The 72,089-nt window shown below is 40.8% G+C and overlaps 1 long non-coding RNA gene across 2 annotated transcripts; it reads left to right on the forward strand.

Annotated features, from left to right (window-relative positions):
* The first annotated feature begins 19,458 nt into the window (after positions 1-19,458).
* LOC128835667 (uncharacterized) lies at positions 19,459-33,446 on the forward strand. 2 transcript variants are annotated; one of them, XR_008444685.1, is made up of 3 exons: positions 19,459-22,378; positions 25,812-25,932; positions 30,646-33,446. It is a non-coding gene; the product is annotated as an uncharacterized LOC128835667 (long non-coding RNA). The 2 variants fall into 2 exon arrangements; XR_008444686.1 differs by having other exon boundaries at positions 19,459-22,369.
* The last annotated feature ends 38,643 nt before the right edge of the window (positions 33,447-72,089 follow it).

Raw genomic sequence — 72,089 nt, forward strand, 5'->3', positions numbered from 1 at the left:
CTGAGGCACAAAGAGACTAAATGCTCTGTTTCAAGATAACTTAGGAAGTTTATGACAGAGAAAGAAAAAGACTTAGGTCAAGGTTTTCAAAACCGACTAATGATTTGGGCTGCCTTGGTTTTTGAATGCCTGGCATGAGACACCTTTAAAAGAGCCCAGTTTTCAGAAAATAATGAACACCTGCCATCTGAAAATCAGGTCCCTTTAAGATGTTCCAAACTGGGCATCCAAAAACCATGTTTGAAAAACATAGCCCCATATCTCCCGTGTCCCAATCCAGACTCTTCCAACAGCGCATTCTTCGTCTTCCAGCAGACTCTGCCTCATTTAGTAAAAACACTATGAACCTTCTGTAGAGTCTGTTAAAGTGTGCTAAGGACGTCTTACATTATCTGTCGGTCTCAGATGGGAAACCAGTAGACTTATTGTATCTTTAAATGGTAATGTTCCATTTTCCCTCATTATTACTCAGTGGGATCGGTAGCTTTAAGTATGTTTCTGCACTTGCAATCAAGGTCAAGTATGTTCTTTCTGAAATAAGACATTTAAACTAGTGTAAATGGTTGAATCTCTGTAACTTGACATCTTTAACCATAATTTGAGGGCTTCAGTAACTCAGCCTGAGATTATGAGTCTATTACAGGAATTGGTTGGTGAGGTTCTGTGGCCTGAGATGTGCAGGAGGTCAGACTAGATCACGATGGTCCTTTCTGGCCTTAAAGTCTATGAGTCTATTTAACCTGTATTTCATTTCAGACTGCCATCATGTATCTTCACAAAGGATTTGATCCTGCACCATGAAATATATGGGAGAGTTGCCATTGAAATGTTTGGAAGCATGATCAACACCAAAGAAAGTAATGATATCTACTTATAATAACTAATTTTTCATGTTGTGGTATTTTTGTGAAGGACAGATTATTGTGGTTAGGATTAAAGTAACAGGAAAGTGAGACTACTGAAAGGAACAGACAGGATGAGAAAGGTACAGCTTTATTTGCCAACACAGTTACCACTAACCTGCCCCTCCTCCAAAAACACAACCCATTGAAGTATTTTTAATTAAACTTAATAAAGCTCTTTGTATGGATTTGCTCCCCCCATCTACATTGCACAAGAAAGATGACGATCAATTCCTTTTGTTCTTTCCAGAAATATGCTAGTTGAAAAACAGTATCATTTTCACAATGTAAAGTATACTAACCAGTGTTCTATCAGAAGAGATTACACATCTTATTATCCTTCATGGTTCAAAGGACTAAATTGTCTATATTGATAGATAAGAAATATGGGAAGAATATTCCTCAGTAAGACCCTGATCCAGCAAAATCAGAAAACTTAAATTATCAGTTTAAAGTCACACAGATAATTTTCTTAGATCAAAGTTTATCAGCCAAATCTTAGTCCAACAGACATTTGCCACAGGGTTTTGCTATACAGTCCAGATCCTACACATGAGTAAGACTTGTAGGATCAAATACTTTTCAGTTTATTTTGATGCAGTAGAAAAACTTAAGTCAGTCAGTAGTAAGCAAGTTTTCTTCCATTGTCACAAATGCCTCACAAACAGCTTACAAACTCTCTGAATATGAATTCAATTTTAAATTTACAGTGGCTTACAGAAGTGGGTGGAGGTTACTTTCAACTGTTTCAATCATCACCTTTATAAACATTTCATTTTTATTTTCCTAGAAGAAGCAGAAAATGAAAAGAGCAAAGATTTATGTCATTGAATGTCATAGCTGATTACCTCCAGAAATGAAAAGAATGCAATTTTTATGACTTTATTTAAAAGTCAGCTATTTTTCATAGGGAAACATAGTCTGGTTAGACAGTTTTAATTTTTAAGAATGCCTGGTACACTGCGGTATGAATTTCTAAATTAAGTTGTATCTTTGCAATGATTATTTTCCTAAATAATACATCAACAGTGTTCTAGTTATGTATGATATTTCCATTCTAATTTTCAACCACATTAGAATAATAATTTTCCCTTGTAATATACAGAACATCCAAAAAATTTGAAGGACCTGTTCACTAATAATTCACTTCCAGTGATGACCCACAACCAGCCTGTGAAGTCTCATAAAATTTATTGTGAAATTTAATGAAAGCATCATATTATTCTATTCGGTAACATGGAGTTAGCATTAGGTATATGAAGATTTTGTAACAAAGCTATTGAGATCAAGGGATCACACTTGTGATAAATGTATAATGATTCGGTGTCACCATTATTTATTTATGGATCTTTATTTCGACAGAATACTTAGGTGTGCTATCTGCATGAGACTCAGCATCATTGCCTCCCCAAAACAGTGGCTGCTAGTGTTCTTTGAAAATGTGGGGGTTAATTTAATAAAAAATAACATTGTTGAAATTGTCTCTCACACTTTTCCCCATTTTGAGGAGGTCAAAAATTCAATGAAAATGTTTGTCAATTTCAAATTTTTTGGGAAAAAAATCGACTAACTCTAGTATCTACATATTCTTGTGCTGCAAAAATCAGGTGCAGAGATACTGTGGTCCAATGACTAGGGTTCAGAATTCAGAGTGTTCTGCGTTCTTGCAACTTGTGCAAGTCACTGAACCACACTGTGCATCTGTAAAATGAGGATATTTGTACTTCCCCTCCTTTAAATAGATCCATAATTATTATTTTTCCTCAAGTACCAGTATTGTGATTACTAAAAACTCTTTCCCCATAGGTTGTTTGATACAGAAAAGGCTAGCAACAGACAATATAGAAAGGAGAAAAAACTTAAAGTGCTCATTCTGAGGCTGTGACATCATCTTTAGCTGCTTATAACTTTCTTAGTATTTACCCTTCAAAATGAAACTTAGCCCAGGAGTGAATAGTTATTAGAAAGTTTGAGGAAAAAACTGTTCAACTATCTTTGAGAGAGATGAGAGTAGGGGAAAAAAAGTCTGCTGCAAAATTCTTACCAAAAGCCAAACAGATGACAGACACTCTGATTTTTAAACTGCATACAACTGGGACAAATACTTTTTAAAATTCCAATTACATTGTGAATGACACATGACATGAGCCTTTCCTCTTCTGGGACATTCCAGAAATATAAATGCGTAGCAATATATTTATCATCATTTATTTAAATTAATACAGAACTATGCATATCCAGAGCTTAAGGTCTTTGTATAATGATAGTTTATAAAAATAATTATAAACTGAAATGGTATTATTATTTAACATATTTTAATTAATTTTATTTTGCAATCTAATAGCAGTAAACATATTGTTTTAAATTGTAATTTTGGGGATTACAAATATTTGTCCCAATTTTTCACAGTTTAATAAACAGGAGGGTGGGAACATGGGCCAGGGGCTGCTCTCGGGTCCCCCACCCCCACCCAGGGCAGGTGGAGGTCCAGGTCTCCCCACAGTGACCTTGGCAGCTCTTACCATGGCCAGCTCTGGCTTCTGGCCTGGCCAGGGGAAGGGGCCCCAGAGGAAGACAAGGAGCAGGAGCAGTTCTGGCACTGTGCCCCCGCCCCCAATTTCTACCCAGGTTGCAGAGCTCCTGCAGGGGTCACCAAATTGGCTCCGCCATTGAGAGAAAGAGGCAGCTAAGAATGGGATGCACAAAAGTTAGCATACTAGTTCGGGAGCCACCTAAGCTAAGTGTAAGGTAGCTTAGGCCCCTAAGCCATTCTTGCAAGAAGTACTGAAAGAGGAGGTGCTGGTGCCATCATTACAACTTTCATGCCAGTGGTTAGACCACCCAGGATGTGGGAGCCAGGGTTCAATCTCCCCACCCTCTGCCTTATGGAGATAAAGGATTAGAAGAGGGGTCTCCCACTTCTCAGAAGCATGCCCTAACCATTGGGATCTCAACTATTCTGCTGTGTGTTATTCTCAGTCTCTCCTGTTGAAGCTGTTTCACTTTGACTAAATAATTAAATACTTATTGCATCAGAGAGACTGGACCCTGGGTCACCCAAATGAGGGCCTTAACCACCAGGCTATAGAGTCACTCTCTTGGTTTGGCCCAGTGAGTCTTTTAATATTTATCCAAAGTGAAACATCTTAAATAGGAGACATTTGAGGATTCCCCCTCCAAATCAGAGTATCCTCTCTTGCAATTGTTAGGGCACTCTCCTAAGAGCAGGGAGACTGAATCTTTTCTCCACTTCAGGGATTAGGAGAGAGTGCCCTAATCACTGAACTAAAAGTTATAAGGGAAGGAACTTCTTTGGGCCTGATCTGTGAGGCATGCTCTGAGCCAATGCTTGCAAGAAAGTCAGGGGAACAGCTATCTTTCCCCTGTTTGTTGATCACTTTTACAGTGAAAATTTAGGCACATACATATTTAGGCAGCAGCTGAGCGGGGTTTTGTGGATTTCAGTGGGGCCTAAATCTGAGGTTTAGGTTCCTACGTCCCTTTTTAGATCTTTCACCCCTTATCACTTTCAGAATCCTATTGGTGTTACAGCTGTTACCTTGCTACCAGTACAAGATGCTTTTGTATACCATTACTGTACTTAAGGTTATATGCATGACTTGAGCATGATGAATTACATAGGAGTGGGTATGTATTGAATGACAAACTCAAATCCTGTTGTGTTGTTGCTTGCTTATATAAATATAAAAATATGCACCATACACTGACATTGTTAATGAATACAGTAGACGTACTTTGTTTTGTGGGTGAGAATAGAGAAGTTTGAGTGTAGAGTGTACATGCAGAAGTCTGCCTATGGCAGCAGAATGCCTCAGGCAGGCCCTGAGATGATCCTCTCCCTCACCCACCCCTAACTTCTTTATGGTTTGTTCTGTTATTTCTTTAAAACCTCATTAAAAGCCTCTTTGCTTCCTCTTGTTAGCAGGAAGCAAGGTTATATCAATATCATCCCACTATGAACAGAGGAAAAAGCAAAACCACAAGAAAACTAAAGCCACTGAAAGTGTATGCTGCATTTCTGTCAGGAATTGGTGATGTGTGAAGCTATAAGGCCCTGGTCCTGCACCATGAAAGCTTGCACTGACTTTAACGGTGCAGGATCAAGGCCTAAATGAGGAGCAAATCTCAGTTTACCCTCTTTATTCAAAATGGTGGCTCTGCAGTAAGTAGGCTCTGCTGGTTTTGTATATGTTCATACTGATTAAGAGTGCTAGAGGTGATTCCTGTTTTTAGAGACTACAATACTTCCCTAAGATAAGAGAATGCCCAAGATATTATTCCTAAAGAAAGGAGGTCAATTCTGGAGTTTGCAGCCTGCAGAGACTTCTTCCTCTTTTATCTCTCACTCAGGTCTCTGTATCTCGGTAAAACAGTTTAATACAATTGGGGTATCCTGTTCAAAGGTTCTCCCTTTGTTCTGCCCCCCTAAGGTCTCAGTTTGCGCAGTAACAGATTGTTCTTTTGATATATTGCAAATATTTTTTGTTCCTTCACCATACTGTTGCTAATGCCTTCATGTTATCGGGTAGAAACTTTTTTTAATTGCACATTTGAAACTTTGTATCTATTTATTAAAGGCTATTATGCTTTATTACACTTTACTGCATCTATCATTCTTTACCATCAGGTTTCTGAACTCTTGAAGTGTGTTATATATGAATTTTTGCCATGCGAATTCCTTAGCCAATAATAACAGTTAACTCATAGCTGAAGAGTCTGTGCTTTAATACAAAATTGCAATTAGTGTAGTAAACCCATACATTTCAGGTAAGATGGTCTGCAGTTATATGAGCATGCATTTTAGGAATTAATACTGAAGGGGATAATTTAAATGTTCACATAGATTTCTCATTGACACACAACCTGTTTATATAATGATGTGGAATCTATTCAGAAATAGATCTAGTGGGTTAGGCAGTGGCTGCTTGTTTGTAGAGATCATCCTGCATTCTTGCAAATAGACTGAGAGTTGCAGTCACCTTGATTAGATGTGATTTTTCAGGATACTAATACGCTGGGCATGTTGGTAGTTTCAGCATTATCAGTGAGTACTATGTTCCTGGTGTTCTATAAGACAAGACAAGCTGATACAGGGGAGGGAATTGGGGAAAATGAGCCATTAAAATAGAAAAACACAGCTGGTAAAGGAATAAATGGCAGACATTAGGCTTCCTAGCAATCTCTCAACCCTGGGAATAAGATCACGATGAAAAATGTTACTCTTGTGGAGTCTTCGCTTAACTAACTGCTACATTCTCATGTTACACATAATGAGTAAGGAATTCCTATCAACTAAAAACTAATTACTAAGGAATTCACTTTCTGTGCTGCAAGTTTATAAGGTGAAAACATTTAACCTGAAGATGAAATCTCTTAAAAAAATAAGGGGCTATTAATTTTCGCACCAAAGGGCCATAGTTTTATTGGTTGCTAGTAGTTTCTGACAGTCCTGTAATCAGAGGTGTAGAAGATGTGTGTGAAAGATTCAGTTAACCAGTCTATGTGGCTGTTATCTTTTAGTGCTGCAGTTTATCGTGTACATATATTACTAGATAAAATCACAGGGTTTTGTTTTGGTTTAGTTGGGGGTTTTTTTTTGTCCTGAGACTGATATTTCTGTTCAGCTCTATACTAATGCACCTGACACCTTCCTGGAACTTTAATCAACCACAGACAGAATGGAAATCAATAAAGCCCTGAAACATAGCCCTGCAATACCAAAAATAAGTGAGAAAAAAGACAGTCTATGCAGCGTAATTCTAAATGTTTCTGAGGATTGTGCTAACACTGCAAAGAACAAGTGTTATTTTTTTTCTCTGTAGACAGCTAAGGATCTGAATTTTATATGACACATTTAGTGGTAGGTAATATATTCCTAAAATAATATTATTGAAGTCTTATGGCCTGATTCTGATTAATGAATATCTGGAGTAACTCCATAAAGAATCTTTGAAGTTATTCTGGATTTACAGTGGTGTACAGAATCTGGTCCTGAGGTGCCCTTTTCTACCAGGTGTTTATGGGAGTGTCTTGGTGGCTAACAAAAACTGTATGCTGGTAGATAATGAGGTTTATTTTAACTATAGTTCTAAATAAATTTTGTATAGAAACAGAAAAAGGATTTGTTTATGTTAGAACAATATACCTTTTGGGAGAACCTGTGAGAGAAATGCAAAATTCCATTGAATGCAAGAGCATTCTCTTGTTTGATTTGATTGAGTGGGTTCAACTGATAAACCATAATCTTATGCGTGACAGATGGTAGCCACTTTGTTCTAACTGAATGAGAGGAAGCACAGCCTTCCTCTGCAGAACAAAGCACACTCTTGGACTACTACCCAAACTCTAAAGTAGTGGCTGTCCTATATCCAGCTTGTATTTAGATGTTTGCCTTGGCAGTTGTTTTTAAAGGTTCACTACCACAGTCATCAGTTATTTTTCCAGATTTCATTTCTGAGCCGAAAGACAGTGGGGAGGGTAACATCTACCAGCATATTTTAGAGCAGGCCGTGTTTGGAATTGAGGCACTGATCTGAAAACTCATAGCAGTACTGGATTCTGCCCACTACTTAGAAAATTAAGGCTAGTGATCTGTTTCTTTATCTTTCTCATAATTATCTTGTCCATTAAAAATCTAAAAATTTGGATGAAGCATCCAGTTCCCAGCTCATTCACTAAATACAGTCTCTAGAGCCTGCAGTAGGATATTTCCACAGGAAATAATGCCACCTGCAGCATTAAATATTCATTCAGAACAACTGTTCAGAGTGGGCAAGTTGGGCAGGGAATAGCAAGTTTTTGCTCATGCAGCTCTAGATATCTGCTGCTGTTTTCACAGCAAATTAAAGAATCTTCTCTTTGTATTTATAGCTCTGTCAAATGGAAATATTTTTCCATACAGGACTAATACTCTGACACCTCCTCATCCTAGGACCTAAACCAGTTTGTAAACACTAGCTAATTAATTGCCAGAACACCACTGTGATGAAATAGTACTCTCATTTTCAATAAGTAGTGTTGCCAACTCCCCCCACAATTTTGTCACAGGTTTTGTGATATTTGGGGTGTTTCTTAAAGTCCCATCATGCACTGGTAGTCGTGTGACTGTGAAAATCTCAGCTTTTATTGATTTAAGCAGGTTTCCCCTGACATTTAGTGATGGCTGAATGAGCTCTCTTCTGACATCTAGTAATGAAATGGAGGGGAAAGACTTCAAGAGCAGGGCGTATTTGCATAGACAAACCTACTCTGTTTAGGTGTTCAGCAGATAGAGATGCTTTGCCAAAGTGATCAATTTTGGCTGCTTTTGGATTACAGTTCACTTTAATGAATGCAGGGGTCATGAAATGTTATTATCTATATGGTATGAGTAAAGGGCAGCAGAACTGTACTTAGCCCTGATTGAGGGGGTCACCCTAAACTGACCCTCACTTGCTAAACAGGGGGAGGGATGCCAAATCCCAGTGATAGAGAGGGCTTGGGGACAGATGTTCTTATCTCTGAACTCTGGGTGTTCATTGACTGACAACAAACTATGAGTGGGGTGTTAAAAGGCACATTTGTTTGTGAGACTTGCACACAGCAAGGTGAGCAATTAAGGCAAAGGATACTACCCAACATACTGTGGAGTGGGGGTGGTTACATGCTTTTGAATCATGGTTGAGGTGGCTTACCAAATTAATGCTGGGTTCCCTTTCCTTTTTAATAAAAGTTATCTTTTGTTAAAGATACTCAGTGTTTAGGGGTGGGGAAGTACTGCCCCTTGAAGTGCTTGGGGGTGGTGTTCCCAGATTAGTGGGGGGGGGCTCAGACTAGTTCTGTTTTGTATTGTTATTAGGAACCCTTAGATATTGAACCTATCCATTGTTGCTGCTGACTTCACCTGACATTTTAAAAAAAAGTTTCTAGTTATCAGAGTTGCAGAGAAAAGCTCGAAAACATGAAAACCAGAAGGCAAATACAAAGAATAAAAAAATTATCGTCTTTTAAAATAACATGATTCTGAAGCCAATTTAATAGTTTTTTGGGGGGTAGTTAACATACGATTTTTGAATGGTTTGGCTTGACAATTCTGCACATGGAGAATCTGAGACAGATTAATTGCTGTACTGAAATTTACACAAGAAATCCGTGAAAGAGCTGGGATTAGAACCTAGATCTCTTGACTTCTGTCATGGATAAAAAACAGACCCCTCTCCCCCAGCACTTGCTTCTCATGCATTTATTCACTATTAACAATATAGAATGTCCATCCCCTACAATGCAATAGTCAGTCTCTCTCTAGTTCTGCACATCACTGCTATACTAGGTTTGAATAGTTTGGCTGGAAGGAATGAGATACAAGAATCATTGCCCCATGGAAGGTTAAATTTGAAAATCTCAGCATTAGCAAGCCAGAATTTATCTGGCCCTTCTGTGAAATAGACTCAGACAAAGATCCTCAAAAGTCATTCTGGTGCCCAATTCCCATTAAAGATGTGGATCTCACTTTCTAGAAAATTCAAAGAAATGACTCGCATTTGGAACTTCTTGTCTGCTATGCAGCCTCAAAATAAGTATTGTCCCTATGAATTTTCCATCAAGGTTAGATTCCACTTGGTGGTATCCCTCCATCATGTAAGATTTTCAGTCTATCATCCCTGGATATCATGGAAATTCCCTTGTAGACAGACTCCTACAATTTCTTTTAACAACCTGTAAGCAGTTGCTTTTGGATTTATTCTAATCTGATAGTTTTGCATCTCATCTCATAACCTGATTTAAAAGTGGAGTTGGTGAGTGTCTGAAATATGTTGCCCAATGGCTTTCTGTCTCTTAATCATTATGAATCAGTACCTCACTTTGGTTGAAGTAGCCAATGATATTCTCCTGGTATCAGGAACACAATCCTTAGGTTCTATTGCTAGTCTCAGCACAGCAGGCTTTTCTTTGTAAACAGGCTTTTCTCTATTTTCTTAAAAATAAGACGCAAAATAACCCCAATGAGATCTTAAATATTTACTTGAGAGTGGTGCGTTATTTAGCAAATAATCTATGAAATTTCCAGAATATTTATCTGTCTTTCTCTTGGTCAACCCACCCCATCATCTGCTGCCAAGTGTCCAAGCTCTCTTCTTGATTACTCTATTTTCTGGTCCGTTCCTGCCTGTCCTGGACGCCGGAACGAGCTAACCTGACTCAAAGCTCTCTATTCCAGCATCCTCAGTGTCCAGCTTTCTGCTCAGGCTCTTGTTATATTACATTTTTCTTTTGTTCTGTCTCTAAAATCATACACAATAGTGGGCTTTTAAAACACTAGCTGCATATTTCCCTATGTGGATTAAACAATCAAAGCCGCTTACAGGCCTGGCAAATTATATCAATTTATACAAAGACTAAAAAGACAAAAACTAAGCGAAAAAACCCACATCTGTTTTTTTCTCAAATGTCATACTCTTTGTGAAATCCGTTAATGAATTGAGCTTCAAGAACCAGCCTGTAATAAAATAGCACCATGTCTCTGTATCATCCTAATAATAAATTCTGTACAAAAGATACAAGACAAAGTAGTCTTTGTTTTTTTTTTTATGTAAGTACATTAAATTTGCTTTTTCCTATTCAGTAAATGCTTGATTTATACTTCGCCTTTTGTAGCCTGCTGCCAGTGAGATACCATATTTTCTGGTACTGTATTGTGCACAATACACATTTGACAGTATGCTTCATGCATCATGTGAGAAAAAAGTTATTATATTCTTACAGTCAATAATCAAAGGGTAATTCTAAATTTTCTGTAACAAAAACTGGCAATAATAAAAAAAACCATTGACTCATGCACATTCCAAAAGAAAATTAAAAACAATAGTTCCTGTAATTTCAGGAAGGTCAATATACCACAGTCATATTATAACTTTGCACAATTTCTTTGGTTCAGCAGATTAACGTTCCCTGCAGTTTTCTATTTAAAAGTTAAATTGTTACTTGCTTCTATCTAGCATTATGCTAAAAGAGACAGAGAAGAAAGAGAACTTTCTAGAAATGTTCATTCCAATGATCACAGTTTTCATGGGCTGCATGGACTGGAAGATAAACTCCTTTCTGAAGCCTAATTCAAAAGACTTTTCACTGTGTTCTCCCTTTCATCATTCTTCATTAGAAAAAACAGTGTTTCAAACCATCATGTTGCCTATTATGAGAAATAATAAGGCAAAATAGTTATGTAAATCTCAAGAGATGTAACATTTACACAGATTTCCCAATAGTAATTGTAGAAATATTATAGCATATGTTGTTATCCACACAGACAAAATCCCTATTCTTTTGGGGCCCGACCTAGATTCTTGCCTCTATTTTAACCTTCCTGTCTACAGTATTCTATGACTTTGATGTATAGGCTAAACAGTAAAAGGACTCCAGTTTCTAAGTTTCTTGGTTAGAATGAAGTCCCCTGGTAGGATTCTATGTTATATCTATAGATTAAGTTAAGTTTAACTGTTTTCCTTTGAGATTCCACTTCAAGGAGACAAAGGTCAGATTTCAATTAGGGTCTAGTTGATGATTCACTGTTCCAAATAATAAAAGAACCTCCAAGCATGTTAGTGAAGTTGGTACAGTCAGTTTTTGGAAGGAGAGAGAACCAGGGGAGGAGTAAAACAAACTCCTCATTGAAGAAAGAGACCTGGGCCCACCTTTTAGTATTTAGCGTGGCTGTACTGCAGTGTGCAGTCAGTGCTAAGAGAACCTAAAAACCAGGTAAACAGCCTTCGAGGATTCCACACATGTAAACAGCCCTTGGTGGATCATATCCAATGATAACAGCGTCACTGCTACTTTGAGATCTCCTTCCCAGCTGCTGGCACAAGGGGTGCTGAAACAATTTGTATACTGTAAACCCTGTATATAAAGAAAACCACTTCAAGCCAGGGGTTTCCATCATATACAAGATTTACAGTTTGGTTAAATGGCTCTCAGCACCTCCAGTACCCTTAGTTCCAGAACTTATGGGCACAGGGACCTGAGTGAAGTAAAGGGGTATGGTCTGGGATCCCATGTGCCTTAGTCCGATCCTAGTCTGCTGTTTTGACCTACAGACTCCATTGGCATGTGTAACGCACATGCAGCTTTAAGTATCAAGAGGGGTAGCTATGTTAGTCTGCATCTGAAAAAGCAACAAAGAGTCCTGTGGCACCTTATAGACTAACAGATGTATTGGAGCATAAGCTTTCGTGGGTGAATATCCACTTCGTCAGACGCATGCAATGGAAATTTCCAGAGGCAGGTATAAATATATAAATATAAAGAATCAGTCTGGAGATAATGAGGTTAGTTCAATCAGGGAGGGTGAGTTCCTCTTCTAGCAGTTGAGGTGTGAACACCAAGGGAGGAGGAACTGCTTTTGTAGTTGGCTAGCCATTCACAGTTTTTGTTTAATCCTGAGCTGATGGTGTCAAATTTGCAAATGAACTGAAGCTCAGCAGTTTCTCTTTGAAGTCTGATCCTGAAGTTTTTTTGCTGTAAGATGGCTACCTTAAAATCTGCTATTTTGTGGCCAGAAAGATTGAAGTGTTCTCCTACAGGTTTTTGTATATTGCCATTCCTAATATCTGACTTGTGTCCATTTATCCTTTTATGTAGGGCTTTAAGTTACACTAGGGGTAACTAACCTGGCACATGTCTGCTCAGGAACCCAAAAGTGGGTTTTATGCCACCTTTACACCACTCTCCTCTGCTGCAGTGTGAACTTCAGTTGCAATTGAAGATCTGTTTCAGCATCTGGCTCTAATTTTCTATTCCATTTACAAAGGATACTTTGAGGACTTTGGTACTTCTAATTTTCTTTCATCTTGTTTAGCATATGTTTTTCCTTATTCTTTTTTCATTTTCCGGTTTTTGTTTTGTTTTTGTCTTCTTACAGTTTGACACATATCCTTTCTTCCATAAGAAAGAAAAATGATGTTTGTAACTAATTTGCAGTGTTCATTGATATAATAGAGACTGGAAAGTTTTCACGAAAAAAGAGGTGATTTTACTGAGGTTTAAAAACATTTATTTAGTATTTTTGGTGTCCTAGGTATCTCCACCCACTGTCAAGTATTCCCTTTGACAGTCTACTCTTAGAATTTTGTGGGAAACATGGGGGTCTACAGTTCAGCTATGGACTTCAGGCTCACATTCAATTTGAAACAGATGAACTTAGGGTTTGGGAAAATGTGAAAATTGCCCCTTATGGCAAAAATGGCAAAACTGCATTGCAACTAAAAATATCGTGAATGGCAAATGTACCAGTTTTACTGCAGGTAAACATCCCTTAGACACAAACTTATTTTTCAGTGTAGTTTGGGATGCTACTGAATTGTGCTAAACCTATGGAATTGTGGAAATTCTTTGTCATCTCACCTCATATTTGATGTAATTGTGGTGATGTCTGATGTCATCATTTTAAGGAAGATAGAGCCTGGTCAGTTCTTGTATAAGAGGCCTCCAAAGAAAATGCAGAATAGTGTAGAAATTGGTGTTGGTGATTTAGCATGTTGCACTATTTTCTCTGAGCCATTATCAAACCTTTTCTCTAGCATGGTGTGATGGGACGCAGTTGCCCTGCACTGGTACTGTGAGGGTTAACTCCACTTTCTGGGCTGAGGAGGCCATGCCCCCACGGCTCTCCTGGGCAGGCTCTGGTTGCAAACTAGGTATAAAAAGGAGCAGCTCAGCTCATTCAGTGCTGACTGCCGAAGAGAGAGGATGCATGCTGCAAGCTCCAGCCCAGGAACTGCAGAAACCCCAGGTGGCAGAAGCCAGGGAATCTGAGACTCTGGAAGACGCCCAAGGAGTGGTGGAACTGTTGGGAGCCTCACTGACCGAGGAGCCCAGAGACCCTGAAGATGCCGGGACCACAGCATCAGGAACTGGGTAGGAAGTAGTTCAGGGAGACTAGTTGTGGTCCTCCGAGTGGGGTCAGCATGTTTCGGGCAGATTTCACGTGGACCCAGTGGCAGGCATACTTGCCACTGACAGGGCCATGATCTGGGACCCAGTGGAGCAGGGAAGGCCTGGGTCTCCCTACCTGGCTGCCACCCACCTCAAGGTGGCTGCCCACTCCCCTGAGAGGCCACTAGACCATGCAGCCCCAAGGAAGGGGCAGTGATACTGACTCTGGTCACTAGGTCATGTGGTCCTGAGAGAGGGTGACCTTACTAACTTGTCCACTAGGCCATGCGGCCCCGAGAGAGAGCGACATTATTGACTCTGGCCATTGGGCCATGCAGCCCTGAAAGACGGTGGCCCTACTGACTCTTGTTGCTAGGCCATACTGCCTGGCTGAGCTAGGTGGCCACGCTGACTCTGACCACTAGGTGATATGCCCCGGGCGAACCGGGAAGCCATATTGACTTGGGCCATTGGGACCCACAGCCATGTGTGAATGGGCTGACACTCTGACTCTGGCCATTGGGCCACACAACCTTGAGAGAAGTGGCCCCCATATTGACTTTTACCACTAGTCCACAATACCTCAAGACAAGGGGTGCTCATTAGGACATGACCCGGAGGAAGTAATTACTGTACCCCAGCCCAAGAGGCGATGGGCCGCACTTGCCCCGCAACACATGGCATCAAATGAGATGTACAAGTGTTTACTCAACACTTTTTCATATGTTTTCTTGGCCAAAGTATGTGTGCAGTGTCTAGAGTGCATGAGTTTACTTCAGTATCAAGCTATAGAGTTAATGTTCTATTAGAACTAAGGGCCTGTACACTAAACTATCTTCTTGAAGTGTTTGGGTTTCCAGGTTGCATTAAGTTGTCATTAAATGAATGCATTATATTCTTCCTCCACTGGTTTACAAACCCATCAAAGGCTAACTTTTATAAGCCAACCTTTACAGTTTTATTCTCACACAAAGTAGTATTGCAAATCTGCAGAACTTCTTTCTATGGTCACATACAAATACTGATTTTCTTCTGATTTGTAGAAATGTTAAACTCAAAACTCAAAAATTTCTAATGGAATTCCATGATTTGGATCCATTTTACACCCAACTCTGTTCCTGGATTTTTTGTGGAGTTTGTGTAATGTTTTTCTCAAAGAACGTACCTGTTTTCTTTTTTGGTGTCTCTAAAACATCTGGAATGGGATGTATTTGTCTCCCTACCTAGTTCTGTCTTTTCTCTGTTGAACTGCCTGTTCCCATCCAGAGTTAATTTAACAGCAAGATTTTGTGTCTGTGTGTGTTTTTTTAGTTTTGTTTTTCCTTTCTCTGTTTCCTATTGTCTCGTCTCTTGTAGTCTTAATGCTTGATTTTTTTCCAGTGACTTACACATTGTGTGGTCACTTGCAAAGGGAATGGAGAATGATATGGGCCAAATCTCCAACTGGGGTAAATTGTCACAACTCCATTAACTTTGAAGAAGCTACACTTCTATACATAAACTCAGGATTTAGCAACATTATTCTAATGTGGTAGTATTTTACATTCACTTTGCAAAGGTGTAAAGGGTGCAGACAGTGCACAATGGGGCCCTAAATCTTGACACACTTTACTTTTTCTCTCTTTTTTGAACACTTCAATTTCTTCTGGCACCCTCTTAAATTCTATTTCAATAACCCTTTTTATCAGTCTGCATTTGTTTGAAGTTGATTCTGCTCTATTGAGGCATCTTCCAGCTTTGTCACTGTGGCTCCATTCTAATTTCTTCTTCACAGCTTCATTTATTTTTTATTTGTATTATTTTGTGTGCATTCTTCTTTTGCATAAGCATAGTCTAAGAAAATGATGCAGGTATAAGCTTGATATTTTTGTCTTCTAATCTTATTTTCAGGGCACTGAGGTTCTGACAGATTCTCCCATCATGTAGATGTATTCAGCTTTCTCCAATTCAGTGTTTTCTTATCACACAGTCACAGTCTGATCTTCGCTGATATCTGCTCTGTGGATGTTTTCCCTTTTTCTCATTGGGGCCTGAAAGGTTATTAAATGATGTTGTTGTTTTTTTTTAATTCCACACTTACAATACAGCTTTTCTAATACCGTGGAAGTAGAGTATCCTTCTGCTGGGTGGGGATTACGACCCACTCCACCTTATTCAAATGTTTTCAAACCCCAGCATTATTATTTGAATTGAACTGTCAGCTTGTATGCCTTCCACATACATACAGGTTTCACATTGTTCTGTGTCCTTATCCAGCATCCAAAAATCTGTCCAGCATTAACTGACTCACTAAGGACTGGCTGTTAAGCCGCTAAGCACTGTTAGTGCCTGCTAACTTTGGCACCTAAATTTCTAGCATGGAGATCAGGCACCTCCCTTCCAGCCTGGACTTAGGCACCTAACTCCCTAAAAGGTGCAGAACTTAAGATACACCTCTCTCCTCTGCATCTGCTCTTGGCTAGTTTAGGTGACTCCCAACCTTGTGTGCTGGCTTTTGTGGATCCCATTCTTGGGCCTTGGCTACACTTGCGAGTTACAGCGCTGTAAAGCCTCCCCCAGCGCTGTAACTCACTCCCCGTCCACATTGGCAGGGCACTTACAGCGCTGTATCTCCCTGGATACACCGCTGCAGGTACTCCACCTCCCCAAGAAGTATAAGAGATACCACGGAGTGGCTACGACTCACGGGTGTGAGTGTAAACACTTGCAGCGCTGTACTAATCACCTTGTCAAGTGGCCAATCCTCTCCATTGTTGTGACCGGCTGCAGGAGTGCGGAAGTGCCAGTTTCAAAGCTCCTACCACAGAGAAAAAGCAAACAGTTTGCTGTTTGCTTTGAGTGAGTAAATGAATGAGCAGGGGGCGGGAGTTCGGAACTTGCAAAATAGAGTGCTGACATGCTCCAAAAAGCACTTTCTCTCCCCCCACGCTCCCTGTCACACTCCACCCCACCTCTCACCCCCGTTTTGAAAAGCACGTTGCAGCCATATGAATGCTGGGATAGCTGCCCATAATGCACCGCTCCCAACACAGCTGCAAATGTTGCAACTGTGGCCACGCCACTGCGCTGGCAGTTGTCAGTGTGGACAGACTGCAGTGCTTTTCCCTACTCAGCTGTATGAAGACAGGTTTACCTCACAGCGCTGTACAGCTGCAAGTGTAGCCAAGGCCTTAGGCTCCTCTTTCACTCTCTCTCCATGAATTTTATAGGAAGCCTAAGCATCTAACTCAGGGTTAGTGCCTAAACACATAAAATTTAAGTGCTGCAATGCTGAGCTTTGCAACACCTAAATCCCTTTGCTAATTTAGATTTTGTCAGGTAGAAATTCCTATCTGCCATGTGTTTTCTCAAACGATGGATCATGAGTTTTTTACCTTCTTGGTCACATAATATCTCTCTGGGGTTTTAACTTGGAACCGAGAAACCATCTAAAAGTAAAGTTTAGTGGCAACCTCTTTTCGTGAAAATTTTTGGTTTCAACAAATTGACATTTTCTTACCAAAAAAAAAAAAAAAAAGGGTTTTGTTGGAAAAATCCCTTACCAGATCTAATCAGGGACAACATCCACTGAAGTCATTGTTTTCCTTGTACTCAAAGTATCATTTATAGCCAGGGTGGCCAAACTTATTGACCCACCGAGCCGCATAAAACAATCTTGAGAAGTTCAAGTGCTGGGGCAGACCTGCTGGGGCTTGGGGTGTCAGCCTGCAGGGAGGGTTGTCTCGGTATTTCAGCCTTGTAGGAGGTGCCTGCCTGGGCACAGAGCTTCAGCCCTGCTCTAGCTGAAGCTCCGAGCCCCAGTAGACATGCCCAGGGAGGCTGAAACCCCGAGACCCCGCCTCCTCACAGGGCTGAAGCCAGAGGCGACACGTAGGGGGCATGTGCCTGTCCCAGATTTTTGCCAGGGTTTGCTGGCTGTACTCCATCACATGGTGCTGCTGGACCCCCTCTTTGCAGGGCAGCTGCTGGAGCCGGCAAGCTGGGAGCTGCAGCCATGAGGGGATGTAGGGATGCATAGCTCCCGAATCGCCAGTCCACAGGCGCGGCAAACTGCTCCCATGGCTACGAGGCAGGAGTGACCTTCAATCCAGCATTTGTGTTTGGGAAACTTATTTGGCTGATTTGATTGTACCCTCGCAGCTGGTGTTCACGCGCTCAAGAGATGGGTTCGTTATCTTATGTGCATGTATACTGCCTGGCTCTTCTATGCGCAGGAATGTAACCACTAAGAAGAGTTGTAAACAAAGCCAGGAGAGAAATAAAAACCCCAGGAAAAGTTTTCCTGGGAGGCTTTTTGCAAGAGGCTTGTAAAGCTCTCTGGCTACCAACAAACCTGGCGTTCTGTTTCCTGCGTCGTCACCACAGCTGGTGACCCCGACGTGATGCCCCTCTACTCACCGGCTGGATATGCCGAGCGCGCCCGCGGCTGTTTGCCGCCCCTTATTCGTGAGTATGGGGGGGAGACTTTCCAGTGCCCAGAAGGAGCACGCAAGAGAGTTACAAAAGATTATAAGGCAGCGATCATGTGTCGTTGTCTCGGTCGCTCATATTGAGGACCTTCTAAGGGAAATAGATCGCCAGTGCCCCTGGTATCCGGACTGCGGGTCATTACAGCTTTTTGATTGGATACGGATTGGGATCACCTTGTATAGTGAACCCCGTGCCCCAGTTCAGCACCTGCTGCTCTGGCAGCGTTGTAAGGAGGCGCTGGAGGGGTTCGGCCCTGAAGGCCTTAAGCCGGTTTCCCTTTTGCCCCCAGGTGATGGGCCACCCCCCTCCTGCCCGCAGCTGACCCCCCCTGCGCCGCCGCCCATGGCGGCGCCCCCATGCCTACCGGTCGGGCGGGGGGGCGCTGTCGCCGCGGCGGTGCAGCCGGTGCGCAAGGCCAGTCTCTTGACCGACGAGGAATCCAAGTGTGGGTTCGAGGCGTTCCCCGTCTCTAGGCGGGATAATGGAAACGGGGGGCGAGTAGTGGACTGGGAGGCTCTCCCCTACTCGGTTCTGCACGAGCTCCGGGGGATCTTGAAAGGTGTGTCAAACGGTTATCACTTGCTCCCCCAAGATTGGAAAGACATATGTCTCATGGTGCTGTCTCCCGCGCAATACGTTGTGTGGGACAGCGAGTACCAGCGAGAGGCGCTTGTAGCAGCAGCACAAGGTGGGGGGGCTTATCTTGCTGAGCAGTTATATGGCACAGGGCAGTTTTCGGGCATCCCCAAGCAGGCGGTGGGCACGCCCCAGGTAGCTTTTCCCATCATTGGCCAGTGTGCCCGTCGCGCGTTTCGCAGGGTCCCCGCTGCGAGCGAGTCCTCTAAGTCCTTCGACCCTGGCGGAGTTGCTGCAGGCGTGTACTGATGTAGGCACTCAAACCCATCAGATGGCCCTGCTGACAGCTGCCCTGCACAAGGGGCAGAAGCCTCAGGGGAACTGCTTTAACTGCCACCATCCATATTGATGATTAGGCGTACGGCCCTCCCCCCTCCGTTGGCTCACTGATGAGCCCGTATGGGTTGCGCAGTGGCCGCTTTTCCCCAGAATATGTGCAGTATATATTGTAGTAGAGGTATAAGAAATGCAAACCTACCAATATAGGTTGTGTTGTCTTGTTCAGATCACTGTATGTTTGAAAGCAGGAGTTAGAAGTAAAAGGCAATCAAAAGTCCGGGAAAGTTAATTGTGTCCCTTTTTAAGTAAGAATCTTTAAGCCGTGGATAGCTTTGGATCTGGAAGCAAGCCAGAAAGCATTTGTATTAATGCAAGTTTCTAACTAATAAGGTAGAAGCCACTGAAATCTAGGCTGCCTATGAACAAATACAAGGAAACATTTTAAGCAATGACTGACTGCCCAGAAGGGGTAGACCTCTGTTCTTTTGTTTTTCAGATCATCAGAGAAAACGGATGCCAGCTGAACAGCATTCAATGTACCATGCATTTACTGGCACAATAGGGATTATTTTTGTGTTTTATGGCAAAAATTGTTGTTAAAAATTTGCATACCAACAGTCTTTGGAAGCAAGGACATGGAAGGTTAACCCACTCCCCATATTGCCCATGGGATCCTTCTGGCTACCTCAGATTTCTAGCCAAAGGGCTGGGGAGGGAGGAAAGCAATTAGACACCTGAGGTTGTACCAAGTGCACTCCTCAAAAGTCGGTGTGCTTGTCCCGGTTTGTTGCTCCAAAGCTCTGTAATAAAGTTATTTTACTGGAAGAGTGAAGGTTTCCTTTGTAGGTTAAAAGAAGCCGAGAAAGGGAGAAGAGGAAAAAGCACAGAATGCGTTAATTGAGAGGAAAATACAGCTTGCAGGCTCATCCAAGGCCACAGCCAAAACTTGGCTGACCCCCAAGACAAGGGGGGGCTTAAATGTGCCCGAGCAACTATGAGATCTGCAAAACACTGCCAGGCATTAATGAAATGTGTTAGGTTTCTTTTCTCACAGGTAGAAAAGTGCTACCCAAAGATCCTAGCAGCCCTGCCATTTATTAAAACCAGGAGACTGAGTCTATGTAAAGTCCATCAACGAAAGACTGCTTTGGCTCCATGCTGGAAAGGCTCTTTCCAAGTCCTGTTAACCACCAACACCGCTGTGAAGTGCCAAGGATTGACTGCCTGGACCCATGCTTTTCACTGCAAAAAGACCCCTCCACCTCGGGAGGACTCTTTGACTGATGATAAGCCTATTTCTTCTTCTAGCCCTGCTGTGCCTTCTGGACAGCAGGAAAAAGGAAAAAAGACAAGGTGAAGTGCTAGTAACCTCTCCCTTGTCCACTGACAGACCTACTGTTGCTCTGAATTTTTCCAGAAAAAGCAAAACCATTACAGGGTGATGTGCTAGTAACCTCTCCCCTGTATGATGCTAAACCACACTGTTTCAGGAAAAGAGAAGAAGGAACACTTGCTTCCTTGAAACCACAAAGTCCAGGAATTCCTGACTACAAGAGACATTAAGAACTGACCCTGGTGAAGAAACAAAAAATTATAACCTGGAAAAAAAGAAACTTGTGGGACCCATGCTTGGGAACGTGGTGTTGATTGGATTTTGGGGTTTATTCTACAGGCTGCGCCCTGTGTTTTGAATAAGTCCTTCAGTATGTATTGCCCTCCCTAATTGGATTTTAAATGATAAGTACCAAAGGCACCTTGTTGCCATTGCCCCTGCTATCTCCTCTATTACACTATTACCCTTGTAACACATCAAAATACAGACAATGACCCAGAAGTTGCTGACAGAGATGGTATTGAATATCACTGAGGCTGGGAAGGCATTGCAGTGGGATCTAGCATGTTCAGGCTTGGCCCACTGCCCTTACAGACACATCAGGAGTACCATCTGATCTGTGGCCATAGAGACATACTTAGAGACTTTCTAGGTAAAAGTGCAAACGTTCTCAATGCTCCTTCCAAGCATATGGACCGGTTGAGGGGGTGTGGCCTTCCACATACCGAATCCTGCTGGGTCCATGGGGAGGATGCATGTGGGATTGAGTAATTCACCAAGACATCTGGGAAATTAGACTACCTGGTATGCCCAGTTAATTTTAGTCAGTGCTCCTGGGATTACACCTGACAGGACGCTTACTTTTTTTAAGTTAATGACAGCTGTGTGTATGTTAATGACACCATATTACAAGACATGCAAGGTCTGTTAAGTACCTGCCTTGTTCCTGTCTGCAAACCACCCAGCAACATCTGGGGTGTGAGACAGTAAAAGAAATGTGTTGTTTTAAGCTTACTGATAATAGTTTTGTATGTAATAGCAAATTGATATGCTGAAATGTTATGTTTAAGCTATCCGCTAGGACGTTTTTCCTCCTTGGTGGGATTATATCTAGTCATAGCCACCCTTAGAGTGGATAAAGACCCTTTTATAGTATGGGGTCCTAGTTTTGATTTTTGATGTTTTACTTTGCTGCTTTGTTTAATGTTTACCCAATCTAGTGACATTGTGCATGCTACCCTGCGAGAGTGTTTTGTTTAAACACTGCATCTATAAAATAAAACAGGGGGGGATGTAGGGATGCATAGCTCCCGAATCGCCAGTCCACAGGCGCGGCAAACTGCTCCCATGGCTACGAGGCAGGAGTGACCTTCAATCCAGCGTTTGTGTTTGGGAAACTTATTTGGCTGATTTGATTGTACCCTCGCAGCTGGTGTTCACGCGCTCAAGAGATGGGTTCGTTATCTTATGTGCATGTATACTGCCTGGCGTTTCTATGTGCAGGAATGTAACCACTAAGAAGAGTTGTAAACAAAGCAAGGAGAGAAATAAAAACCCCAGGAAAAGTTTTCCTGGGAGGCTTTTTGCAAGAGGCTTGTAAAGCTCTCTGGCTACCAACAAACCTGGCGTTCTGTTTCCTGCGTCGTCACCACAAGGGGAGGCAACGGCAGACAGTTGGGAGCTGCAGGAAGAGCTGCTGCTTTTGCTGCTTTCTCTCCAAGCAGAGTGAAAGTAGCGGCCAGTCCCTACAGCTCCCAGCTATTTGCCGCCGCCTCTCCACGCAGAGCTAACAACTGAGAGCTGCAGGGAGGGGCCACTGAGAGTAAGAGGGGTATGTGTGTTTGGGGGTGTATGACTCAAACTGCTGGGGGAGGTAAATCTTTAAATTGTGTCCCCCTACTCTCAGGAGGCACCAGTTGTCTCTGGAAGAAGCTCCTAGCCCCACTACCCCACCGCAGGGCAGAAGCCCTGAGCTCCCAGCCCCCTCAGTCTGGTAGGCAGAGAAGGGGGTGGGATGTGTGGGACCCTGCGAGCTGCACTTTAATTGTAAAAGAGCTGCATGTGGCTACGAGACACAGTTTGGTCACCCCTGATTTATAGTTTGTAAAACAACTTGGGATCCTTTTGGGATAAAAGGCTTTGTGCAATGTAAGGTATTATTTATTAATAATATAGGCTTCAATCTTGCAAAGAACTCTGCATGGGCAGAATCCTACTCATTGACTTCAATCATTTTCACAGGCATCACTGCAGGTTCAGGGTTATTGACTCTTAGAAGAAACTGAAACAAAATTGCAGTTATTAGGATTAATTGCAGTTAGTTCATTCCAGCTGTGGTGCACCAGTCCCAAAATACCAACAAGGATGCACCTATTACAGCTGCACTCACCCTAACTCCAAACTTTGTAACTTCCCAGTAGAACTGAAATAGACATTCACAGAATAGGTATAATTTTGTATTCTACATTGCTCTTTGATATCTCCTCATGATCACATTAATCCTCTGATGACCTTTTTATTTCAAGAAGCATAGCTCCTTCCATACTGCCTCTAAAAATAACAGATCTGCTGAGGTGACTAACCTCTAAATTATTTTTGCCTTACTAATCAGAGACAATAAATAAAGAAGCCCTCGCTCTTTGCTGCATCTCCAAATTCTGCCTTGTGCAGAACAATATTCTTCTGTGCAATCCAAATTTGTGTGTGTGGGGGGGAGGGGTTAAATGCCAGTATTGAGTGATATCTGTATATTTAACATTTATAAACTGTCAGAGATTTCAGTAAGACAGCTCTATTTCTCCCTGGTCCCTTGACATTTCCCCCCCTTCTTTTTTAGAGAAACTGAAGGGCTTTAGTTTTCATTGCCTTTCCTTGACAGAGATGCCACAAGGTATCTATACATCTTGAAGGCTAACACAAAATCAATCTGTGTGATTATGCAATTTAACTGCATTTACAGTGCTAATTTATCTACTAGCATCTGTAAATTACTTTATTATAAAAAATTCAAAGGCTTTGCTGAAAGCCAAATTAGGCCTGGTAGCAACACAAAAACATTATCAACAAGGGAAATCTCTAAAAGCACCAGCAGACAACAAAACATCAAGTGATGTGTAGAAAGACATAAAATGTGATATAAATTTATTAAGTGCTGACTATTGTTGTTTTAGTTGAGATCCGAGTAAAAGTGCACTGCTGCTGGCTTTGCCAAGTTGCCCTACAGGGAGCCAATTTACCTTTCTTTCCTTTTTTACCTGTTGTTTTTGAACACTTTATCCTTAAACTCATGTTTACCAATAAGTTATAGTCATCCAGTTAAACTGAAGGGAATGTCCTGGACTTTTGATTGAATGAAGACAAAAACTGTCATCCCATTTGGAGACTTGGTAGCTAAAAGGCTTTAGTCTGCATGTTTTAAAATGAAGGACATTGAACTCCAGGTTAATCATTTATGCCAAGAAGCAGCACAAACAAATAAATAACCTGGTAGAAAACTAATGAACTTCAAACATCAAAGGCAAAACTCCTATCCATTAGGAGGTCAGTGTGCTAATGTTGCACAAAACTGCACAGTAATGATTTGTGATGCCAAATCTAATACTAAAGGAAGTACAAATTCTCAATGAAGTCAAGACGAGAAAAAATTTCCCACCAAAGGCTAGAGATTGCAAAAATCTATCTCTTTGCCCTCATGAGTACTACTCAAGTTCTTTTTGCAACCACAGGGATTTCTTGTGTTCAGCTAAAAGCCTGGTGAAGGCAGAAAGCTCACAGACATTTAATGCAAAAGAGCCAATAAATGCAATGACATAACAAAATGGTATTAACTTTGTTTGTTTCTTCTGTGTCCTTCATTCAAATAACCAAAGATCATATATCTGCTAATAAAGGGCCAATCACTTTGAACATTCAATTTGCAGGCAATGGGTAAATCATTGTTACGTCAGGTATGAGTCTAATGTTTGCCCCCTGATTTCACAGCCCAAACAGATTTAATTGTGTCTGATGTGCTTCCTATTATCTTATTTTAGTTTTAGGTGACCTCATAATACTTTTTGTCTTTAGTAATCATATTGGTGGCATTTGGCACCAAAACTCTCAGGAAAAACTTCAAAGTGCCTGATAATATGAAAGTTCTTTAATTTAAAAAGTAAAATACAATTATAAATCCCTTGTAAACATGCAGTCTTAGAGAAACACAACTATTATCATGTAGCTGTAGAAAACTACTGCAAATTTTTGTTTTAAAAATATCTTAAAGTGATATCTTGTCAGATTTAAGATTATACCTAATGTGTGTTCTGAAATGTGAGCATATGAGTGCAGTGTAAAATATTCCAATTGTTATACTACACCACCTGTCATCTAACTAGGTACAAACTAGGCATGTGGCCACCTCAAAATATTTCATGAATGTATCCTATTATTACCCCCATTTTACACATAGAGAACTAAGGCACATTGAACTTGGGCAAACAATTCAAATTTCATACAAGAAGCATGCAGAAGAAGCAGGAATTGAATCCTCCTGAGTCCCAGTCTGATACCTTAACCAGGAGACCATTCTTCCTGTACTCACTGCGGCAGCTGACTGCTTTCAGAACATATATTCATTAAATACTGACTTCCAACTGAGGTGAGCTTACCAGAGCTTCCTTCCAGCTTATGTGATATAACTACTAATAGATCAGGACTCTTTTTTGAAGTCAACTGTAGTAAACTTCAGAACACACACTGATGTTGGGGCCCATACCTATTATGTCAGGTATCTATAGGATATGAAAAATATTCCTGTATGGATTAAAAAAAGAAAGGGAAAAACTAAAATTAAATGACAGGTTTCGGAGAAGCAGCCGTGTTAGTCTGTATCCGTAAAAAGAACAGGAGTACTTGTAGCACCTTAGAGACTAACAAATTTATTAGAGCATAAGCATCCGAAGAAGTGGGCTGTAGTCCACGAAAGCTTATGCTCTAATAAATTTGTTAGTCTCTAAGGTGCCACAAGTACTCCTGTTCTTTTTAGAATTAAATGGTCACTTCTGAGAATAGTGAGACTTGAGAATGAGGGATGAAAAGGGAAAACTGAGAGAACATGAATGGAGAGGAAAATATAGCAGGGAGTGAAGAAGAGAGACTTTGGACTAAGAAGAGAAGAGGAAAGAGACAGTAGAAAACTGGGGAGGGTGCAGAATGTGGCATGAGACAGAATTAGGAGAATAGAAATGCATCATCAAGTAGAAGAAAAGTTGAAAATATTTTCACAGAGAGAAAAGCAGAGACCGTGAGGAGAGAGAAGGCAAAAATCACTATAGAGAAATGAAGAAGAATAAAAAAAGGAAGAGCAGCAGACAAGGGAATAAGGAAATGGAAAAGGGAAAATAAAAGGTAAGAGAAGCTTTTAGATTTGGTGGATTTTTTTATTTTTTTTTTAATTATTCATGATCGGTACATTTTATTGTATTTCCCTGGCAGAGATTTCACACCCCCACATAAAAGGATGACAGAATGTTTGTTACTGTGGGGATTTAGAGGTGAGCTGAAAATATAACCCATAGTATACCATTATAGGTCGAACATCAGAAATAACAGGGGTAAGAGGGGCATTTAGCACACTTGTCATTTAAATGTATACTACCTCCCCTGTAGCCTGATTTAGGATGTACTAATAATATTACTTTAATTCACCAATTTAATTTTTATTTAATTTAATTGTATTAATTCATAATATTAATAATAATTAATTATTAATAGTATGGGTTTTAGGTTCACCAATCTGTTTTGATCAGAAGATAAAAGTTCTTGTACTGAATCAGGCTCCATAGAATTTACAAAGGACCTTCAGGGGTATGACAGGAAGCTCATACTGGGACAGATATAGTCTTAAAGACTTTTTATTAAAATTAATAGTAAGTAAATGGTAAAATAATCAGAGTTACAATTGTGTTACTACTATTCAAAAGATACATATGATAATATAGAATTATATGCAACAAAGCTTTGGTTAATATACTCACACCCATCCTTGATAACTTGGTGGTAAGAGAGACAGGACCAGCCTTGCAGTTCAGGTTTCTCAATTCTTGAGTGAGGGATGCAGTGCTTAGAAGAAACTAATGCTAAGAGCTATTAGAGCGAACGTAGGGTTTACTTGAGTAACTTAAACTTAAAATCAAAACCTAATAAACTAAGAATAAAAACTTAGGGAAACCAAGCTTAGCCTAGTTCCCTTGAAACTTAAAGTTTAAGAAGAACAAGTATAGCCTACTAATAGTCATCGTAGATAGATAGAATCGATAAAGAGAGAGTAGAAATAGAATATTGTAGCAAGGTGGGTTACCTCTTTTATAGGGCACAAGTGCCAGAAATACTTCCTCCTATGCCCAAATTTCATTCCTCACCCACAAAATGTTAGGCTACTCTTACTCCATAGGCTAGTATGTTTGTGTGTATTGATGACATGTACATACGCACATAAGCTTCCTTGTGGTATACCTGTTAAGTCTGTGGGTACAAATTGAAAAACCCTTTAGTCCATTTCTTCCATTGTCTATTAGTCTAGATAAAAGGTCTTAGACATATGCGTGGATACTTGTCTATTTAGGTAACAAGATATAGATCAACTTTATTTTTCTGGGTAAAAGGTCTCAATATAGATATGCTAACTTTGCCTTAGCTTATATACAGGGTTTTGGCCTGTAGGTCTCTTGCATTACAGCCAAACTTAGGTTTATAAATTTATATTAAAGCATTACAATAAATGAAATATGTAAACTATATATAATGCATATATGCAAGCAAGCAGGTTAGTCCTATAGGCTACACCCCACCCCTTTTACAAATCCTGAATTGCAGCTCATATAAATCTTTGGGTTTTGCTTTTTTGTGACTGTGTAGTATGTGCTGTGTTGCAGCATGGGAGGGAAGTCCCTTTCTGAGATGCCAGTCCCTACAACATCCCCATTCCTGTAAACAAATAGGCAGTGGGGAAAGAATGTTCTAGAATGAAGCCATCTCTGGGAGCAGAGAGATTACCCCAGTACAATCCAGGATAACAGTATCAAGAACAGGTCAAGGCACATTTGGAAACCCCCTGGACAAAATGGATGTTATCAGACTCTGCTTTTGCGCCAACATCCTCCCCAATTAATAGACCCTCCAGTGCCACTTTACTTCCCCCAACCCCAGACAGGGACAGCCAGGAGCCATATTGTGGTAGTGAGGGTTGCAATGATATTTTCCAGCCATCCCTTTGATCATTCTCCTTGCATGTTGGATCCATTATCTTTTCAGGGCAGAAACAGTTTCTTTGTATGTAATTATATATCAGTTTGCACCATGAATCCCATTCTAGAATGATGCCTTTAAGTGCTACTGTAATACAAATAATATAACAAAAAGGCATTATATTAGTCTACCTGGGTATCTGAACATGCTCTTCCTAAATCCAATGAACCCTGACTGAACACAAACCCTAAAAAGTATGAATTTTCCTGTGTGGGAGAACTATAACCTTAATCAACTGAAATCTTACATTGCTTTAATTTGTCACAGCTTTAAAGGATTTTAGAAGAGGGTCTATTGATAAAAGCATGGCTTAGATACCATCTATGAAACAGATAGAGAGGTCCCTGCAAACATGTTATAGCAAAAAAATCGACGCCTGGGGGGGAAAAAATCAGACATGAAAAATGCATATTTAAATGCTTCTAACTTTGGTGCAGATGCCCCTCTAAGTTGAGCCTCTATCAGTAAGGGACAAATCTCTATAGTGCTATCTGCAGAAAAACATCTGTTCCTTTGAACAAATAATACTGTTTATTTGACAGGAATAATGACATACTATTTTCCCAATACAAATATAATAACTAGAGAAATATGTATATATATGTTCCACCTTTTCATCATACCACCAGCAGCTCAACAAGAGGATTAAATGAGAGAAAGGCAATGTCTTCAAAGAGCCCAGACTCCTGAGCAAAATGGGATAAATATCCAGCTACCTGAACCAGCGCTGTACACCACGTTTCTGAACACTTATTCTGGACTCTTTGGCATAACAGAGGTGAATCAGGCCCAAATGAAAAGAGAATCTCTATGATCTGTCCCTGGTTTCTGGCAAACACACTGCCACAAGGACAGCATAGCTGCTCTGCCCCCTTGCAATTGTTGCCGTGTGAGCTGCTCCTTCACCTGCCTGCACCATGCAACTCAAGCACTGCTGGCCACAAGGAAGAAGCGAGAAGGCCATGGAAAAACTCCCTTTCCAGAGAAAGGTTAGTAGAGGTGATGGAGTTAACACAGGGCAGGGTCTGAGCTCAGGTGAGTGCAAGCACTACTGTTGTCATAGCCCAGCTATCCATGTGTAAGCTGTAGTAACTAAGGCCCCAAAATTCGGAGCTATTACTATGTTAGATTTGCCCACGCAGCAAGATCTTCTTTTAGAAAAGAGAGCTAAGAGAATAAAAATCCAAGGACTAACAGCTAGATTTCATCAATAGTCTGAGAAAACTCAGAGTTGCTGCAGCCTTTCACAAGAGTGTACCACTAGGGCAGCTAAAGAGACTTCTCCTTTTTCCTCTGTCTATGAATAAGTAGATGAACTAAAATCATATTAAATTAATATCAAACATTGATATTACATGATGTTTTGGATACAATAGTAAATTAGGGAACTTGATGGAATCTAATTAAAATGTGTATAAAAGGGAAGTGATACAGTTTTGGTCAAAATATTGTAAATGTTAATGACAGGATTTAACCTCATGGGGAATCCTGTTAGGAAAGAAAAGGGTTGCATTCATGTTGATTTCTTTCAGTTTAGTGATAACGTGAAGAAGTAAGGTTAATGTTTGCAATCACATATGCTTTTGCTATCAAGTTAGTGAAATATACATGCGCTGAAAGAGGCAATAAATAAAAGTTTGAAACCAAATATTGTGTTTATGAACCAACAGTGTTTTTAGACTTGAACACAGAGTGGATTAATCAGAAGTGTAACTGTTTGATCAATAATGCAAAGACCCCAGCTCAGCCATACATACCAAGGTCCCACCACTGTTGTTAAAACAGAACAGAAAAGAAAGATTTATACAGCTGCTCTGGCCTGCTGGAGAACTACAGTTTGCATAGTTTAATGGACTGTTAAAACAAAGAGCATCAACAAATATGGAGGGAACTTTGTTAAAGAGCATCAACAAATATGGAGGGAACTTTGAATTGAGTATTTCATCAACTAGGAGAGTGTTGATGGAGAAAATGCAACTTAAGTAAGCATAACTGCAAAGTTGGCTAAGGAATGCACTGCAAAGGGGCCCAGGGAAAGTGGCTTAGAGATGTAAGTTGCCACCAGGGGCAAATCAGACAGTATTCGAGGTGTGTTCCAAGATTGTTGTACCAACATCTGTGGCCTAATTTGTTGTACACAAGCTGGTGTGATAAAATGTATTGCACATAGAGACTGGAAAATTCCATTCCCACTTGAAAGAACTCAAAGCTGATATCTCATTCCCTGATTGGTTGGTGAGAGAGGATGTCTCTCATTTTGGTTGGACATTTCACGTCTTTTGGAAGAAATATGGGTCACCATCTGATTGGCCCAGGCCAGCACCTCTAAGAAGAGAAACCAAGTAGGACCACACAGCAGAAATAGGATAAAATGGCCCTTCTCCTTCAGCACATCACCTCCTGAAAGCCAAAGACACCTGGAAGGGACAAGACTGAGGTCCTGGGCCAGCCACCACTTTCCTGGTAACACCAAGTACCTATCTTTAACTGTTTAACTTTAACTGTTAAACCTTCAATGGTTTCCTTCTATTTTCCAACAATTTGTGTTGCCTGCTAACGCACAAGGGAAGATTATAGTCTTTCACTCCATTTATGTTTGCAGTGTCAACTCCTGCTGTGAACAATAACTGAGCTAAGTGAAAGCTGACAGCTGAACAAAGATCTGGTGATAAGTAACACACTGGCTTTTTCTTGGGTGAGGACCCAAATCAGTCAATTGACTACTTCCTGAAACACGGTACTTAATTAGTAAGGAAGTATACATGCTTGTGTATGTGTTTTAAAGATTGTTACACTGTGTCTGTTTTGTTACAGGTTCCAGTCAAGCAGGGCCGGCTCCAGCATTTTTGCCACCCCAAGTGGCAAAAAAAACCCTGAGAGGGACTGAGGGACCTGCTGCTGAAGAGCCGGACGTGCCGCCCCTCTCCGTTGGCTGCCCCAAACACCCGCTTGCTGCGCTAGTACCTGGAGCCGGCCCTGCAGTCAAGATTACTGTAAAGTAGCTTTAAAACTGAACAAGTTACTGTTGTTAACTAAGATTATAGAACACTGTACATGTGCTATCATAGTTAATTGTTTCACGCTGCCTTTCAAGTTCTAGGTGTACATAGGCATAAAATGAGATCAAGTATGCATGCTTTTTGACTTGCACTCACTCTAAACAGTACGTCATAAGAATTTTATGTTAGGGCTGGTCTAGAAACTAGATCAATTTACCTATGTTGCTCAGGGCTGTGAACATTTTTGTGCCCTATTCACCATAATTAGGTCAACCCACCCCTGGTATAGACGTAGCTAGATCGATAACAGAAGAATTTACCCAATTTACCCACTCCCTCTTGGAGAGATGGATTAAGTAAATCATCCAAAACCCCCTTCTGACGATGTAGGAAGAGTCTATGCTATGGCACTACAGTGGCACAGCTGCAGCACCATAGCTGTGCCAGTGTAGCATCAGTAGTATAGACGTGCCTTTAGATAGATAGGAGTATTTGTCAGATCCCGGCTAATATTATTCACCGGGAAATAAGTTAAAAGGGTTGACTAATATAGATCCTTTGGAAAGGATACCTTGATGAATTGGCATGCAACTAATTGACCACATTATTTTGTGATCTAGCTTTGGCTTGTTTTCTGTCTGTTGTGTTAGCAACACTGGAGTTGATAAAATGAGGCCCTATTCTGAGGGACTCTGTCAAAAAACTGAACAAAGTTACATTCCCTAGATAGCTACTGAGTGTAAGTGTTATTTTCAATTGTGGTTGTGTGATTTGATTCCAAAAACATGAACAATTATATTGACCAGCTTTCTAATTTATGCAGCCAAACCATAGTCCAATACAATGTTTGTCTTTTATATTCTATACTACTACTGTTAAGGATAGTGAACAAAGCTTTGTGAAACTAAATTCAACTCCAGTCCTTTTCTTTAATCAAACAACTGAAATTAAAAGAACCCTAAAAAAAGATGTTACAAGTAATCAGTTAAGCAGTTGCTTAACTAAGCTTGGTTTTATACCCGATCTTTCTGACAAAGCACTCTGGCCAAAAGCTCCAGAGGATAAGGTGCTCTCTGCTCTCATCTTTTGGTGAACTGGGGAAAGAATAGTCACAGAGGTGCTTCATCTCTGTAAGTTAGTTACCCAGAACTTCAGATGGACAGGAGTGCCAAAGGAGCAGGAGATCTCTTCCCCATCTATTGGTGAACAAATGGAAGTATGGCTACATAGAGCTTTATTTGCATAAGCTTTCTGTCCTGGATTCCTCTGGTGACATAACTGTACACAAACTCAGAATTGGTTGGGTAGTGGAATCGAACTGAGAGATTGAAAGAGTTCTTATCTTGGGGCAAGGACTCTGCTCCAGGGTCCTTATATGTTGCTGGTTCTTTTCTGCTGAAGATCCTGTGCCATGGGGAGGACTCTTCAGCAGGAGATGAGGCAGAAATGTCTCTTTGCTGAAGCTTTAGAGCTTCAGAACTGAGTTAACTCTGGTAATGTTCCTTCTGTCTAGCCACTAAATGAGGCTGAAATATCTATGGTTGGCTTAAGAGGTGGAGCCTCAGGACAGGACCAGGCAGCACTTTCCAAAAAATTGAAGACAGTTGTGCCTGAGATGTTAACTTCACCCTAGTTATTTGGGGCATTCAGAACATAATGCTACAGTTTGATTTAGAAAATAAGTTTTTTCTGGCTTGTGCTGCCTCATCCTATTCTGCAGGACAGAGCAAGGGTAAAGCTAGGTCTTCCACCTGCTGCCTGCTACTTCATTTAGCTGCTGTTGTCAATTCCAATGCAGTGGGAGGCTTCCCTGCACACTGGTGTCTGCTGCTGCTGCCACCTAACACAGGCCCTTGAGAATGTCACTTGTAAGAGGAAAGAAGAATAAGACTCTGAAGGTGAGGGTTGGTTGTACTACAGGTTACAATGAGTTTTGCAGCTGATATGAATTTTGGTTTAAATATATCCACGTGATGAGGGATGAACATTTTTTCAGGTTAAGGAAACCCACAATCCATAGAATGAACAAATAAAAATCTCCATGAGAGAGTATATAATGTGCTACTCAGAATTAAGGAATCTCTTCACATTAAAATGGTTAATATAATACAATGAAAACAGAATTTCTTAACATCTTCCTTAATTGTACATAGCTGCATACACCATGGGATATCTTTGTGTTACTGTGTGGTTTCTTGAAGTGGATATCAATTGGTGTCATTCTCATAGATTTTCTTGAGGATTTTTGTTTGGGGAAGATTCCTTCTACCTCCTGCAATTTTTTGACTCATGGACTGATTTGGACCATCTGTCTTTTTTATTTTAATTGATCTTTGCAGGAGAGTTCTGATGGCCCAAAAAGAGAAGTGATGAATACTTAAAAGGAGACTCAGGAGCAGAGAGTTAGGGGCAAGTGATTTTTATTTTATTTCTATTTGTGAACCGGAGGTGGAAGTTGCTCAGAATTTAGACTTCATGTCCTTCCCATAACAGATATCTTCTAAAAATAGTCACATGGTAAAGGATTCTGAGAGTCCCGATTTCAAATGGGACTTGGTGTTATTCCATTGCTTCAGACTATTAAAGGTCTTGCAGTAAAGTTGGAATCTAAAATAGACTCTGTAGCACAGGCACCGACTTTTCAAAGTGCGGGGGGGGGGTCGACCCCTGGCTCCACCCCAGACCCTTTCCCCAAGGCCCCACCCAGGCCCGGCCTCTTCCTGCCCCCGCTCTGCCCCGTCCCGCCTCTTCTCACCTGGTTTGTCCCTTCCCCCAGCGCGCCGTGTCCTCACTCTTCCCCACTTTCCCTCCCTCCCAGCTATGAGGTGTGCAGGAGGCTAGGTGGGGGGAAGGGGAGAGGCACTGATGTGCGGGTCCCACTGGCGGGTGGGAGGTGCTGGGTGGGAAGAGCTGATGGGGGACTACCGGTGAGTGCTCAGCACCCACCATTTTTCCCCATGGGTGCTCCAGCCCCAGAGCACACACAGAGTTGGCGCCTATACCCTGTAGGTTTTAGGACCTCATTTTGATAAAAAATATATATTTGAAGGAGCAATAAAACTCTGATTCAGCTAATATACATAGTCTGAGACTTTCTAAAGCTTTCCAGTTTGTCTTGATTAAAGATAAGGTTTTGCACTTCACAGAAAAGTTAGTCTTTGGGGGAAAAAATCTAAAAATTCTAACTGAAGTATATTCAGCATAACTGAAGGTGCTAAAAGGGATAATCTAAATGGGACATATTTGATTCTAGGAAATCATTTTGGGTCACAAACCTTAAATTTGTGTGTTTAAAGGTTTTTTTTGGATTCCTACTAAGAGTCAAAATTCTCAGCTCCCTTAGGTGTTTCAATGGCAAGGGCTGGAATATATTCAATATTCCATGCCCCATGATTTCTGCTGTGGGAGGAAGTACTTTCTCAAATATGGTTCTTTTAGCATGAGCTAAAGTTCATGACATATTGGTAAGGTATATGGGTGCTATCAAAGTATCTGCAGAATCTTATTAAGAGCTCACAGGAGTTCCACCGATGAAGATTGAATCAGTGCATGGAGTGACTAGCCTGGCCTAGCTCAGCTCTTCCCTGGTCAGCCCTACCAGCTCTCCAGAAGATCCAGTGTTGGCTGTCTCAGTTGCTAATGGATGCCACAACAGCTGGAAGTACTACCATTGTGTGGCTACAAAATGGACTGTACCTGCTTTAACCAGCAAAAATCAGAGACTGATTCTTCACTAAGACTTCGCTATATTTGAAAATATTTTGAAGTCCTCGGATAAAAAGTGTTAGAATTAAAGCATTTTGTCACCTCTCAATTGTAATATCACTGAGAAGTCAAACTCACTGCTGGGATTGTTGTCAGTGCCATCTCTTCAGATTCAGACGCCTTTTCCCTAAATCTCTACCATCCCATATAACTTTCAAACATATCACTGCTGAGTTTTAATGTATGAAAGTTTTCCTCTCTGTTTTAGTTGAAGTAAGGTGCATGTACAGTGACATATCAAATGCCCAGTAACATCAGAAACTTCAGGCCAGAAGTTGCTCTCAGTTAAGTCGGTGTATGTGCAGTGTAATTGAGTATTGCTTATTTATGCGGGTGTAACTGAAATCTGAATTTGGCCCACAGAATTTATTTAACCAGATCCTATTTATTGTGTGTGTGTTGGCAGGATATCTCTTGGCTGTAAATGGTGATTCTATGCAGCCAAAATATTAAGGCTGTGGTCTATAGCTGGTACTAATCTATGAAAAAGCATGGGCATTAACTTAAAATATAGAAAAAAATATTTCACTGGTGTGTATGCTTGAGAGCAAATTCCCAATGTCTAGTGACTCTATTTAGTGTTTTTCTAAGCTATTTATCCATCCAGCGTCATTGAAAAAAGGTTTTTCTCTGTCCTATATCAATCCTGTGGTGGATCCTGGTGTAAAATGATGTGTAGCTGTTTAAATTTTATTAGTGGTATTTGCACAATCACAAGCTGATCCTTTGAGATAACACCAAAAGGCTGCATTGCCTCTTATCAAATAACACTGGAAGAGGGCAGACTTCAAGATCCCAAGGCAGCACTGTTATTCATAAATGTTTTATGAGGCAGATGCGTAATGGATGGCTCTGATTTACTCTCAGCAATGGTGTTCTAGTATTTTTTTTTTCTTACAGGGCAAGATAGGTAATCAAGCATCACTGAGAGATCATTAGGCTTTGCAAATCCTTCTTATGTGCCAATCTGTACATAAAAACAGGATTTTCTGGGCTCAACTCTAGCCCCATATAGACTCAAAATGTTTAACATACTGAATAAGTTAAAAAGAAAGAGCATCTCAAATCTTTTAAAAAAAAGCATCTGTCTAGTTTATGGTGCTTTAGTCATAGTAGATTGAAAAATCAGGGGACTTTTTAGAGCTAGGAAGCTTTTTTCTCATCTCTTTTTTATTTGCTATGTAACAAAACACTGAAATACCCTTTTTTTTTTTTTTTACTTGAAATAACTTAGTAATCTTTTATAAGGAAAGAAACATTGCTCAGTGGAATCAGGAAATGTTCATTCCTTACCTGGGTCTGTAGTTTACTCACAAAGTGATCTTGGGCTCAATTAAGCTCCCTGTACCTCAGTTTCTCTATGCGTAAAGTAAAAATGACATTTATGTGCCTTTGTTCTATGGATGACAACTAGTGCATGTGTACATTATCATTGCTTTATTATTAATAATACCAACTTTCTGTTTTGTAATGCCAGACCTAAGGGTGAGCATTTTTAAGTGAGACTATACAATACCATGTGGCCATGCCTGTTGCCATTACGGCAATGATACCAGCTTTGAAAATCACTCCTAAAGGTTCTACTGTTTTGAAATAATTCTGTTAATAGTGGGAAACAATTAAGTGTCTTTGCTACCTGATATACTCATATCTGGAGAAGATATTTGTGGGTATCAATAGGCCTCACAGCATGCTGGATATTTCACTGCCTGTTTATAGTAAATTTGACCCATTTATTCTTAGTTGGTTGCGGAAAATACAGCATGGTTCCATTGCAACTCATTGGTCAGTGGAGACCTCCAAAACAGTTCCAGTTCAAGAAATGCTGCATCTTTCCTGAGATAAACTTTTAGGCTGGAACCATTAACATTTTTAGCAATGTTCTTCCAGATAAATCCGATACCTTTCTTACGTAAATGAGACCAAGCACCACAACTAGAGATGTTGTAGACAGAAGGCAATAGTGTCTAAACTTCATCACTTTCTAGTAGTCATGTCTTACAAAGATTTTAGTGTGCTCAAACTTATAAGACCTGGCACTACCATATTCTGTAGGCAAGTCCCAAAATAGGAAAATCCTAGTAAGGAAGCTAAAACATTATATATGGCATATTGTTTTGCCAATACTTAACACCTCTCGTGATGGTGCTTTTAGCATGAGTTCAGGGCATGTTGATAAGATTTATGGGTACTATTGGGGGCACTACTTGCAGGTAGATTCATCTATTGTACAGTAAAGTGTTGTACTTGCTCATTTCAGTTCTACTATTGGTAAATACATAAAGCATATCTATGAGTTTGGTTGTGACTTTGACACTTAAGCAGCTTAAATCAGTTGATCCAGGCAGATGTATTCAATTTCCAGTTTTGAGAAATGGCTGCACAAACTGAGGTGATAAGTTGACAATGTTAGAGGCAAACTGTCAACAAAAATAGGTTATCTGACCAAAAACAGACCCTTGTTATCCAGGTTGTGGACTTAGCTAGATCTTTTTGACTTAAGATACGTGCTTGGCAGCTCCTCATTACTGTAAATGTTTGAATTTGGTTCATTTTGTGTTTATGGTTTAGATCAGGTTTATCTCTCTTCCCTCCCCTCCCCCCCATACCAGTTCACACATCACCAGTATGAGTGATCTGCATCACCTCAGACAACTTTCTTTTCTTTTTAAAGCAACATATTTTATCTTGAACCTTCCCAGACAAAATGTAAAGGATGGTTCAGGGGAGGGGGCACTCATGTGCAGTGAAGAAATTGTATTTAAATGTGGACCTGAAGGTTTAGTCTACACAAACAAAAAAGGATTTATACCAAACATTCTTGGATTTGTTGATCCTATGGATAGAGGCGTAGCTTGTTAAAGAGTATAGATATTTTTTTTATTTAAAGCTACTTTGCTTTCAAAACATTTTTACTAAAAGAAAACTATATAATTTATTTTATTTGTATTACCACAGGCATGGGGCAGGACCCCATTGCAGGTAGGGTAGGTGATGTATTAACACAGAACAAGAAGATGGGTTTTTGCCCTAAGGAGCTTCTACCTTTTTTTTTTTTTTTTTTTTTTTACACTGCTGAAATTGCTCTAGTTTGCAAAGTTTGTTGAATGAGAGTTGAGAAAAAATGCTAACCACAGAGATGCCTCAAGCTGCTAGTTTTGATGCTCTGGAGTAATTCAACTATTGAGAGAGAGGAGAGGACATTGAAATTCCTCAATGACTTTTTCGGTTAGACTTCATTAAAGTGAATGAAATGGGATCAATTTCAGAAGAGTGATGGGGCAGTAATGAAGAGGCCCAGTGCTACTGAGAGCATCACACATCTGATGTTTTTATTCTGAGGCCTGTTTCATGGGAACATCCTTATTCCTAAGATGCTGTTCTTTGTGTAATTATCACCTTCAGTGGTGAGGACAGGCTGCACATCATTTAATCATTTCATCGGCAAAGAAGTCCTTGTCTGTGACACCTAAAAGCACATGGGAAGGTGCTGCTAAACAGGGAAAGGACACAGGATAATTTTGCAATCCCATGAAACAGAATCAAAAGCTCTTGTGTTTCCTTTCAGATAACATGATAAATGAAGACGGATTAGAGAAGCTGGCAGCGTGTCACTCAATCTTTTTTAAGATACGTTTGTTTAAAATATTGGATGACTTCAAACCTTTCTCTTTCAAATTTCTCAGATAAGACTACTTGAAATGCTATTAATCTTTTAGCTCATGTAGCCTATTCATTTGGCATTTATTTAGCGTTACAAGAGGCAGCATGGTCCAGGAGTTAGGGCACTGAATTGGGAGTCAGAGTTTAATCCTGGCTCTGCCACCAACCTGCTGTGTGAGCTTGAGTCAGCCATGCCATCCTGTGTCTCCATTTCCCCTCCCCTCACATCTATTTTGATTGCAAGCACTGACTGTCTCCTGCTCTGTGCTCCTAGACACTACCACAATGAGCCCTTGATTTCAGTCAGGGCCTTTGTGCCCTCCTTATAAAACAAATAAATAACAATAATTTAACTGAGGTAGGCTTTTCATAAAATACTTAAATATCCAACATTCTGCTTATCTAACTTAAGTGGTAACATCAAATGAAGGCTACTATAACTAAATACATTGTGGGATTATTCCCTAATACTAGAGTGGGTCGGGAGTGACAAAAAACTTGTTTTCGGAAAATGCCAATCCATCAAACCCGAAACTTTTTGAGAAGATGTATCTGTTGCAACAATACTTTCTTTGGGAAGGTTTCTCAGATCAAGGATGGAATGTATGAAGGGAGACGGAGCCATCACAAAATAGCCAACAGCTCAGTGGGTATGGCACTCAGCTGGGATAATGGAGACTCTGATTTGAGTCCTTACTTTGAATCAGGCAGAGCAGGGACTTGAAGCTGGGTCTCCCACATCTCAGGTGAGCATTATAACCACTGGGATATTGGCTGTTCTGAGGTGGGATGGTCTACCTTGTTTTTTCATAAACAAAATTCAAAAAGTCTCATTTTCATTTTGAGGCAGAACAAAAACAATTTTCAAACCTCAAGATATTTTATTAAATGGAATTGTTGCTTTTCCAGCCAGCCCTATTTAATACCCAGGGCTTAAATTCTCATAGAGTATTTCCCTGAGACCCAGGGCTTCTGCCCCACAGCTAACACTGGGGCTCAGAGCTTCTGCCTCATGGGTTTGAAACTATTTATTGGACCTCCATTCCAGACAGCTCTGCTGAATTCAAACCCTGCTAATACCCATGAATACCTCCCAATGTACCTATCCTTAACAAGGATTCTCTGATCAATCCCTATGTGGTATTTATTTCTGGAAATAAGAGATAATTACTAATCAGTCTGTGTTCTTCAGCATTGCACCATTATTTCAATAGAGGATCTCACCTGTTCAAAGACTTCTGCTCCCTTACAATTCCCTCTAATCAACAGGCTCTGTAGCAGACTTTTGCTTGAACAACATACTGTCCTCTCCTTCTGGTGTTATGTTGTAGGGAATGACTAGTGGAGTGTATCCCATTGCCACGTCTTTGGATGGGTTGCTCTCTCTTCTGGTTTCTTTTCCAAGAAAGGCAAAGATCCTCTCCAACATAGAAAGTCTTCTGAAGTAAGCAACCCTTCATCAAATCCCCAAACTTCAGTACGAAGCAGCAAAGAGTCACTTCCTGCTGCTCACAGAGATGGAAGGCAGAGGCAGGCCCACAACTCTCTTAACAGTTGCTAGGGAAACCCCAAAGCTGAAATAATATCTTTTCTTCCTGCTTGGTTAATAGAGAACCGACAATGTAGATGCTTCTCTGCATCAAAAAGACTTATGTCAACCCTCCTGACCACACAGGATAGACTCTACTAATCAAGGAACTTGTTGCTAAACAAAGCAACAGGAAGATATAGATTAAATAATAAGGCTGCCATTTTCAAAAAATGACTTGGTTTTGAAACCCGAGAGGGGCCAGGCACTAGGGAGTGCTTGCTTAGCTAGTTCAAAAAGCAACAGATCTGTTGCAACCTTTTCCTTAGAATCAAGAATATTTTCATTCAGTTCCATTGAATTCTTGTTTGAAACTACTCCGGTTTTGCAAATATTTGCAAATTCATAAAAACAGGCAAATTTATTTCATTCAAAATGTTTCATATAATTCTACTCTGAATCACCAGGAACAGGTTATTGTCACAAGCAGGATAACTATAACTAGGATGAGCTATCGGTCCAATTCAATAAGGCAAATCCTATATTCCTACATAAATATGAGTGGTCTCATCCTAGTACCTGGGTGAATTTTCCCATATTCTAAATTAATACAAACTTGTCATAAGAGACAGTTTCTGCTTTGGTCCAGAACTGTAAAGTTCTGCTGAATTTCAGGCATAATGTAAATTCTGTCTGTAGAAAACTGCTGTAGGTAAAAGCCTTGGTAGTTCATTCTTTTATATATTGTTTGATTTATATAGTGTGGCTGTTTAATAACCTGGTGATATATATAACATGCTGTAATAAAGGGAAGGGAACTTCAAGTTACTTTTTGTTCTTAATTCATTTCTGCCCCATTTTTTATTTATCACTTTCCTTTTTCAAAAGTGTGTAATTATCACTCATTAAAGTCTGCATACTCTGTCCCTCTGTAGAGAAATAATACTTAGCTATGAAAAACAATTTTTGAAAGTGATTGCTGACTGAATGACTGAGCACCCACTCCCTGGGACTGGGTGTCAGACACCATGATGGGGACGGTCGGGCCTGGTGGCCAGAGCAGTGGAAGTGAGGTCTAGTGGTCAGAGCCAGGGGGCTGAGCAAGAATCTGGAGTCAGTGAAGCCAGAGTGAGAGCAACGCTGGTGCAGGATTGGGAACAAGGCTGAAGCAGGCTAAGGCTTGGGTAGTCTGCTGTCCCTATCAGGCATAGAAGAGTTCTAAGCCCTCATCAGTGCATGTGGCTTAATCAGGCTCTAATTCAGGTAAGACTCATCACCTTACCCTTGGCCCATTTAAGGTTTCAAAATTGAGTCATTTTTCAAAATCTATATCTAATCTATATCTGTCTGTTTTGGATCTTTTCCTAATGTTCCACCTATTTACTATTTTCCACCTGTCAGGCTAATATCCAAGCATTATGTACTATCCAGTCAAGACTTTAATTGAATTTAGTAGAGAAAAGACCTGGGGTGAAATCCTGGCAGCTCTGACATCTGTGGGAGTTTTGCCACTCAGTTCAGAGGGGTGAAGACTTTACTGCTTGTTCTTTGTGACTTCTGGAATCAGTTGTCTTTACTTAGAATCTCTATTTAGTTTGTATTAATGAGTTATTGGGACAGTGCTTTGCCGGACTTTCATGACCATCAAAAGCATGCTCTTAGAGATGTTGAGAAGGGATGAAGAAATGCAAGGAGGAAAAAAAAAAGTAAATTGAAATTCCCTTCCCTGAAAATGTATTGACCACTGAAAGGGAAATTTCAGCCAGAACTATGGTGAGTATTAAAGAAGATGAATGAGTTATGACACTTTCCAGTTATGTTGTTTTCTCTGTTCTATGTTTCCAATATGTAGCTGCTGTTCTCCTAATATGACAAAATCCCATTTCTTACAGAGCAGTAATTAAAGTGCAGTAATACTTCAGATGACAAGAACATGAAGAGACATGTTTTATTTGGTTTTAGATTTGTTTTTTGTTTTCTTCTCTTCATTTTCTCTAAACTTGGAAATACTGATCCCTAGTTAGCCTAGAATGATACAAGGAGAGTAGAACAGTATGAATATGGTACACACATTTAAATTAAAGGTCACTGCTGAAAAAGTAGTCACCTTGAATTCCGTCAAATGCAGCAGAAAGTATATGTTGGAGTCCCTAGAAAGTCTATTTTGGGGCTAAATCACATTCAGATTGGATCAGATATGTTTATTTAGAATACATAATGGATTAAGGAAATGTGGTGGCTGATATTTTTGCACAAAAATGAGTCTGTTTCTTCCACTAGAAAAGCATATAAGTGAACGTATGTAATCTGACTTCAGGAATTTCTCTGCTGATATATGCAGTCTTCACACACATTCTCATCATTTAATCCTGCAGGAAACAATATGGCTGTCATCTTTTATTGGATTTTCACTCCCCTTTATTCCCCCCCCCCCCCGTTCCTCCCCAAAAATGTAAAACAAGATATCTTATTCTAAGGAAAACTACCCATTCTATATTGCATTCAGGTTGTTTTTTAGGTCCTGTTCCTCCAAAATGTTTTCTTTGGGTTAACCTTTATATGCCAACAGCAGAGTTCCAGTGAAATAAATGAATGCTAGAGGTTTGCCTGCAAGATCAGGGCCATATGCAGCACCTACAACAACTATATGTAGACATCAAGCAATAGTGATTAAATATATACAGAGTTCAAAACCAAATCAAGTAGTCCTGTCCTCCATACAAACTAGAGCTGTTCAAAGACAGAAAACAAAACTATGAAAAAATTCAACATAATGTTTCTATAGTTTGGGGACTATGCTTGTTCATTTCTAAACAAGCAATGTATAGGGATCTGTGACAAGGAGTGAGATAGATCTGTCCATTAAATATGCTGACAGTGGAGAGAGAGGCGTTGCGGTGGAAGATAGTTGGCAATGCTATCAGCTCCTGTTGTGCTTTCTCCTACGAGTTTCCTTTTGGAGACCTCTGATACCTCTGCAACTAAGGAGGAGCAGAGAACTGCCTCTAATGGAAGGGGCAGAATCCTCTTCTTGAGACCTGCAGATGTGGGTCTTAACTTGATCTCCTAAGTGTTATCTGGGCCTGTTTTTTTTTCTTTTCACATGCCACACATCCACAGCTCCCATAGTTTCAATGCAAATTGCAAATGCTCAGCATCTAAGAAAATCAGGATGAATTTTTTTTTGCTAAAAGGGTCCAAATCTTTAAAAGGCAGGTCAGAAGGGGGGAAAGAAGGGAGCTGTGCCCACAGGTTTAGCAGAGCTGCCTGAATCAGCTTTGCTTATAAACATGGCTAAAAGATGTGGTTCTGCAAACACACACAGCTTGTATTTCTAATCCAGCTACATCAAGATTGGAAGGAAAATAACTGGTAACTAAAAAATATTTGGGGTTCATTTTCTAAGTGCTTGTTACACATAATTCCAGCTCCTCCCCTCCCCCCACCCCACAACCCTAACCATCACTACTTTGAAATTATATCCCCTTTTCTTTGATCATCATTATCTTTAGGCTTGGTTTGCTTAGGCATGTGAGGAGAGAGGTGATACATTACAGGTTTTTTTTAAGGCATCCAGCCAGGCAGCACAGCAGAGGAAATTATTATTTTTTAACTGAATGCACTGGTAATGATGCACCAAAATGCCCCAAATTAGTTTTATTTTTCAAAGTTTCCAGGGGAGTAAAATGCAGAATCCTTACCATAAATATTAACAGCACCAATTATCCAAGAGACTGCTGCTTTTCTCAACCTCTGTATATTTCAGCAGATATGGTTCTCTCTCTCTCTCTGAACTCTTCTGCCCAGAGTGTGAAATCTAATAAAATAAAACAGAGATCATTATTAGTAAGATAATCTTCTAGGGTTTTTTAAGTTCCCTCTAGAGTTTTTTAAGTTTTTTGGTTCCATCGTGCTCATTAATTCTAATGCTGAACACATGTTCATACTGGAAATGGTTCCTGCAGTAATACTGGTGGACTTGCATTTTTAGGGTTGGGTCTGTTGGGTTGTGCTGCTGTTACTTTTTTCTATATTTCCCCCACCATCCCCATTAACTTTCCTACAAAGAGCAGTAATTTAAGATGGAATATCTTCTTGTTCTCCCTCCCTTTCTCCATGCCAGCAATTCTTAGAGTGGCATTGATAATAGCTTTAGAGGGAGCTGCTTAGTAGCTTGCTCTCTCAGCCACAAACTCATTTTTCTTCACATCACTGTACACTTCCCTGGATGTTAAGGGCCCTGATCACAGTTAATAAATAAATGAGAGGAAAAAAGGTCAATAATTTAAAGAAGCACATGCATAAAGGATGTTAAAAACTGTCTCCTTTGAGGGATGAAAATGAATGTAAGGTCTGGGCTAGATGATAACGCTCAACACAATTTGCCTGGTCTATGCTGACCAGTTAGTCATAGTCAGTTTATGGTAACAGATAATTTGAGCATTTGTAATGCAGCTTGAAAACACTAAAATTTTGCAGCGTGCACATTCCCTATTAGATTGAACACCCTGCCCCTTTAAGTTGGGGAAATTTGGCTGGCTGGCTGAATGAAGGGAACAGTGCTTTAGGGCTGGGGAGGGGAAGGGGAGAGAGGTGAAACTGCTGCAAATGGGGACAAGGGGACAGCTTGGTGACACTGACTCATCCCCTGGAAACCGGATGAGCAAAAGGGCCTAAAAGGGGCATGCCCATGCGGTTAAGCCTCTTTTACACGGAGCAGGCTGAGGCAGCACCCACCCTCCCTCCCCTTTAGGTGGTGAATTATCAGGTTTGGTCAAGACCTGCTGTGAGCATTGTGCTAGCCACCCATTTTTTGGGGACTGGGGAAGAATTTTTCCCTTACCACCAGATTGGCCTACATGGAGTTAAGGTTTTTTTTGCCTTCCCCAGAGCAGGTTAAGGGAGGGCTTTGTTGGCATGTGGCATGAAGGGAATTTGGATGTATGTTGTGACTCATTATATAAGTGTAGGATGGATGTCCCATGCAGGTACTTCACAGGGAAGGTATACAGTGACTGTATAAATGGCTTAGAAAAGGACTTAAAAAGGAGGTGTGGGTTAAAGGAATGGAATGGTGTGGAAGGGATTTGGGGCACCTATGAATGACATGGCAGGGAGCCAGCCCCCCTTTCTTATAGTCCACCTTAACCCCTCTATGGGGAGTGTGTTTGTGTGGATGGTAAGGTCCCAGCAATATGTTGGCTTGGGGATGGATGTACTAAACAAGCAATTTTACATGAAGCTCCACAATTACATACATGCTCTAATCAATTTATCTATTTCCTTTTTAAAACCAGTCATTACATCAAGCAGTTTAAGATGCTTAAGTAATTCATTCAAAGTTGATGGCCCAGCATATGCAAAGAACATCTTCCCTGTCCATTTTAATTGGAGGACAATAAAAATTGTAATTAATCAAGAAAGCTTAATGCACAATTACATATTATTGGTTTCATATAAATGAGCACCTTTGATGCATTTAAGTATTTGTAATGGATGGACCTTGCTCTACTTCTAGCAGATACCCAGTCTATTAAATTGGCAATAATGTTTTGCTATTATCGCATCGTCCACAATAAAACTATATAAATCCATTAAAGGACCAGATGTGGGACTTAATGGAATTAATTTTAGAGAAACTGATATTCCCTCAGCTCTGGTTAGAAGGTCTCTTCTAGGAGAGAGGAGTTTATTCTCTCCATTCTGATGAGTATTTCCCAGTTCAGTTCTTTCGGGTGGGGGTATACTTCTGAATTTGCCCAACCTTTGTGTAAGGGTACTTGCTTTTGCTTCCAGCTCCTTTCATCTCACATTGAAGATGTCTTAGGGTATGTCTACACTACGGGATTAATCCGAATTTACAGAATTCGAATTTTGGAAACAGATTGTATATAGTCGAATGTATGCGGCCACACTAAGCACATTAATTCGGCGGTGTGCATCCATGTACCGGGGCTAGCGTTGATTTCCGGAGCGTTGCAGTGTGGGTAGTTATCCCATAGCTATCCCATAGTTCCTGCAGTCTCCCCTGCCCATTGGAATTCTGGGTTGAGATCCCAGTGCGTGATGGGGCAAAAAACATTGTCGCAGGTTGTTCTGGGTACAGCCTCACCCCTCCCTCCATGAAAGCAACAGCAGACAACCGTTTCGCGCCTTTTTTCCTGGGTGAACACAGCAGACGCCATACCACGGCAAGCATGGAGCACGTTCAGCTCAAGACAGCAGTCATGAACATTGTAAACACCTCGCGCATTATCGTGCAGTTTATGCTGAACCAGGACCAGAAAAACGAGGCAAGGAGGAGGCGGCGATGGCAGCGCGGCGACGAGAGTGATGAGGACGTGGACATGGACATAGACTTCTCTCAAACCGCAGGTCCCGGCGCTTTGGAGATCATATTGTTGATGGGGCAGGTTATATCCATGGAATGCTGATTCTGGGCCCAGGAAACAAGCACAGACTGGTGGAACCGCATAGTGTTGCGGGTGTGGGACGATTCCCAATGGCTGCGAAACTTTTTCATGCGTAAGGGCACTTTCATGGAACTTTGTGACTTGCTTTCCCCTGCCCTGAAGCACCAGAATACCAGGATGAGAGCAGCCCTCACAGTTGAGAAGCGAGTGGCGATAGACCTGTGGAAGCTTGCAACGCCAGATAGCTACCGGTCAGTCGGGAATCAATTTGGAGTGGGCAAATCTACTGTGGGGGCTGCTGTCATGCAAGTAGCCAAAGCAATCATTGAGCTGCTGCTACAAAAGGTAGTGACTCTGGGAAATGTGCAGGCCATAGTGGATGGCTTTGCTGCAATGGGATTCCCTAACTGTGGTGGGGCGATAGATGGAACCCATATTCCTATCTTGGCACTGGAGCACCAGGGTACCCAGTACATAAACCTCAAGGGTTACTTTTCAATGGTGCTGCAAGCACTGGTGGATCACAAGGGACGTTTCACCAACATCAACGTGGGCTGGCCAGAAAGGGTTCTTGATGCTCGCATCTTCAGGAACACTACTCTCTTTAAACGGCTGCAGCAAGGGACTTACTTCCTGGACCAGAAAATAACCATTCTGGATGTTGAAATGCCTATAGTTATCCTTGGGGACCCAGCCTACCCCTTAATGCCATGGCTCATGAAGCCATACACAGGCAGCCTGGACAGGAGTCAGGAGCTGTTCAACTACAGGCTGAGCAAGTGCAGAATGGTGGTGGAATGTGCATTTGGTAGTTTAACAGGTCGCTGGCGCGCTTTAATGCCTCGCTCAGACCTCAGCCAAACCAATATCCCCATTGTTATTGCTGCTTGCAGTGTGCTCCACAATCTCAGAGAGTAAGGGGGAGACCTTTATGGCAGGGTGGGAGGCTGAGGCAAATCGCCTGGCTGCTGATTACGTGCAACCAGACACCAGGGCGATTAGAAGAGCACACCAGGAAGCGCGGCGCATCAGAGAAGCTTTGAAAACCAGTTTCATGACTGGCCAGGCTACCGTGTGAAAGTTCAGTTTGTTTCTCCTTGACGAAATCCTGCCCCCTTTATTGACTCATTCTCTGTAGCCAACCCACCCTCCCCCTTCGATCACAGCTTGCTTTCAAAGGAAATAAAGTCACTATCATTTAAAAATCATGTATTCTTTACTAATTGATTATAAAAAGAGGGAGAGAACTGAGAAGGTAGCCCGGGTGGGGTTTGGGAGGAGGATCGGAGGGAAAGAAAAGGCCACTAAAAAAAGGTTAAAATAATGACAGCCTTTTGCTTGGGCTGTCCACTGGGGTGGAATGGAAGGGTGCAGGGAGCCTCCCCCCCGCGTTCTTACACGTCTGGGTGAGGAGGCTATGGAACATGGTGAGGGGGGAGGGGGGATATACAGGGGCTGCAGCAGCATTCTGTGATCCTGCTGCCATTTCTGAAGCTCCACCAGACGCCGGAGCATGTCTGTTTGCTCACGCAGCAGCCTCAGCGTTACATCCTGCCTCCTCTGATCTTCCTGCTGCCATCTCTCATCTCAAGCGTCCCTTCTGTCCTCACATTGGTCCTTCCTGTCCTCACGTTCACTGGCATCTTTCCTATACTTTGAAACCATGTCCTTCCACTCATTCAGATGAGCTCCTTAATTGCGGGTGGATTCCATGATTTCCGCGAACATCTCGTCTTGCATCCTCTTTTTCTGATGCCTTATCTGAGATAGTCTTCGGGACGGAGGAGGGAGGCTTGAAAAATTTGCAGCTGCTGGAGGGAGGGAAAAAGGAGAGAATTTTTTAAAAAGATACATTTTAGAGAACAATGCTTATACTCTTTCACGGTGAACAACACTATTCACATTACATAGCACATGTGATTTCTGTGCAAGGTCGCATTTTGCCTCTTAATATTGAGTGCCTGTGGCTTTGCTGCTAGAGATCACAGACGCAGGTCCGGGCAACAGAATTCGGCTTGCATGCGGCCATGGTAAGCCATTGTCTTTCGGCTTCTGTGCCCTCCTTTCCCACATACCAAGCAAAGCTCGTTGAGTGCTGCGGTTTTCCTGTTAACCTTCAGCAGCAGAAAACAAACTAACCCCCCCCCCATCCCCGTATCCAATTCTTTGGGATGATCACTTTATCCCTCCCCCCACCGCATGGCTGGTATCAGGGAAGATCCCTGCTAGCCACACGTGAAAAGCTCAGCGCCAATCCCCCCCGCCCCGCGCTTGGCTTACTACAGGGAAGGATTTCTTTTCAGCCACGGCAAACAGCCCAGTAGGAAGGACCACCTCTGTCCCCTTAATTAAATTCCCGTATTTCAACCAGGTTGCCATGAGCGATATCACTCTCCTGAGGATTACACAGTGAGATAAAGAACGGATGTTGCTTGAATGCCAGCAAACACCAGGACCATACGCTGCCAAGCTTTCTCATGCAATGATACCAGATTACTTGCTACTAGCATGGCGTGGTCAAGTGTCCTACCATGGAGGACGGAATAAGGCTGCACTGCCCAGAAACCCTGTGGAAAGGCTTTTGGAGTACCTCCAGGAGAGCTCCATGGAGATGTCCCTGGAGGATTTCTGCTCCATCCCCAGACACGTTAACAGACTTTTCCAGTAGCTGTACTGGCCGCGAACACATCCCAAGTCCTCAGGGCAAATTTATCATTAACAAATGCTTGCTTTTAAACCATGTTTTATATTTTAAAAGGTAAACTCACCTGAGGTCCCTTCCATGGAGTCATGGTCTTGGGTACTGGCTTGGGAGGCTTGGAAGGGTACTTCAGTCAGGCTGAGAAAAAGATCCTGGCTGTTGGGGGAGAACAGAGTGCTGTGTGCTCTCTGCAAGCTCGTCGTCGTTGTCCTCCTCCTCCTCCTCTTCCGTGTCCACAGAATCCTCAGGTGTGGCTGATGAGATTACCCCCCGCCTCAGAATCCACAGTCAGAGGTGGGGTAGTGGTAGCGGCCCCCCCTAAAATTGCATGCAGCTCAGCATAGAAGCGGCATGTCTGCGGCTCTGACCCGAAGCGACCGTTTGCCTCCTTTGTTTTCTGATAGGCTTGTCTGAGCTCCTTGACTTTCACGCGGCACTGCTCTGAGTCCCTATTGTGGCTTCTCTCCATCATGCCCTTGGAGATTTTTTCAAAAGTTTTGGCATTTCGTCTTTTCGAACGAAGTTCTGCTAGCACTGAATCCTCTCCCCATATAGTGATCAGATCCAGTACCTCCCGTACGGTCCATGCTGGTGCTCTTTTTCGATCATCGGCCTGCATGGTTACCTGTGCTGATGAGCTCTCGGTGGTCACCTGTGCTCTCCTGTGCTGGGCAAACAGGAAATGAAATTCAAATGTTCGCGGGACTTTTTCCTGTCTACCTGGCCAGTGCATCCAAGTTCAGATTGCTGTCCAGAACGGTCACAATGGTGCACTGTGGGATAGCTCCCGGAGGCCAATACCTTCGAATTGCGGCCACACTAACCCTAATTCGAAATGAAAATATCGATTTCGGCACTACTCCGTTCGTCGGGGAGGAGTACAGAAATCGATTTTAAGAGCCCTTTATTTCAAAAGAAATGGCTTCGTTGTGTGGACGGGTGCAGGGTTAATTCGATTTAACGCTAGTAAATTCGAATTAAACTCATAGTGTAAACCAGGCCTTAGAGATCTATTTAATTATAGCAATATGATTGTGACTAATACTGTGTATGTAATTTACAACAAATCATTTATCTATTTAATTTAGCCTTTCTTCCATTCATGGTGTCCCATGATTTCCTCATTTGTATGAATATACATACCAATTGTTTTACTCTATAAAACTGACTAGTCAAAATATGACCTTTGTAATTTTTGTTATGGGTCAGCTAATCACATGGTAACAAAGTCAGTGGGACTACTTGCATGCTTGAAGTTAGGCTTATGCTTAAGTATCTTGCTGAATTGCAATCTCTGTTCCCGGATTGGATGACCATACAGACACTTCTATCAGTAATAGCAATGCATGCAACTTTGAAATTGCCCTTCTGAAAACTTTCATTCCAGTAAAACACAATCTTCTAAGTATTCTCAGAAAGTAAATGTGAAGGGTACAAGTATGGCCAAAGACATTTCATTTTAAGAATCTGGGTAGATATTAATGGGAAAGTTTTTGCAATATTTACCAGGATAGCATGGTGACCTTGCAAATAATTAAGATGCACATTCCATTTGAAGGCCCTATTTTACTACTGAATTTTGTTTCTATTTGCTCTCAGCCCAGAGGTAAATATTAAAGAGAAAACTGCAAGAAAATATGTTCAGCTATTTTAGGCTCCAAGTAGGGAAGAGCGGATGGGAAAAAAGCATTTTTCAAAGGTTACATTGTCCACACACAGACTTCCAGATACTACATATACCAGCAGGTATATATTTGGAAAGCTAGAATTTAGCACACTTGAATTTATTGCAGTAATTAAACATTCACAGTTTTGCTTCCCACTCTCCCCCCCAGCATCCTACTTTCTCTTTTTGAAGTATAGCAAATTTGTGTATGACAGTTTAGATAGATGGCACTTCTTTAAAAGATGTTCATATTACCTGGCCTTGTGAGGGTCTGATTACTTTACTATTGGACATCAATACATTTCTTCCAACAATGTTGACATCTCATTAATCGTGATTGTAAATTTGTGCCAGGTCTTGCAAGAATTGTAATTGATACCCAGTGGCATTGAACCAGGCTCTTAAATTGTTCATCAATAAAATATCATGTAAATTCTGTCCTTGAGGAATAATACACCTACTTTATTTGGCCCAAAACTGGGAAGCCCTACATCCACTTCAGAATTTCCCATGTAACCACTTTAGCTGCATGTTAAAATGATCCTTTAAGAAATGGTACATACATTTCTTATCTCCTCCCATAGTTCCTACCTTAAAACAGTGTGTGATTTTTCTTACTATACTCTGTTTGTAGTACTTACAAGGGGGACCAATCCTGGTAGGCATTAGCGGACTATATTATTTAAAATACTAAATCAAAGAGTGCAATGTTTTCTGCATGGAAAACAATGTCGTAGATTGCTAGAAACTGTACTGATTTGGAGGTAGAGGGTGTGAAAGAGCCAGAGTAAAGAACAGGCTGCAGGTTGATTAATAGGAGTCATGTTCCAGTAAAATTACTAAAATCTAACAGTGAAATATAAACAGGCAAAATAATCCCCTGAAGTGGAACTAAACTCTTCTAAGATTTATTTTCGATGCATGTGAGCTGGTGGAAGGAAATATCAAGAAAATGAAGTAAAATGGACAAATACATTCTGCTTTTTCCTGTATTCCAATATTTTAGTTTAAAAATCTGAAATTCAACGAAAACTTTTGCGAATTGTTTAATAGATTTTAGTAAAATAAAAACCCTGGAAAATAGTTACCCAATATATATCCTGTTTCTATTTTATAGCCTGTTACACTGTAATGCAGGTTTACCATACTTCCAGTCATCCCTTATAAATAATATATTATTGCCAATACTTACAATACAGTTGATTTAAACAGTGAACAATACATTGAACTATGAATAAATCATAATACAGATTTAAAATATTATATTCTCTGCATAAATCTGCCTAAATAAATGGGAAAATATACATTATGGCATGAATGATTTTCTTTTATCCGAAGACAATCTTTATGAAAATAAAGCAAAAACACTTAAAAACCTATATATACCTGTGTTTTTGTGCATAATTCACTAATGTGATATCAGTACTTGCTACAATGATACCGATCAGACTAACCAATCAAATCTGAAAATGTGTTTAGATCTAATTTAATAACTTCCCCATATTTGTACTATTTTATAGTTTTTAAATCTGCTATAAAAATTAAGAGGAAAAATTTGCATTTCGCTACCAATATTTGGTGACCTGGAATTTTAAATAATATTTCTGGGCCTCTATACTTGGATATATTTTCTCCTTATTTCAGAAGCCAACCAGTGATGACTACACTGGGAATGTCGTGGATTTGCAACCCAAAATATTAGTGTCGTCCTTTTTGAAAATATTGAACCAGATGATATTATTCTAGATCTGTAAGATCTCTAGGAAATATGACATCCATGCTAAAGCTATCCTTTTACTCTCCTATAGTTAATGTCCCCTTGTAGAGAAATAACTATGTAAGAAACATAATCACAGATCTTCACGTTCATGGTCTGTGCTCAAATGTGGCATTTACTTAACTAAGGTAAACTCACAACTAGATGGGGTGCTGAAACAATTTGTATAGTGGGGGTACTAAGAGCCACTGAACCAAACTGTAAACTCTGTATATAATGGAATCCACTTCCAGCCAGGGGGTGCAGCATCACCCCCATTTCCGTCTGCTTGAACAAATCCAGCAGTGAAATCCTAGCTCTGTGAAAGTCAATGACGAAACTTCCATTGACTTCACCTATTGTGCCAGGATGTCACCCCATGTGTATCAGCCGTATACTATCTTTCAGTGTGTACAACTACATTATTGTACTACCAAATTGAGATGACCTCTGGTTCACAATCCAGTCAGCAAGACACGCAATGTAATTTGGTGACTCTTTTCCATAGAGGGTAATATCAACTAGGTTTTTCTGCCTCCAAATTAACCCTCATTTTCAATGTTTAAATTTATCAGAGAGAAGTGTATCTCCTCTAGTTCCCCTTTTTGTGTATCGCTGTTAGTTCAAATAAAATTGTCTCCATATGGTAGGTGAAAACAACATGTTGTAATGGGCTATCTACAGAAATAGGAAAAAAATAACTTAACCAGGCTTAAAACACCCCAGAAGATTAACCACTAAAGGAATCAGCACCTATGTAGATAGTCTGTAAATACCTGCCTATACAATTATTCTGAATTACAAATAATTGCATGCCTGATTCTCCTCTTGTATTTACATCAGTGTTTATGTAGTTACACTAATTAATAACTGGAGTAAGAAAGTGGAGAATCAACACATATGGTGCTTATCTAAAATAAAAGATATTCCTCTTACCCCAAAACCGCTGTCTTGGGAGTTGAAGAGGCTAGCTCTTGCTAGTTTCAGCAATCCAAATCAATGGTTGGACTTGCTCTTCGTTCCATTCAAGTGTCAAATAAGTTATTAGATACTCATTCCTGCAGTCCAGATCAGCTGAGATTGAGAGTTTGTTCCACTTCAAGCAAAATGCCCCCTAAATCTGCCCATCTAACCTTTTCCTTTCCTTTCATAAAGTGAACTAGATCATACATGTAGCCAGCATGACATTCTCTGGTACATGCCCATTAAGAGATGAAACAATTCACATGTAGTCAAAAAGGAATTGAAAAGAATGAGAGCCTTCATCTCATACAGGTCGTGTACCCAAATCGTATAGAACCATACACCACTGATATTCCTTTTGTGACACTTGTCAAGTGCACATTAGTTCAATTACATGTTAGATTGTGGCTACCCAGCAGTTCCTGCAGTCAAAGCTAATTCAGTAAAGGCTCTGAAAGCCCCAGGGGGTCTAAAGTCCACATCCAGTTAACAAGGACTTGGATCCCTTTGCCACAATCCCTGACAGCTTTTTGAGGTTCAGACTCCCTTAGAAGATTCTTCATGAGATCCTTAAAATTCCCTCTCTCATATGAGAGATTTCCTGACCTGCATAGTAAATTCCATTGGATGAAGCATATATTCCACGTATATAATGCATTGTCATTTTGCCACTTCTACGCACTCTTCTTCCCAATCTAGGGCACGGTCCATCTAGTCCTCTCCTCACCATCTAGTCGCCTGGCAGGCCACCTGCTCCAAAGACGACCAACCAATCTGGTGACTTAACTTGAGGAGGGAAACATATCTTGGAGCCAATGAGTCTGGGGATGCAGGTGTTCAAGCCCCCTGGGAAACAGGATATAAAGGACATGTTCTTACTAGTTGCTATCATGCCACCTAACCTCTCCTTCCTCTATGACATAAGCCAGCCAGACCAATGAACTGTGGGAACCTCAGATTTCTAATGCAATAAAAATTTATATATTCAATTCTGGTAAAATATCTGAAACAAAACATATCAGATAAGATTTGTTTGATAATCTGGAATTTTATGTCCTAGTTTTCTGCCTTTTATCCATATAAAGAAACACGAGTGAAAATATTTTTCAGAATGTATACGACATGTGCAAGATTAAGGAAGATTAATGACCCTATTTCTGCAGACTGTTGGAAAGGTTGCCAAGAAAAAGAAGAGGATCCATATGTGGTGGCATTATCCTTATATTGCCCAGTTCTGGCTCATAATCAACAGGATAATTTTCAAACACAACTGGACTAATGCTTCAATTTACTCTAGATGCTTTTCTACTTAGATTATTCCTGAAAATACCACTAATGGGCTTTTACAAAGATTTATACAGCCACATAATCCTTTTTAAAAAGAACAGTATTGCTTGTGCAAAATAGCCATTCACCGCCAATTGAGGCTGAATAGTTACAAAGAATTTTGTATAGTCATACAACAGAAAACTCTTTATTCACCATTTACAAATGTATTGGTCTCTTCTACATAAGTTACTAGAAATTTTATGTAAACACTGAGGGCCAGATACGCTTACTCCTATTGAATAGTACCTTACCACAAGAGTAGTCCCATTGAAATCACTGGGAATATTTGTGGAGCAAGGTGCTACTCAGTGATAAAAAGGGTGTCACATTCTGGCCATGAAAGAATATTCACATGCTGTATGAGTCACTAATACCACAGTAAGATAATCATTATGAAAAAGTATTGCTAACAATAACCAAATGTTTTTTATGAGATTGCAGTACTGCTTTCCCCTAGAGATAGAATAGAAGATAGCAGCAGCAAAGGATGGTAAATGTTGACATTTTAATGGCTTGTACTATAATACCCTTCCTATCTCAAATAATATGATGTTAGGTGAGAATGTGTTTTAATATTCACCTATCAAAATATTCAGCATTATACCTAGTCCTGGAGTTCTATAGCAGTACTCTCCATACAAGAGTACTGTGGCATCAAACTTTTTTCCTATAGCACTCCATTTGGAAAATATCTGTGTTCATGGGAGAGATAAAGTGGGTGAGATGATATCTTTTGTTGGACCCATGGGCGGCAAGTATAATAGGCCAAAGGAGGCTAAGCCTCTCCTGGCACAGCTGCTGCTGACCTGTGCCCGGACCCGTGGGCCATGGTGGTCCCACCTACTCTCTGCCTCTTCCCCTCTCTGCTCTGCCCTTCCCCGAGACCCCCATCACCTGCCACTGCCTGGAGAGTCTGTCCCCTTCTTCTCTACTCCACCCCCTGCCCTCCGGAGGTCCCTGATGCTCGCTGTGTCCCTCCTTTCCTCCACCCCTACACCTGGCAGGCGGGGGGTCTCATGGGGGTTGGGGATAAGGGAAGATGGGGCGAGTGGCAGGCAAAGGGGTCTCACGGGGGCAGGGGGTGAAGAGGGATGTAGAGGGTTCTCACGGGGAAGTGGGGAGTGGTGGGCGGGGGGAGGGTCCTTGGGGGGGTTGGGCAGTGGAGGGGAGGAGGGATGCAGCGAGCGGCAGCCGCAGGGGGACCGAGGGGGAAGGGGGACAAGCGGGGGAGGGGAGGAGCCTGGGGAGGGGTCTGGGTTGGAGCGTTGGTGGGGCTGCAGGCTGAAGAGGCAGGACAGGAAGCTAGCCTTCCCCATGAGAAGTTTCAGCCGCCATGCATGGTTGGACCAACTTCTGCTGGTGAGAGAGACAAACTTTTGAGCTACACAGAGCTCTTCTTTAGGTCTGGGAAAGGAAGTCCTTTTTCCAATAGTAACAATTCCAAAGGAAAAACATGTAAAAATATGACTAGTTACAATATTGTGATTTTTTTTTTAATATAATGACTACTCTAATACTAATGAATAAAGCAACATTTATTTTGGTGGATTTACGGAAGTACATTTTCTCCAGTTCCTTGTTTGTATATACGATTCAGTATTTACTAAGAACCTGTGGCAGGGTGGGTGGGCTTGGGTGAGTCCACCAAAATCTGAGTCTGGGTGAACCCCAAGTTCAAGTAAATTTATTAAAAGGCTTTTTTTAAAAAAAATGCTCAGGTTCTAGACAAATAGGCTATTTTTAAAATATGTAGCAAACTTGTTCCAAAGACAAAGTTATTCTGGTACAATGTTTGGGTGGGATCTTTCGCTAACACAACGAACTGCAAGCAGCATTTGATTGAGACATGTGATGTGACTGTGCAGGAAGCCCTGACTAAATTACAACTGCACAATATGTACCCTCATTTATTATGCCCAGAAGTTTGTGTGTAGATTTTCATGTGTATCTGTGTGTGTGTGTGTGTGTATATATATATGCCTGGCTTTGAGTCCAAAAGGGGTGCATATATATAACTGAGGCAGAGAAAACTTAACTCATAACATAAAAAATGTATTTAAATATATGTACTGTTCTATCAAAATTAGAAGAACCCTAATTGGTTTTCTGTGTACTGATTTTTCTCCCTATACTCATAATTATGGAGATGGGTGCATTGCAATTAATGATTTTACGCCTTATTTAAATAGCACTTGAGACCTTCTTGAAATGTGAGAGTCAAATATGCAACTCAGAAATTTTATCATAACTGCTTCATACATGCAGAGAGAGAGCTATGTTTAGAATAATCCCTGGACTGGTCGGTTAGATATGGATTTATGTGTAACCAATCATATCTCTCATAGTTCTAAAGATCAATAAAATCTCAGAGGCAAAAGTATTGAAATGCTAAACTGCTGGGAGGCTAATTTTATCATACCAGAGATCAAAATGTTCAAGAACAACTATATGGGTTTCCAAAATCTTGCTTCCTTATTTGAATTTTCATGTTGGTCATTATAGCCTTATCTAATCTTTAACTCAGGTTTGCTATGAAATTTTAGTTTTTCTAGAATTGTCGAATAGTAGGTCAAGAACACATTAGTGAATATAGTACAGAACATTCCAGTTTGCTTCTCTTAGAATAAAAAATCTGCTTTCAATCATTCAGTGCCTATCTCCCCACACCCATAAAAGAAACCAACAAACAAAAATAAGCAAGCAAAGTTCCTTCATACTGCATTGCAAGAATGAAATAATATTTGGTTAGTACTTTTAAGTAATATTATAAAAAGAGTAGGTGAAACACTAATTTCACTTCTATCATAGAATATCAGGGTTGGAAGGGACCTCAGGAGGTCATCTAGTCCTACCCCCTCAAAGTAGGACAAATCCCCAATTCCCTAAATGCCCCCCTTCAAGGATTGAATTCACAACCCTGGGTTTAGCAGACTAATGCTCAAACCACTGAGCTATCCCTCCCTGTATCTGGTCTAGCACTGAAAAAAACATACCATTTTTTTTACAATGTGTTGTATAGATAAACTCACAATCAGAAAGGATGAAACAATAAGTAAACCCATAGTGATACTAACAGGATTCACTTTTCCTGATGCATCTTACTTTAAATATGCTCAAAACTTTGATTCAATATCGAAATCAAGAACATCTACAAGTAGGAAAAAGGAATAAGCAAGCAATAAATGAGGAGATAATGCAAATAAAGCACTTTTAAAAATTACTTCAGACAAGAAAAGCCTCAAAGAATTAATCATAAAAATATTTTATAATATGCAAAAAGAACCCTTAAACTTTAGAATTGATTAGATTATTTCTTTCAGCTTCTATTTTCAGCATGCGGAGTTGGTAGAATGTTGACCTTTGCTGAAATAAGTGCCTTTGTTGATTACTCCCATCAAATTTAAGAAATAAAAAACATAAAAGTGAATTATAAAGTGTGCTATAGACAAAGAAATATAGCAGAAAAAAATCAGGACCTAGAAAGAAATAGTAATTTGCCTGTGTAGCTTGGCTTCTGTATCTCATGATACCTTGATGAGAGTTTACCGTTACTGTGACATTGTTGACATAAATTGTGACAGTATAGATCATTGTTGCAACCACTGTATATATTTGCAGCAAATATCGTACAAAGGTTGTCATATGAGGTGTCTATGAAGAGATTATGATTTACTGGTTATGATTATGCTATCTGTATGTGTGTACCATTTTTGTAGTTGAAGTTATGAATATTGTCTATGTACTTGTATCTCAATGTGTTTGATTCAGAATAGCATTAGTGAAGCATTTGGTCAGCTTCTTGAGAAAGAAATTTGCAAATTAAGTACCCAGTCAAGAAACACTTAACTGACAATGGACCTTGGGAGATTCCAATCCACATAAGAAGTCTTCCTGGGATGTTCAAGGTAACGTGAGCAATGGCTGCCACCTGCAAACTGAGTCATGCATGGACATGTGACTCCAAACTCCATCTTGCTGCTGTGATTTTTCCACAGTAAGAACAAAGACGTCATTCCACAGGGCAGAGAATATAAAAGGCCCTGGAAACCCCTCCATTTTGTCTTCAATCCTGCTTCTTACTTCTGAAGGAAACTTGCTACAAACTGAAGCTCTGAACAAAGGACTGAATGACCCATACCAGCTGTGGATGTACTCCAGAGACTTGATTTGAGCCTGCAGTTTATTCCATTACTGCTATAAGCCTGAACCAATAACTTTGCAATTACTGTATATAATTGATTCCATTTAACTACTTTTAGCTCTCATCTATATTTTTTCTTTTATGAATAAACCTTTAGATTCTAAAGGATTGGCAACAGTGTGATTTGCGGGTAAGATCTGACTTCTATATTGACCTGGGTCTGGGGCTTGGTCCTTTGGGATTGGGGGAACCTTTTCCTTTTACTGGGGTATTGGTTTTCATAACCATTTGTCCCCATAACAACTGGCTCTGGTGGTGATACTGGGAAACTGGAGTGTCTAAGGGAATTGCTTGTATGACTTGTGGTTAGCCAGTGAGGTGAGACCGAAGTCCTCTCTGTTTGGCTGGTTTGGTGCCTTAATAGTAAAGGAACTTCAGCTTTGGGCTGTAACTGCCCTGCTCTAAGCAATTTGTCCTGAATTGATACTCTCAGTTGTCTCCTGCCAGAGGCAGCATCATTACAGTTACTTTTTCTGGCCTCAGTTCAGAGGTCCATCTCTATTCAGCATAGCACTTGAACACATGCTTCAAATTTCTGTGAACATATGAAGGACCTGATTATAAATATGCAAAACATTAATACATAAGCCTTAATACCAATACATTGCAAGTCTTAGAATCACACCGATTTGTGCTAATAGGTCCATAGGTTGAGATTTTGTTTATATGACAAATAACTGGGAATCTTAAATAATGTAACTCTCAAAGTACTGCTCTGCTCTCCTACTAATGTTAGGATCACTTGGGGTGAAATCTGGGCACCATTGAATTCTATGGCAAACTCCAACTAACTCCAGTGTGGCCAGATTTGCAGCCTAAGACTTCTTGTTATGAACATGGATAACTGATCTTTGAAGGTGGTCCCAAATAAGATTCTGCTTGGCATTTAAAGAGGCTGAAGTGTTCAGCTGTCCAAATACATCCATGGTATACTTGATGGAGGTAGTTCAAAATATGCTTGTTGATTATGCATTAAACAAATTAGATGGGCAGCATGTTCCTTGCCCAGGGTGCCCCCTCGAGCCCCAAGTCAGGCTTTTTCACTCGCCAGCCTCTGGTTTGCAGCATTCAGATATTCTTTCATGTCAGTCCAGTCATAAGAGATTGAGTCCCAGATAGTCAGTCCCTTGTGGGGCTCTCAACAAACACACACAAATGAACTGTCCCACAGGTATGGGCAGGACCTCTTTTTTCACAAGGCTTCTGGTAAGCTTGGCCCCAGCTAGGCTTCCAATTCCAGGCTAATATAGAAGAATAGTTCCACCAAAAGTGGATGAGTATCAGGCCCTCCCTTCTTTCAGGGAGGGAACAGTCAGGCAGTGGTCATCTGAGGTATTCTTGCCTTCAGCCAGCCCTTCTCCAGGACCTCCAGACTGGAGGTCTCACCTCCTCTGCCACTAAGTATGCTGTGTAATCTCCCCTTTTAAGCTCTTCCCACCAAGTCTGACATCTCTCACAGCTGTAGCAGATCAGGGCTGAATGAGCCCACAATAGCTCACTACCCATGTGTTGTGCTGTGTGGGGTTTATATGCCCCATCACAAATTACATCATATTGCTCCAAGAAGCTTTGAAATCAGAATTAAAAGGCACCACACACAAAATCCATCTCCTGCATCATTGACTGCACAGCCAAAAATATCTTATATGGAAAGCTCAACACAGTTCTCAGCACTATGTACCCAGTTTAAGTAAAGCATTTAGGCACACATTTAGGGCCATCTCTATTCAGCAAAGCACTTAAATGTGTTGTTGTTATGCAAGATTCTTGACAATTTGTTGTACAAACATAATGTGAAGTGGTCCATTAGTGAAATTTGTTTTGCTTCTAAAGTTTGCAACACATTAGGGTTTTTTAGGTTTATGTATTAATATTTTGTATATTTATAATCCTTCACATTCCTTAGTAATAGTAATATTAAGGTACAAAAAGATCAATAAGACTATCAAGTTTAAATTCTGTGTTTATATTATTAAAGAATAATAAATTATTCAGACAGATTATTTTATTGAATTCACCTTGTACAAGTGATTTCTAGGCAATTACACTATGTGCTCCATCTCATGCATTTTTATATATAATATTACAAATAATTGGAGATATCCCATCTTCTAGAACTGGAAGGGACCCTGAAAGGTCATTGAGTCCAGCCCCCTGCCTTCACTAGCAGGACTAAGTACTGATTTTGCCCCACATCCCCAAGTGGCCCCCTCAAGGATTGAACTCACAACCCTGGGTTTAGCAGGCCAATGCTCAAACCACTAAGCTATCCCTCCCCCCAAATGCTAAAATAACGTCAAGGTTGGAGAGACAAGGAAGATGAGGTAATATATTTTCTTGGACTACCCTTTGTTGGTGAGAGAGACAAGCTTTTGAGCTACACAGATTGCATCATGGAACAGGCCACCCAGATACCTCGAGAGAATCTGATTCAATACAGAAATAACCCCCACTCTGGCCACACACAGTCCCTAGGTGCCACCTACCACCCCATACTGGAACCTATATGGGGAATTGTCAAACAACTACAACTCATACTTGATGGGGATGAATCCTGAAAGAAATCTTTCCTGAACCCCCTCTTCTGACCTTCAAAGATGCTCACTCTTTCCAAGATCATCAGAAACAAGCTCCCCACAGACCAGGATACATCAACTTAAGTCAGCACCAGACCCTGCCAGAACAACAGATGCAAAACCTGCAGACACATCTCTACTGCTACAAAGATCAACACCCCCACCCTCAATGCACCTTTCAAGATCCATGGGTCCTACACATGCCTATCACAATATGTGGTGTACCTCATCCAGTGCGCTAGATGCCCCAACAACTATATGGATGAAATCAGATAGTCACTACGCTCTCAAATTAACTCCCCAGGAAAATGATAAAAGACAAAAACACCCTATCCCCTGTGGGTGAACACTATTCACAAAGCAATCACTCTATATCCAATCTATCAGTCCTCATCCTGACAAAGGAAACCTGCACAACATTTTCAAAAGACAAGCCTCAGAGATTAAATTCATTACTTTCCAGGATACTAAAAATCATGGTCTTAATAAAGACACTGCATTTATATCTGATTACAACTATCTGTAATGCACTAATCTCTCTCTTTGTCCTATGACTCCAAGAGTATTAATGGGCCACTTCACCTTGAATTGTCTCTTAAAATACGTGCTAACTACTTATGCTAAACTATCTGTTCAATCTTGTATTTAGCTGTGACACTCAAAAGTATCTTTCCCAGACCTAAAAAAGACCTCTGTAGAGCTCGAAAGCTTATCTCTCACCAACAGAAGTTGGTCCAATAAAAGACATTACCTCACCCACCTTGTCTCTCTAATATCCTAGGACCAGCATAGCTAAAATAACACTGCACACAAGCATTAAGGTTGCAGTATCAAACAATCAGGGATGCTGGAAGAACTTTTATGGTAGAAAAACAACAAAGAGTCTGGTGGCACCTTAAAGACTAACAGATTTATTTGGGCATAAGCTTTCGTGAGTAAAAACCTCACTTTTATGGTAGAGGTGCTGAGAGAGCCATTGAACCAAACTGTAAAGCCTCAATATATATAATGTAAACCACTTCAAACCAGGAGGTGTGGCATCACCCTCAGCATACCTGCTTCTAGCACCTATGCAAACAGTTTATTCCCCCCCCCGCCCAACCTTGCACTCAGAAACAGCTGAACCCTTTTGTCTGAAACTACAAAAAACCCACAACAACAACAAAACAGTCTGAGATGGACACCTTACCCGGAAAATTTCAATCCAAATTCTTTTGCAAAGGTATAAGCAACAGTGATCAGTGTCCTATAATGGGACATGTCAGGCAACTTAAAAATAGACAGCTCTGACAGTTATAGATTGCCTATAACATACATAATTATTTTTATAAAGAACAACCTGAAATAATGTCAATGAAAAATATTCCATATATTTACAAAAATAACACCTGTTTTGCTATTTATTAGAATTAAGAAAAGGAAATATTAGGCTGAGTATCATGGACAATTCCTTAGTTAAGATCTAATGTAGTGGAACAATATCTGAAGTATAATGTTGGTTGAATCATTTGCTTGAATTAGTTGAAACTGGAGTGATAAAATGCTCCTGTCTGTAGGGGAATCGTTTTACTATACTAGACATGTTTAGTATTTAAAAAAAATAGTTTGGACAAAATCTGGAAAATAGGGCATAATCACATAATGGAAGAGGCATGCATTAGATTAAATCTTTCCCACCTCAAATCTCCTTTACTCTTCTGTATAATAATTGCACATTCAGAATTATGGAGTTAAAGCTGCATTATGTGAATGGTTTACTTATGACCATAAGGTCACTTCTAAATTATATGGCTCTCTTGTCACATTACAATTTCCAAAAGTAGGAAATGGATACATTGCTTTGGGGGGGTGGGGAGGAGGCAAGTTTAAGTCCATTTTTACTACCTCAAAGATAAGAAACAACCCATCACGTAACAAAGCAGCTGCCACCTGAGCACCTCCTTCTGGCCAGGGAAGCCTCTGCAGTGTTCTGCACATTTCCCCTTCTTCAGAACCCATTAAACAAACCTCATGCAGTCTTTCTCCTTCAATCACAGCCCTTCTTGGGGTCTGGTTTCTTTGTTTAAAAAGTTCCAAAAAGCAAGCACAAACAAAAAAAGAATTTCCCTAATCACTTAGAGGTCCCAAAAATCTGTTTCAGGGCATGGCTTGTACCTCAGATCCTGGGGCAGTAGAAAAAGGTTCCCTCACATAGCCTCTCTTATCACTGCACTGCTTCCCTGTGCAACTTGACTCACTTCTCAGAGACAATCCCTTTCCCTCTGCCTCCACCCAAACAGCTTCAGCTTTCTCATAAGGAACAGAGGCTTGAGGTTCCTTCCCTGCTCCAGGTATCTCTGGTTGGGTGATTTAGCAAGACACTCCAAGTGTCCTGCAGGCAGCTCCTTCCCTCCTTCTGACTCCCTTTGCTCTCTCACATATCCTTACAGATATATTCATGCATGTATAATTTTGAACATAAGAACATGAGAATGGCCATACTGGGTCTGGACTAAAGATCCATCTAGCCCAGTATCCTGTCTTCTGACAGTGGCCAATGCCAGCTGACCCAGAGGAAATGAACAGAACAGGTGATCATAAAGTGATCCATCCCCTGTCACTCATTCCCAGCTTCTGACAAACAGAGGCTAGGGCCACCATCCCTGCCCATCCTAGCTGTGGAAGTGGAGAAAGGGACAAAGGGAATTTGAACCTAGAGATCTTAGTCTCTAGGAATAGAGCAAGAGTCTGGCTAACAAAGTCAGGCTGACACTGACTCTAATAACGCGAGACTTGAAGGCCTAGTAGAAAGCGAATGGGAACAGACAGTAAGAGACTCTGTTTTGACCTTGTGTTAGATAAGAATGGAATGTAGACTGTAACAAAAATTAATGAGAAAAGTGAGATATCAGGAAGAAATATGTATAACAAAATGCAGCTGTTGCTCACTATTGTATGTGATAAAAGGTATAAAAGCTTGCCTTAATTGTTTATCTAATGGAGTCCTGCCCTTATGTACTCTCCCGTGCATTTGCAATTGCTCGAAAATAAAGCTGCCTCTGGTTTGTTGCTTCAAACTCAGAGTGAAGACATGTTTTTCTCCCACATGGCTAATTGCCATTGATGGACCTATCCTCCATGAATTTATCTAGTTCTTTTTGAACCCAGTTATAGTCTTAGCCTTCACAACATCCTCTGGCAAAGAATTTCACAGCCTGACTGTGCGTTGTGTGAAGAAATACTTCCTTTTGGTTGTTTGCCTATTAATTTCATTTGGTGACCCCTAGTTCTTGTTTTATGAGAAGGACTAAGTAAAACTTCCTTATTTATTTTCTCCACACCAGTTATGATTTTATAGACCTCAATCATATTCCCCCTTAGTCATCTCTTTTCCAAGCTGAAAAGTCCCAGGCTTATTAATCTCACCTTATATGGAAGCTGTTACATATCCCTAATTATTTTTGTTGCCCTTTTCTGAACCTTTTCTAATTCCAATATATCTTTTTTGAGATGGGGTGACCACATCTGCCAGCAGTATTCAAGAAGTGGGCCTACCATGCATTTATATAGAGGCAATATGATATTTTCTGTCTTATTATCTATCCCTTTCTTAATGATTCCCAACATTCTTTTAGCTTTTTTGACTATCGCTGCACATTGAGTGGATGTTTTCGGAGAACTATGCACAATGACTCCAAGATCTCTTTTTTGAGTGTTAACAGATAATTTAGATGCCATTGTTTTATATATATTTTGTTTTCCAATGTGCATTTTGCATTTATCAACATTGAATTTCATCTGCCATTTTGTTGCCCAGTCACCCAGTTTTGTGAGATCCCTTTATAACTTTTTGCAAGCTGCTTTGGGCTTAAACAACTACTCAAGATAGTTATCATCTGCAAATTTTGCCACCTCACTGTTTACCCCCTTTTCCAGATTATTTATGAATATATTAGGACTGGTCCCAGTACAGACCCCTGGGTGACACCACTATTTAACTCTCTCAATTTTGAAAACTGACCATTTATTCCTACCCATTTATTCCCCTGTTTGCTATCTTTTAACCAGTTACTGATCCATAGGAGGACCTTACTTCTTATCCCATGACAGCTTACTTTGCTTAAGAGTCTTTGGTGAGGGAATTTATCAAAGGCTTTCTGAAAATCTAAGTACACTATAGCCACTGGATCCCTCTTGTCCACATGCTTATTGATCCCCTCAAAGAATTCTAGTAGATTGATGAGCATGATTTTCCTTTACATAAACCATGTTGGCTCTTCCCCAACAAATCATGTTAATCGGTGTGTCTGACAATTCTGTTCTTTACTATAGTTTCAACCAGTTTGCCCAGTACTGAAGTCAGGTTTACTGGCCTGAAATTGATGGGATCACCTCTGTAGCCCTTTATAAAAATTGGACCTATCTTCCAGTCATTTGGTACAGAAGCTGATTTAAATGATAGATTACAAACCACAGTTAGTAGTTCTGCAATTTCACATTTGAGTTCCTGCAGAACTCTTGGGTGAATACCATCTGGTCCTGGTGACTTATTACTGTTTAATTTATCAATTTGTTCAAAAACCTCCTCTAATGAAACCTCAATCTGGGTCCATTCCTCAGATTTGTCACCTAAAAAGAATGGCTCAGGCTAGGGAATCTCCCTCCATCCTCCGCCACGAAGACTGATGCAAATAATTCATTTAGTTTCTCCCAATGGCCTTTTGGTTCTTGAGTGCTCCTTTAGCATCTCTATCATCCAGTGACCCTACTGGTTGTTTAGCAGACTTCCTGCTTCTGATGTACGTAAAAAAAAAATTTGCTATTACTTTTTGAGTCTTTGCCTAGCTGTTCTTCAAATTTTTTTTTTAAATCCATCTATTACAAATATCAAGGCTGAAGACTGTATCTATTTTGCCACAAAACAAAATTGCTCTATCTCCTCATTCTCGTCTTAGAGCAGTCACTATATTTGGAAGAGACAACTATCCTCTGGTCTTAGGTCATCTGTAATGCTTTCTATTATAAGAATATCCCATATATATCTCCTCAAGCACAAGATCACATCATGGTTTCCTCTTCCATCAGTCTACCAAGACACTCTTCGATAATAATAGATGGTGTGAAATCAATTTTGTTCTAAGGAGTGGATAGAGCTCTTTACCCGGAGTCCCCAAATGGGCTCCTTTGGTAATATAACTTTTGTAATAACCAATGAAGAAATTTAAGTTCCTTGACCAATATTTCTGTGCTTTGGGATATGAGTAAAATTACCTTTCATTCCACAATCTATCCCGCAGTTATCTAATGTCTCTCTCAGTTTGGCAGTAAATTTAATGTTACTTTTTGCAAGATCTGTCTTGAAAGGATAAACTGGGTCGGCAGCTGTAGCATCAATATCTTCCGAATGAAAACTAGAGGAGACATAAAAGATTTCTCAATTCTGATGTAATTTTAACTTTCTTTCTAATGGCTCCTCCAGCTAACCTGACCTGTACTGCTAAATTAAAATGTGGAGAGTGAACTCCAAAGATCAAGCAGTGCTGCACGTACAGCTCTGCTTATCTAGCATTACAATTGTTTGGTTTTGGCCTTCTTGGATAATCATATTATGTAGGTAGACATCAACCACAGATTTGTAGGTTGGGAATAGACATGGGTGGGCTAATTTGGACAAATCAAAAGCTAATGTAACTTTCTAACCATATGTGATCCAACACTTTGAGGTTCAGGAAGGAAAACAATTTTCCCCTCATCACCACTCTTATCTTTGGAGTTTAACACAGGCTTCTGGGGAAAGTGCAACAAAAGGACAGCCAGCCCCTTTCACACAAGGACAAGGCTTGTAGGGGTAACTGGGTAACCATATTCCCTCTCTAGTGCAAGACAGTCCTCGGGAGGCAGATAACATTTTGTGACTTTCCTTGTAAGTCCTTGTGTACCTTGCAATTCCAAAATCTCACATGCTTGCAGATTGTAATTGGAATAGGGGAAACTAAGACCAAATTCAGCCTTTTGAAGGTATTTCATTTTTCCTGGGTTTCTGGGTAGGGCTTGGGCCAGTGGTGTTAGTTAATTTTAAGAGGAATATCTTAAGATATCTGAGCCTTCTCGCTGCTGACATCATCTGGCAGACAAGTTGCAGGTGGTTGTCTGAGCTTCTTTTTCTCTTATCTTCTCCTCCACCCTCTTTTTGTGTATCCAGCCTGGCAGCAGCTCTCAGGCTAACACTTCGGGTTCATTGACATTCTCGCTTCCACAACCTCATGCAGTGTTAATGCTTGTAAAGTCTTTCCCCAATCATATAACGTTCCAGGATTATTAAAGTTTGTCAGTCCAAGGCAGTCAGTGAATCCAAGGTTAGAAGAGTCTATAAAGGCTCTTGTTTTCCCATAAGGTTAGCAGGAGTGTGGTAAACAAGACACGAGAAATAATTCTTCTGCTCTACTCTGCGCTGATTGGACCTCAGCTCGAGTATTGTGTCCAGTTCTGGGCGCCACATTTCAGGAAGGATGTGGACAAATTGGAAAAAGTCCAGAGAAGAGCGACAAAAATGATTAAAGGTCTAGAAATCATGACATATGAGGGAAGATTGAAAAAACTGGGTTTGTTTAGTCTGGAAAAGAGAAGACTGAGGGGGGGACATGATAACAGTTTTCAAATATGTAAAAGGTTGTCACAAGGAGGAGGGAGAAAAATGTTCTTTTTAACCTCTGAGGATAGGACAAGAAGCAATGGGCTTAAATTGCTGCAAGGGAGATTTAGGTTGGACATGAGGAAAAAATTCCAAACTGTGTTACCAGATTTGCCCGTTACTTTGGGGTATTCTCATTTATTCGTGTTACTCTTCTGGGACGGGGGCAGGGGTGTTCTGTAATTCTATCAATGTACTGCTTGTGTCACTTGTGTTTTTATATGGAGCTTTACTTCTCCCTTCTGCAAGTCCCCTCCCAATGGAGCTATCCTGCAGGACCTAGGTACCCTAGGGCTGGGTTACTCCAGCCCCAGAACCGGATGAACACACCCACACCCACATTAACAGAGCAAGTCTGAGCGGACCGGGTCAATCAGCACTGTCAAGCTGACCCCTTATATGTCTTTGGACTCACTGGGCTGGAGGAAGCAGCACTTTCAAGTTCCCTCTCCTTATTTGCCCCTGGGCTCCAGGGACTGGGTCAAGCAGCACTTTTAAGCTGTCACTCTTATCAGTCCCAGATTCAGCATGTCCCTATCCCCACTCTCACATCACAATTGTACTGGCAGTAACCTACTTGATGAGCAAACCCCACAGTATTTTGAGCACTGCAGGGATCTTTAGCTTAGGTAAAAGAAGTGTTGCTGTAGAGTGAATGGGGGAAGCTAAAAGCAAAAGAGTAAAGTTCAGCAAGAGAGAGAAGCAACCAACTTAACCATAAAAGTTATTTATTGAATAATAGTGATAACTACACAAGGAGGGCTAAACCAACATAACATACATTATTAAAGGTTAATACCTAAGGTAGAAAGGAAAACAGAGAGAGAGAAAGAAAGGGGGGGGGAATCTCACCGCTCCCTGAAGCTTGAACTGGTCGGGGTTCCCAGGTGATGGTGGTAGCTCAGGGTCCTGAGGGCAGGAGACAGGCAGAGTCCCCAGCACGATCGGACAGGAGAAGATGGAGTCCCAGTGGAACTGATGCATAGTTTGGATCTAAGCATCAGAACACTGACTGGAGGGTATGTAGGGATTTTTGTAGAGAAAATACAATAGTTCAAGGGAGAACACTAGATTTGTTTATAGATAAGCTGATGACTCAAGGATTTTCTTTAGGCTAGACAATAGGAGCTGATCACTCTTGGCTATGGGTGGTGTTTTCTTCCAGGGAGCTCACAATGCAACTAGGCTGCTTCAGCATTTTGGATATCAATCAAGGATTCATTACTAGAATTGATCTGATAACTGCTGAGCTGGGTGTGGGCAGGCATAGGTTCATTAACATCTGGAGCAGAGATTCCCATGATGCAGTGCTTCCCTGCTTTTCAGGTCCCAGAGTTCAGTGTGGTTCTCTGTTCTCCATTCTGTATGGAAATTGAGATGTCTCCCTGTCCCATCTTTCATGCAGATGAGACTAGTGGAGTTGTCTCTGTTCTTCATTCTATGTATGCTAATGGAGATGTCTTAATCTTGTCACCCTTGTCAGGAGGGGTCTAGGTCTGTCTCCCAATGCCCTTTACTGCTCTCTGCAAGTTTTTTTTCCTCTGATGGGTTTTGGTTTAAGCAGAGGCTGGTGGGGAGGGGGGTGTCTTTCATGAGTCAGGCTGGATACTGCTCCCTAGTTCCCCAAGAACACAGAGCTGACTGGTATCAACTGTAAGGGTGGTTAAGCACTGGAATAAATTACCTAGGTAGGTTGTGGAATCTCCATCATTGGAGATTTTTAAGAGCAGATTAGGCAAACACCTGTCAGGGATGGTCTAGATAATACTTAGTCCTGCCATGAGGCAGGGGATTGGACTAGATGACCTCTTAAGGTCTCTTCCAGTCCTACGATTCTATGATTCTAAGGTTAGTTTCTTCATCTAAAGATAAAGAAGAGTTTCTTCCAGCTTTTAATTTTTCTCCTAAATGAACTGAAAGGAAGAAAAAGTTAAAGAAGCAAAACACCGTTCACAGAAAATGCTGACATAGGGCAGCAGTAAATTATTCTCTCCTCTCTCTCCCGTATCCCTACCTCCACCACCGTACCAACAGAGAAGCAGGGTGGAAATTGTGGCTCCCTAAAGCACTTTTTTTTTCTGGTGCTACTCATGACTCAGTGCAGCAACATGCCCCTCCTTTTGCCCTGGTTACTATGGACTATGTCTTGGGAACACAATCTAACCCACTATCTGTGTACCTAGAGTTAGGTGTTTGACATTATCATTTAAATAAATCTTTATCTTTTTGTTTTTCTGTCAAGGAGCTTTGGAAAGTCCATGTAATAGCATAGGTTGTCTAAGGTGGCTGATAAATAGCAAAGTTCTATGGCAGCTTGAAGCGATCTGAACTGACTCCCTGGTGAAAATTAAAAAGCCAGGTTGAAGCTCTCTGAGTCCTGATGTTTTCCAGTTTTAGAAAAGTGGCAGCCCTTAGCTTGAACTCTCTTGCTTTCCCCATATCTAGCACTTTAAAAAGGTGTTTCATAATACTGTCACTTGAAATGACACTTTAAAGTGATATAGGTCCTAAAATTTGACCAGTCTTTAAAATCTTCACAATCCTGTGAGGAATATCTTCCACATTCTAAATACATTAAATAACCCCCAAAATAGTTCACCACTCCGTCACTAAAAAATTACGAAAAGAAAAACAGTGTGGTATAGAAAAATGTCAGAACTGCTTTGGTTTTTTTAGGCTACAAACCTTAACATCTTTTTTTTCTTCCCCCACCCTGCCAGGTGTTATATGATTTGCAGTCTTTGACCCAGATTATCACCCCTAGATCAATATAGAGAACCATTTAATGCAAAAAGGAGATGTGCTATCTCCCTTGCAATAATCCCTGTGAAACTCTCTAGAGAGAGCTTGAGTACTTGAGAGGATAAGTGGTGCCCAGGGGGGATATTATGCCCCATAGGAATCCTGGAGAAAGTACAGTGTGGCCCCATGTTGTTGTAGTTATTATTACAGTATCACAGGAGTTGGGGTGATGAACATTCCCTGGGGAGAGGGAATCAGAGAAAAGAGATTTCAGGTGTGTTGGAGGGATCCTATTGGTGAGAGGTTGGATAGTGATTATGGTGACTGGATAAAATGAGTTCCTAGAGGGTGAGGAAGGGAAGCAGACCCAGTTGGGGGGTTGGTTCTGGGGAAATGGAATAAGGGAGGTAGGAATGGAAGGTTGAGTGATTGGGCTAGAGAGGAACATGGTCTTAGAAATGCGGGAGAGGTAAGGCAAAAGGAAAAGAGGTGGGTGCTGAGTAAAAGGGAGGGAAAGGAGAATGAAAGGGAGCTGAGATGAAGTAAAAAGCAGAGGGCAGACATAAGGGAAGGAGAGAAGGCACTGGGAAAAGAGAGGAAAATTGAAAGAGCATGGAAAAAGCACACATGGTTGGTGGGACATTTATTATATGTTTATACAGTGCCCAGCACAATGGAGCCCAGCTGGTTGTGGCTTTTAGCCTCTACCACAGTGCAAATGCTCAATAATAATTACAGATAGGAAAGAGATATAACATGGAAAAAGACAGAGTGGTTTAAAGGTGACCTGGAAGTAAAAATGTACAGTTAAGAAAACCAATGAAATAGGAGGTAATCAGGCTGTGGATGACTTTCTACACAGAAAATTTACATAAACACTAAAAAAAAATAATCAACCCTGGATCCCACAAAAATAACCCGACTGGTGCCAGGTTTGCTAGGGATGACTCAGAATGCATCAGTCTGGGATGTTGGATACCTAATCTGATTAAATACTTAGCCACTCCATAGGGGTAAGTCGTGCTGTAAAACCTGATGTTATTGTTCCTGTCTGGTGTATTTCTCATACAGTACACTTTTAATATTATTTTATACATGCATTAAAAAAAACCTTAATCACCCAGTTGATGAAAAAGAAATTACCTAAGCCTTATGCATTCAGTCAATAGTATAGTTGACTAGATATCTCCCAACCTTTTCTAATACTGTCAGATAGCATTGATAGAGTGTGTGTCTGTTTGAGGTCCAATAGCATGGTGTACATGTCTTTATAGTTTGGAGTGTTT

The sequence above is a fragment of the Malaclemys terrapin genome, chromosome 1 (assembly GCF_027887155.1).
Source record: "Malaclemys terrapin pileata isolate rMalTer1 chromosome 1, rMalTer1.hap1, whole genome shotgun sequence".
Classification (NCBI taxonomy): domain Eukaryota; kingdom Metazoa; phylum Chordata; order Testudines; family Emydidae; genus Malaclemys; species Malaclemys terrapin.